Below are 72,089 nucleotides of genomic sequence, written 5' to 3'. Positions count from 1 at the left end.
AGTACGTGAAAATTAAAATAAAAACAAATTTTTGATTCCACTTGGCGGCGCTGTGTGTATAACAAAATAATAACATTAAGATGTCTTCAGGTCGGGACGTTTTATTTACAGGTGAAGGTTTGGATTTTTAGGAGCATGTCCAGGGGAGTTATTAAGCATTCATTTATTTGTATTAGGTTCATTTTGTCTTCTTATTATTGATATTTGACTGATTCATTAAAAGCAGACAATTATGTTTTAGGTTAATTTTTTACCTGACATGTTTCGGCGAGTCTTTCGCCTTCTTCAGAGTGTCGCATGATGGTGTCTTGAGACCCGTCTTTATCAGCTGATGTTCCATGAGGGTGTGACTTACCTGTCAAAAAAATTAAAAAATCAGAGCAGTAAAAGAACAAGCACAACATGAACATTACAAATCAGCAATCACTGACCACTGCAAAAGGGAAAACCACATCATGGACTGGGAGAAGGGCAGGGTCATCCGCACCGAAGAGAACAAACTACAGCGCTGGATCAAAGAAGCAATTGAGATCTGCAAGCGAGGCATAAAAACCATGAACAGAGACAAGGGAGCCTTCATCCTCTCTACCACCTGGAGCAGCATCTTGGCGGAGTGAACGGACAGCGGGGGGCGTGACTTGCCTTCATTCTTGTGACAGGTAAGGCACGCCTTCATGGAACATCAGCTGATTAAGACTGGTCACAAGACACCATCACAGGGTTCGAAGTTAACTTTAAAAACTGCTTCCCCATAGGGCAAGTGCCACTAAAATTTGCCTTGCCCGAGTGGCCAAATTACTTGCCCAACTTGGGCAAGTGACAATTCTTTTTCTCTTGCCCTGAGTGACTTTTTGTATGACAAAGTGTATAATTACAAATTGCATGAATTTTTTGTTCGGACAGTTCCCGCCTAGAAAGAATTAAAAATACGTTACAATCATAAGTGTTGCTTATATAAAAATGTATCATGTATTAACACATTAATTAGGTGTCTGCTGACCCAGGATTATGTTATTGTTATGTTATGTTATATATCAAAGAGAATGTGGAATGACACTGAACGATGGAAGGTGGAAGGATGTGGAAAGATCGTGAATGACATTGAATGATTTGGAATGACACTGAAAGATTTTGAATAATACTGAATGACACTGAATGAAGTAAAACTCTCTGGGAACGGGCCAATTCAAGATAGCTGCCGCACTGTGGGGGAGGCTTTGGTACCAAATTTGGAAAGAGACCCAAACGGTTGGGTCCATTTTATATCAGTGTGGGGGTGAAACGTTGGTCTTGGCGGAGCTGTCTGAATATTGGAGAAGTGAGAAGACAAAGTAAAACAGAACAATTAAAATCACTCTTCAAATACATATTGTTTGGTAAGCAGAGCATGATTTACAGCTCACCATTTTATTGCATGCACCAAGCATGTTATACATTTTTCTGTCCACGGGATGGCGTAGTCAAGAAAAATGAAGCATCTCGAAGCCCATTCGTGTGTGAAGTATTTCCCTGCAGGGCTTGGCTGCTTTATGGGGCTTCATTTTGCCATCACTAGTTTTAGATAGTTTTAATTTTTGAAAGAGCATTTTCATTTTACAGTGAACCCTCGCTACTTCGCGGTTCACCTTTCGCGGGTTCAGTGCTTCGCGGGTCTAAAAAATATTCGGGGGCATTGTAGTTTCGCCGAGCGGCACGACGGGGCGCTGGAGCTGTTAGACGGCCGGCATGCGCCGAAGAAGAGCGTGGGCGAAGAGGAGAGTGGACGAAGAAGAGCACGTTCCCCCGGGCACGATTTGGGGCGACGTTTCGCGCGGTTCGGACCGTACCAGAGCTCCGGCCAGCGTGCGTGGCAGTTAAGCCGAAGAGGAACAACTTCCGCCCGGGCACTAGCGGGGCGACATTTCGCTCTGTTCGGGAGCGTACGAGAGCTCCGGAGGAGGCCGGCCGGCGTGCGTGGCAGTTAAGCCGAAGAGGAGCACCTTCCCCGGGCACGGGCGGTGTCAAGCGGCCCCTAAGTTTAACCGAATGGAAGCTCCGGAGGAGGAGGGCATGCTCGCGTCACAGTTAAGCCGAAGAGAAGCACCTTCCCCGGGCACGGGCGGTGCCAAACGGCCCTTAAGTTTAACCGAATGGAAGCTCCGGGGGAGGAGGGCGGGCGTGTGTCACAGTTAAGCCGAATAGGAGCACCTTCCCCGGGCACGGGCGGGGCGAAATGAAACCGAGTTCAATCGAACGGAGACACGTTTCGGGGGAGCAGGTCCGGCGTGCATGACAATTAAGCCGAAGAGGAGCTCCTCTTCCGCCCGCGCACGAGCGGAGCGCGAGGCTGTCAGTTATGAATGAATAAATGAATAAAAAAAATAAATGAAGAATGCCACCTTTCATTTCACAGGGCACACCGGACGGCGTACCAGCAGGTAAAGGTCGAAGCAATTAAAAAAATACAAAAAGAAGTAATTGAATAAATACAAAAATAATGGCTGGGGAATAAAAAAATAATAAGTTTTAATAATAATTTTTTTTTTTTTTGTTATAGCATGAATTTCACTCTCTCTCTCTCTACCCGTGTGTATATATATATATATATATATATATATATATTTATTAATTTTTTTTTTTTAAACATTTTTGAAGGTGCACCACTACTTCGCACTTTTTTTTTTAAGCATTTTTGAAGGTGCGCCGCTACTTCGCGGATTTTCAGTTTTCGCGGGTGGTCTCGGTCCCCATTAACCGCGATAACCGAGGGTTCACTGTATTTTTTTCATTATCGAATTTTATTTTTTTCTATTCAAGTTTTGAGTTCATTTTCGTTTACTAAAATAACCTTGGGCTGCAACTACTATCACAGCAACGGCTCATTATATTTTGGCTGCTAAATATGCCAATTTGTCAGAGAGAAGACCGTGACAAAGAATGGCCCAATCGCAATAAACACTCTACACCATACGTTCCTCGTTGACGTGTACATGGGGTGTTGCAGAGCACAGGTTCCAAGCGTACCGATATTGCAAAATTGGGACAATGCGTGTGACGACACCAACTTCCGCCTCCTATGTCATCGAGCTTGGCGGCACGTTATCATTATGTATTTATTTGTAACAATTTTGACGTTGAGAGTGATATTAAAACTTAAGTAATGTGGTAGTTAGGAAAAAACCCTGGCTTGGGACCCACCGGAACAAGCTATAGCTTCATTTGTACTATTTGAGGCGCTCTCACAATCTGCGGCGCATGCACACAAGGTCGCTAAGTACGCTAGCTGCACTCGGACAAAACACGTAGGTGACTTTAAAAGAGTGACCGAAATTGCACACATGCAACTGTTTATCATAATGTCATAATTCGATATGTACATTTGAAGAGAATTTTTTTCAGCATGGGCACAAGAATTCCACCGAACATCGCCAGTTCAATGGGATTTTGGTTAAGTCCGCAAATAATTGTGGACAATATACTTTGGCTGCGCGCTCGAATAATTTTACTCGTATATACTTCAATGAGGGTGTAGTGTGGGTATCGGGATCTTTAACACGCCCTAACACGAAGCTGACTCTCCAACCGCCACAGCCTTTTAATGACGAAATTATAAAATAAACAAAAACACTGTTCAACAACATAAAATAAAATAAAAAATCACATCATACTTACATTTATAAACTTTAATCCTCAAGAACATTATTCTCAGGTTGACCGAAAGACGAGGACACGGGAGCGCCTCGGGCATGTTCTTCTTCCTTGTGTAGGCGAATGACATTTTAAGGTGCTTGTCCGCCACCTGCTGTGCTGAACTATGTATTAAATAAGAAAAGCAAATTGTTGAATGTTTTTTCCCCAATGAAGACTGAATTGTAAAATACCCGGAAATGGCTTTTCTGTTTTATTGTGCATTTAAAAAAAATTCAGATTGTCCTTTTTTGTTGAGATAATTGTTGAATATTGAAATTGCACATGTAACTGGTAATTTAGTTTTAGACATTATTTGAACCAGTGGAGGGCCATGCATTTCACACCTGGGCCTTCAATGAAGTCCTACTTCGTCCTACTTGAATAAATCCCCCTCATAATACCATAATTTATGACACCACGGGTGGACAAACAATATACAGAAAAGCACTTAGACAGCACTGACCGAGTGTTGGACGATATAGCTTCTCTTGAAAGGTCCGTGTTGAAAATGGCCTCGCAAGTGAATCTTCAATTTCTAAAGATAAAGATGTCTTTTAATTGTCCCATAACGGGGACATTTGCAGTGTTACAGCAGCAAAGATATACATCACACAGTGGCACCGACGTAATGTAGCCGTTAATGTATAACATTGGCAGCAGGCATTCATAAAAAGCATGCAAATATACACAGTATATACGTATATACACAGATCCCCATGTATATACACACTTACAGCCCACAACATATACAAGTGTAAGGAAACACTCCTAATGCCTGTCTATGGTTCAGAGGGGAAATAAATAAAAACGCTGCAATGATAAAAAAAAATACTGAATGATTGAAAATACTGCAATGATAAAAATACTGCAAGAATAAAAGTACTGTACCCAGCCAACATGTCCAACTGGGCCCCAAATGGGGTAAATGCGGGATTCCTGGGTACCAAGTGGGAATGGGCTAGAAGTGGGCAATGGTACAGGGTTCCATGTGGGCGCCATCTGGGATTGGTGGGCATGGGCTTAAACTGGGCAAATGTTGTGGGTGCAATACGGGTTGTGTATGGGCTAAGTGGGCATGGGTTAGAACTGGTAAAGATAAAGATAAAGATGTCCTTTATTAGTCCCACAATGGGGAAATTTGAGGTGTTACAGCAGCAAAGATATAGCTCACACAGAGTCGGCGGCGTAATGTAGCCGTTAATGTATAACATTAGCAGCAGACATTCATAAAAAGCATGCAAATATACACAGTATAAACGTATCTAAGTGTAAGGAAAGACTCCTAATGTCTGTCCATTATACAGAGGGGAAAATGCTGTAATGATAAAAACTACTGAATCTACTACTGAAACCATTTATAGGTCCTATTTGGGTTATGTGTGGGCTAAGTGGGCATGGGTTAGAACTTGTCAACCATGTGAGGGTCTCATATGGGCTGTATATGGGCCAAGTGGGCATGGGTTAGAGCTGGTCAACCATGTCTGGGTCCTATTTGGGTTATGTGTGGGCTAAGTGGGCATGGGTTAGAAGTGGTCACCATTTATCGGTCCTGTTTGGGTTATGTGTGGGATAAGTGGGCATAGGTTAGAGCTGGTCAACCATGTCTGGGTCCTGTATGGGTTATGGATGAGCTAAGCGGGCATGGGTTTGAAAATTTGTTCTGGAGCCTTTTTGATATTTAATGCATGCTATGCTAATAGTAACCACCCGAAGACTATTCTCAGTAGAACTATTCAATGGATGCCAAAACGATAGAGACATGGCCATGGAGCCTATGCTGCGAGATTGTGAAAGGACTAAAATAAGTGTAGGATTTTTGAGGACCAGAAGTCAGCTTTTATTAGGTTTGACATTGATTTAACTTATGGAACAATGCAAATTATGGTCGGGTTGTTGTTGGACTTTTTCCGCTTTTGACTAAGGGACGGGTGTTTTTATTTTCTGGGACTCTTTAGAACAAGCGGCACGGTGGCGGACTGGTTAGCAAGTCCGCATCACAGTACAGAAGTGCAAGGTTCTCCCTGTGCCTGCTAGGGTTTTCGCCGGTTTCCTCCCACTTTCCAAAAACATTCATGATAGGTTGATTGGTCACTGGTCCAAGGTCTGAGTGTGAGAGCGGATGGTTGCTTGTCTCTGTGTGCCCTGCGATTGACTGGCAACCAGTTCAGGGTGTACCCTGTCGACTGCCCGAAGACAGCTGGGATAGGCTCCAGCACTCCCGGGGACCCTTGTGAGGACAAGAAGCAGTACAGAGGATTGATTGATTTATTAAAATTAAAATTAAATTCATGTATTTATCTATGCTAAATTTAACAAGGCTGGACGTTATATTTTGTGAATTTACATGTACCCCCAACTGTGACTTAATAACCCTTAAGGGACAAGATAACATTTTATAATATTCCAGACAGCTAAGATTGTCATCTATGAACTATTTGACAAGGCAGGTCCAGCATCGTCAGCCACATCCAACAGTCAACACAGTTACTTTTTTTTTAATAAACAAAATCAACATTATTAATTAATGTTATTTTATTAATTCTGTATGCTGTGAAAGATCTTTATTCAAAGTATATTTGAAGTTATTTCTACCTTATTGCTTGATTTTTGTAGATTCAAGTTGGAGTTGTCAAAATTACAGATTCTTTTGAAGGCAGCATATTCAAACTGTGAGAAAAGGAGCGAATGCAAGCTACGCGGTCTTTGAGGTGCGGCAGAAGAGCTGAAAGCACGGTGAGTCCCGAACGATAATTGAATTAATTAATTAATCTTGGGTAAATGTCTGGCTCTCATTTTTTAGACTTACTTTACAATGTGTTTTGTAATTTTTCAAGGTTGCCTGTGTTGGAAAACTGCTTGGTGCGTTAGCTAAAACACAGTATGCTAAAATGATAAGTGACGAGAACACAGAGGGTATATCAACAACGTACGTACTCGAATTATTTTGGGGAAAACTTAAGTACATTATAATCACCCTTTTAATAATACTGATAAGCGTTGTGTGTTTTATTTATTTTTATGAGGACCTTTACAACGAGCTACATATTGTTAGCATTGGGCCTACGACGCTAAACACAGTGTCCCTCGATCTCTCTCCAAAATTCTCCAAAAGACTTAAGCTTTCACTCAAATTAATACAATCTACTCCACTAGCTCATTTAAGGCTTTTTTGTGATGTGTTTGATTTGGGTAAGTAAAGCAAAACATATTAACTGTTGAATGTTGCCTGTTATTTAAATAATAGAAATTCAAGATGAAAGTTGAACAGATATTGAAATGCTAGATTGGCTCATTCAGAATCATGCCACAATGTGCTTTGTATGTTTTGTGTGTGGGTTTATCAAGCTCTAATTCAATGCAGTGTCCAAAACGAGCGCGCATAATTGTTGGATGAATGTTGGTTAATAGAGTCAGATAATAGTTAAAATTCCAACAGTTGAACAGATGTTGAAATGCTAGATTGGCTCATTCAGAATCATGCCACAATGTGCTTTGTATGTTTTGTGTGTAGGCTTATCAAGCTCTAATTCAATGCAGTGTTGAGCTGCATTTGAGAGGAACTACGTAAGTAACTAATGTGGAAAAATTGTGACTTCTTTGTGTACTTTTATTTTGAATATTCAAATTTTGTGGGTAAAGGTTAGAGAAAATAAGTTAAAAATGAGAGCTGTACAGGTATTTAAGTTTTTGGTTTGTAAAATACCCGAATGTGGGTTTCAGCAGGTGAGGCAATGATTGGACAGAGCAAAAGCTATGCTCCAAAATAGAAGTGATTACACCTTCACTAGACTAACCTGCAGCTAATTACATAATTATAAAATTAACACTTTAACCTGGCTTCCCCATCACAGATGTATTCTTTTAAATGCAAAGCTTTTTGTTCTAGCTTTTGTTGTTAAATGACATTCATGCCCAAGTGTCTATGCATCCATTGCAGGGATGTTTTCTCAAGTGACGAGTCTGAAGCCTGTGATGACGAAGTACCATCTACACCTCCCCATGGATTGTCACAGAGAAAAAGCTTCCTAACCAAGAGAGGCGCTGCAGAAGGTCCTTGAGTACGTCCAACGTGTTGAGTCTGTGAGTCTACTGCAGGATCTAATGCAGGTATGAAAATGATGAAATTTTAATGTATTATCTTCAAAATTATAAATAATTATTTAATTTCTTGAAATATAAAATTAGGTACCCTAAACCCAAGTAGGAACCCCAGTCCCAGTACATTCCTGATTCTGGAGCTACAGAGATCAAACCATCCTACTGTATCACTAAATAGCCCCACCTCTAAAACCCTGATTCGGAAGGCCGAGTTGAAAGACTTCAGAGTTCAAGATGGTCAACTGCAACTATGATAAGCCGAATGTGTTCACCCCAAGTCGGAAACTGAGAAAAAGACTCAATTTTCACATGATTTCAGTCCCTTCTATATTTAAAAGAATGTATTGGGGCTCTAAAAATGTGAAATATTTTTACAAGTATTTCTTTTACTACTCATAGGCAGTTTCATAATAATAGTACAATTTGGCATCGTGTATTGTTTTTTGGTTCCATTCAAAATGCACAAGACGTATAGACATATTTTGTTTGTGGATCGCTGCAGCATCACACGAGCGCACAGAGACAAACGTGGCAGCAACTTAAAACAATTAAAATATCGAATCGAAATCGAGAACTGAAAATCAAAAATCGAATCGGGGCTTGAGTGAATCGTTACCTCCCTAATCATAATCATTTTGGTAGAATGTTGGGCTCTTGCCCTTTGAGTGTATATGGCGTTACCGAAGCTGTTCACTTAATCGACAATTCCTTTCCTGTGACGTTTATCATACCCAGTTTAACTGCCAAAATATTTTTAAGTGTGTGATGATTATCTGGATCGAGTGACACCCATGTTATAATGGTTGCAGGTATTGGTGGATTGGACGATAGTGTCAGAACAATGATGGCGTTCATCATGACAAATCCTCTGTCTCTGAAGTACAATCTCTTTGGACATCGTAGCAAGAACAAGCGCCGAGACCTGCCTTTTTCGGATGTTCTATACGGTAATATATTTTTTTTTTTTTTTTTTTTTTAAGGGATTGTGGTGTGAAGACATTTCAGCATGTCCCATAAGGTTTCACAATCATTAAATAGCTTTACTAAGTTGGCTTCTTGTCTTTTTTGTTTTAGGAGCACTGAAAAGGAATGGAGCCACAAAGGACATCAACGAGAAGGACACAGGCAACCCTGTCCAAGTGGTTCATGGGAGCTTGTGATCAAGGTGGGAATAGGGCAGTTCGAGCTCGGAGATCTCAAGGCAACTGTCAGGTTTAAAACGTCCTGACGCCATTTTTAGACTGAAGGTGGCATAAATCCAGACCAAACCAGTTAGAGTTTTGTTTTTGACCATTCGCGAATGGGAGAGGAAGTCAGGAGGTGAAGCAGGCGTCTTGCCAGTTCAATCTCGCGCACTCTCTCTCACTCTCTACCACCCGTTCGGTCTTTTATCAGCAACCTAAGCAGACAATGGAGGTCTGTCTGAAATTCTAGCAGGCAGGCAGGAAGCAATCAACCACAGTAGTCAGTCAGGAATTCGAAACTAAAGTGTGTGCGTGTGTTCCAGTTGTGCGCGTGTGTGCTAAAGCAATAATGTGAGTGTCTGTGTGTGTGTGCGCAATTATAACTGATACAAATAGTGTATAAAAACATGATTAGAAATACACAAACTATTTACATATCCTCATCCCATCTCACATTCCCCCGTTTGTGGGTTTAAATCATGTCCTTACGGCTTTAAGACAGATCATCATAATGAAATCATACAACAGTGTGGTCATCCGTGGAGGGGCGAAAACCCTCAGTAGGGACAAAATTCCCCTCCTCCCTTCCGGCGTGGAACGAGATTCTCATGGTATGTTGGTCACTTGGGAATAAAACATAAAAAAACTTCAATATACCTAGTGAAAAATAACAAAACTGTCTCCACGCAGAGCTTGTCTCCACGCAGAGCTTGTCTCTGCGGCGACTTGATGGAGGCCCTTGCCTCGTTGTAGGAGGGGACAGCCGTCTTTACCTCCCGGATCTTCGTGTGTGGTGTATGTGTGTGCATGTGTGGGGGCAGGGGCAAAAGGGTCCATGTGTTATTTAGGTTTCAGTGTCCAGTTCGAGTTTGTCATTGTCCAGTTCGAATTCGTCATTCTCAACATCAATCAGGTTGTAATGGTACATTTGGGCAACAAACATGCAGTTAATAATCATCTTTGTCATAAGAATAATGCAACATGAACAGACTACACATAACAAAAATGAAAACCATAATTATCCCGATATATTGTCTTTCAAATTCTTCGTAGTGGTCATAACATCAATAATTGTTTCATTTTATTAAAAATGTAAATGCAGTAATGTTCTCCAATCAAGGCTAAAATTCTTTATGTACGTCATTAATTTCCAAACAATATCTAATCTTTTTGTTCTGTGGCTTCAACATTCGTATCTGTGGCTGGTTGTGCGGTTCCGATGTGCGTGTGGTCCGATATTGTGACTCAGGTGGGCTCCTGTTCGAGGGATTCGCGTTGCTCGGCCTTTAGCTGGAAACCGGAGAAGCTTGTACTGCAACTGGTGGATCCAGCTGCCACGCCCCGCGACCTTTGCTGCCGTCGGGGTCACTGCAATCATCTGGCGAGGGCCATCTCAGCATTCACTTGTCCCAACGAAGTCGTTTCAGCACCTTGAAGAAGAGTTGGTCTCCCACACGGACGTGATTTCTCTGTGGATCAGAACACACTGGCCAGTAATTGCGTCTTTTTTTTTTTTTTTTTTTTTTTTTGGGCAAAACATGTTTCCCATGTGGACTGGGACTGATGTGCCAGTCGCTGGTGGTTCTGATGAACCTGAGAGTCGATAGGGGATAGTGTCCTAACTTCGGCTGGCACTATCCTCATTGCTGTGATTGAAACACAGTCTGGTCATTGTCTCCTTTTTTTCCCTCATATTCTTGATAAGTCTGCCCTTAACAGTCCCATTAGTGCGTTCCACAAGTCCTGCAGACTGTATGCACAATGACGCTTTGAGTCAATTTTGCAACAACTGTCCCACTTGTTACAACATCATTCACAAAATGCATAATTTTCACTTCAAATCACTTCTTGAAATTCCAAATGTCAGGATAATTTGTGTTAGGTTGAAGATGTATTTTATCCCATATTTTACTCTATTAGTATTGCAAAAGAATTGTTCCACAGCGTGACCCATGTTTGACCATATGGATGAGAAGACTTCACAGAGAAGCGGATGCCTGAAGACTGGATCAACGTCTGCAACATCAAAGGAGGTGTGCTGAGACACACCTCTGAAACAAAAGGACTGAGACTTTAGTACCAGAGCACTAAAAGGGCATATCTGCCTTTTCAATCAGTGGATGACTGCCATTGATGTCTGTCTTTCCTCTTGTGTCTGAGATGTTTACATGTTCCTGCTGGTGCTCCCCCCTTCATCCCTTAGTGCAAATACATTGTATTGTTAGGGACTTCCCTAATAAAATAGAGGGCTCGGCGGAGTGTGCTCCAGAACGAATTTGGAGATGTAACTGAGCACACCTCCGTTCGTTCTCCTCGCGAGTAAAAGATCAACTCTTGTCTTCCTTCCATTCATTTAGCCTATGTTCAGTGAATGCTTAGGTGATTGAACCTGACAATTTGATTACACAACACTTTTTCCAACTGTTTTAGCATCAACATATGTTGTCGGAAACAACTTAATCCATTTTGAAAACATATGAATTACAACCAAACAATATTGCATCTCAAACAAATAACACTGTCTAAAAAAAAGTTTTTTGTTGAAAAGTCTGTATGTGGGAACAATTTCATATCATACTACCCCTCTCTTGACACATGGTTATGCTCGTGTGTCACTCTTATTACTTTTCCAATCAATGAATTAGGCAGCCAGGATTTGCCATCTGCCAATTTGCTGATCCTGTCCTCAGCAATGTTTGCACCTTTGTTCTCCCAATGTGTGCGTTCAATTACTGGTACCTTTTTCCCTGGCGTGGGATCAAATTGTCAAGTTGATTTTCTGCGTGTGGGGGTGTGTTCATTTTCCCTTTTAGCTGCGCTGTGTCGATATAAAGGCGAGGCAGTTTCCAATTGTAATTGTGTCATTTTCTGTTAAGTGAATTTTGCGTTCACAAATAACTATTTTAGACGTGCTTTATGCACAACTTTTCTTTTCCTGTTGTGGTTTTTAAAGCCCAATGTCGACAGAACGCATGAACATTTATCTTGACTGTCAGTCCACATTGTAACCATACAACTCATACAAGATGGGAAACCCCAAATTTTAATTAGCTCACACCCGCCTACGCTCTTCCTGCTTATCCTAACAATCTCTTATCCGTTGGTATCACAATGTTAGTACTCCCATCGCATAAAAGTCAGTTTGATTTCAGGCTGCGACCTTGGTTCTCAAACACTTTTACTTCTTATCAGTCTGGAATGCGCACCTGGTCTGTGTTACAAGTCTGAGTTCCTCCAGTCGGGAGGAAGGTCAAGTCGCGGTTTGGTGATAATTTGGACGGCTCCACAGTCGTGTGGCGCCTCCTAGATGATGCGGGGAAAAAATGACGCTGGGCTGAAATGCACCGCAACTTATCAGTATAATGTGTCCCTGTGACAATTAGGCCGGCGTGCAATGTGAATGTGGTGGGAAAAGAATGTAATTTTTTGATTCCTTAAAGCAGCAGTGAAAGCTCTTAATCACACTCTAAGTGGTTCTCTGCCACGAAATCCAAATTGTTGTGACTAAATATGCAAATGAATTCATTTTGCCCTGGTTCCTGCAGTAACCCAGGCTAATGAAGTCATTTTTTGCAGTCACTGTTTTGCTCAAATGGCTTATAATAATTTGGTAGTGCGTTAAGATGCTTTGTCGATACAATCTTGTAGTGTATCTTCACAAGTTCCAACATACACAACCCATTCCATGGCCATGACGATACTGTTTTAAAGATTACCAAGGCTTGTTGGACCTTTCTCTGCCACATAAATTACAGCCCTGAGAGGCACTGGGCCTCAACTTTATCTATGAAGGGTCAGGGATTTAATGGGGGTCACCGAGGCGTCCCAAGGAAAGTTTTTACAGAAAAGTGGTCTGGCAATATCTTTTCTCTTTCTTATCACTGACAATGCGCCCCTTTAAAGTTTTGACGTTTGTTTGAATTCGCCCGTGCTTATTAATTCTATTGAAGTCCAATTTTGTCAGTGTATCACGGCCTAATGAGTAAAACGCATGTTGATGTAGAACTCCTTCTACACACACTTTTATGTTTGACTTTTTACGTCACGTGATCCTCCATTGCTACCACAACTCGTCCTGAAAAGTTAATGTTTTGTAACAAGACTTACTGCTTCCTCCTTTCTTTCTTTTCTTTTTCCTTCCTTCTGCCCAACACGTTCATGCTTTCTGTGCATAATTTAGAATTTTCTTTTCCATTTTACAAGTTGGCCAATTTAAATTAGGTTGTTTTATTTGAAAAGCCTGTAATTCTCTTTTTTTTCCCCTTTTCACCTAATCACAAATTTCTTATCACAAAAATGAACATGTTAATTCTATTTTATTTCCTATTTTTCCAATCTTGTGACTCATTTCACTTCAACCAGTTCTACCTTAAAGTGGACAAGTACACATCAATGTTTTTTGTAGTTTCTATTTTCTTCTCTGCTTTAATGAAAATTATAGCCCTTCTAGCCGAATTTTTCCTGTGTCATTTCTATCTCTGCATTTCATTCCATTTCTGGCCTACCTTAATACTAAAACAAAAATGCTCTTTCAAAAATTAAAACTATCTAAAACTAGTGATGGCAAAATGAAGCCCCATAAAGCAGCCAAGCCCTGCAGGGAAATACTTCACACACGAATGGGCTTCGAGATGCTTCATTTTTCTTGACTACGCCATCCCATGGACAGAAAAATGTATAACATGCTTGGTGCATGCAATAAAATGGTGAGCTGTAAATCATGCTCTGCCCACCAAACAATATGTATTTGAAGAGTGATTTTAATTGTTCTGTTTTACTTTGTCTTCTAACTTCTCCAATATTCAGACAGCTCCGCCGAGACCAACGTTTCACCCCCACACTGATATAAAATGGACCCAACCGTTTGGGTCTCTTTCCAAATTTGGTACCAAAGCCTCCCCCACAGTGCGGCAGCTATCTTGAATTGGCCCGTTCCCAGAAAGTTTTACTTCATTCAGTGTCATTCAGTATTATTCAAAATCTTTCAGTGTCATTCCAAATCATTCAATGTCATTCACAATCTTTCCACATCCTTCCACCTTCCATCGTTCAGTGTCATTCCACATTCTCTTTCATATATAACATAACATAACAATAACATAATCCTGGGTCAGCAGACACCTAATTAATGTGTTAATACATGATACATTTTTCTATAAGCAACCCTTATGATTGTAACGTATTTTTAATTCTTTCTATTCATGCAATTTGTAATTAGACACTTTGTCATACAAAAAGTCACTCAGGGCAAGAGAAAAAAAATTGTCACTTGCCCAAGTTGGGCAAGTAATTTGGCCACTCGGGCAAGGCAAATTTTAGTGGCACTTGCCCTATGGGCAAGCAGTTTTTAAAGTTAACTTCGAACCCTGTGATGGTGTCTTGTGACCTGTCTTTATCAGCTGATGTTCCATGAAGGCGTGCCTTACCTGTCACAAGAATGAAGGCAAGTCACGCCCCCCGCTGTCCATTCACTCCGCCAAGACGCTGCTCCAGGTGGTAGAGAGGATGAAGGCTCCCTTGTCTCTGTTCATGGTTTTTATGCCTCGCTTGCAGATCTCAATGGCCTCTCTGATCCAGCGCTGTAGTTTGTTCTCTTCTGTGCGGATGACCCTGCCCTTCTCCCGGTCCATGATGTGGTTTTCCCTTTTGCAGTGGTCAGTGATTGCTGATTTGTAATGTTCATGTTGTGCTTGTTCTTTTACTGCTCTGATTTTTTAATTTTTTTGACAGGTAAGTCACACCCTCATGGAACATCAGCTGATAAAGACTGGTCTCAAGACACCATCATGCGACACTCTGAAGAAGGCGAAAGACTCGCCGAAACATGTCAGGTAAAAAATTAACCTAAAACATAAATGTCTGCTTTTAATGAATCAGTCAAATATCAATAATAAGAAGACAAAATGAACCTAATACAAATAAATGAATGCTTAATAACTCCCCTGCACATGCTCCTAAAAATCCAAACCTTCACCTGTAAATAAAACGTCCCGACCTGAAGACATCTTAATGTTATTATTTTGTTTTACACACAGCGCCGCCAAGTGGAATCAAAAATTTGTTTTTATTTTAATTTTCACGTACTGCACGGTGCCCTTCTGACGAATCCGACTGAAAATTAGTCAGAAAAGACTCAAGACAATGATCTTACTCTCTGCCGAATTTTGTGACGTTTTGGCAAAAGGCGTGGCTATTACGGTGCTGAAAAGTCCGATTGTACTTTGTGACAACAAAAGCTCCGGCAACATGACTCAGATGATCCTATCTTCTCGAAGTTGTACACATTTGAGGATACTTCAGCCCTGAAGACTTCTACCAACTTATTTTTCATCGTAGTAGTAGCGCCACCAACTGGTAAAAGCTAATACAAGTTATTTTCTTGGATGTTTTTCTCCGTGCAACTCAACAAGGTCGCCCTCATATATGCTCGGATTACTGTTTCGGCCATGAGGATGTCACAATACGAAATTCGTCCTTTTTCGTGAAAGGTTGTGGGAGTGGCATTGCACTGTTCGGCAATAAAACAACGCTGATTATGAGGTTGTAAATATGAACGACAACTCGTGAAACTTTACACACACATCAGGCCGAGCAAATTTATAAATATATATATATATATATATATATATATATATATATATATATATATATATATATACGGGGAGAGAGAGAGTGAAATTCATGTTACAACAAAAAAAAACAAATTATTATTAAAACATATTATTTTTTAATTCCCCAGCCATTCTTTTTGTATTTATTTAATTACTCCGACTTTTACCTAATGGTACGCCGTCCGGTGTGCCCTGTGAAATGAAAGGTGGCATTCTTTATTTATTTATTCATTTATTCATTCATAACTGACAGCCTCGCGCTCCGCTCGTGCCCGGGCGGAAGAGGTGCTCCAATTCGGCTTAACTGTGACACACGCCCGCCCTCCTCCCCCGGAACTTCCATTCGGTTAAACTTAGGGGCCGCTTGGCACCGCCCATGCCCGGGGAAGGTGCTCCTCTTCGGCTTACTGTGACGCGAGCATGCCCTCCTCCTCCGGAGCTTCCATTCGGTTAAACTTAGGGGCCGCTTGAAACCGCCCGTGCCCGGGGAAGGTGCTCCTCTTCGGCTTACTGTGACGCGAGCATCCCCTCCTCCTCCGGAGCTTCCATTCGGTTAAACTTAGGGGCCGCTTGGAACCGCCCGTGCCCGTGGAAGGTGCTCCTCTTCGGCTTACTGTGACGCGAGCATGCCCTCCTCCTCCGGAGCTTCCATTCGGTTAAACTTAGGGGCCGCTTGGCACCGCCCGTGCCCGGGGAAGGTGTTCCTCTACGGCTTAACTGCCACGCACGCCGGCCGGAGCTCTGGTACGGTTCAAACCGCGCGAAACGTCGCCACCGATCGTGTCCGGGGGAACGTGCTCTTCTTCGTCCACTCTCCTCTTCGCCCACGCTCTTCTTCGGCGCACGCCGGCCGTCTAACTGCTCCAGCGCCCCGTCGTGCCGCTCGGCGAAACTACAATGCCCCCGAATATTTTTTAGACCCGCGAAGCACTGAACCCGCGAAAGGTGAACCGCGAAGTAGCGAGGGTTCACTGTATGTATAAGACCAAGACCTACAAAAAAGTCTCTTGGAGCAATGAGCTAGGTTTTACAGGAAGTCGGCCATTTTTAATTTACTTAAAAGGGGGCGGGTCACCACAATGGACTTTGTGGAGAAATTATTATTGGGGCCCGAGCAGCGACGGCGGCGAGGTCCCTATTGTTTTTGAAGAAATTATTATTAGGGCCCGAGCAGCGACCGCTACGAGGTCCCCATTGTTTTTGTGGAAATTATTATTATTTTTATTATTATTATTAGGGCCCGAGCAGTGACCGCTGCGAGGTCCCTATTGTTTTTCTAGAAATTGTTATTAGGGCCCGAGCTGCGACGGCTGCGAGGTCCCTATTGTTTTTGTAGAAAATATTATTACTTTTATTATTAATAATATTATTATTATTATTATTAGGGCCTGAGCAGCGACCGCTGCGAAGTCCCTATTGTTTTTGTAGAAATTATTATTATTATTATTTTTCCGATTGTTCGATCGCATTTTTGACCCCCGAAACATGCACAAAAACTCACCAAACTTGGCAGTCTCATCGGGCATGGCGAAAAATTTGATATTTTAACGTCTAATATGAACAGGAAGTGAGTTATGAATTTTTGAAAGTCCGACTTTTGCCCTTTTTTGCATGTTTACAGGGGTCATTCTTTTGCACCCTGATCCTAAAGGCTTCATCTGATTGCCTTAAAATTCTGTCTGTAGCATCTGAAGACCTGGGACAAACACTGGGGCTAAAATCTTTTGTTTCCGAAATACTATATGACAGGGGCGGGGCTTCAAAGTTTTCACTTAAGATTTCCTTCGCCGCAATGGACAAAATGCTTAATAACTCTCCTGCACATGCTGCTAAAAATCCAAAACTTCACATGTACATAAAGAGTCTGTACCTGAAGACATCTATATGTTTATATTCAGTTATACACCTTGCGCCAATCAATATCATTTTTTACATTTTGACGTACTGCACGGTGCCCTTTTAACGAATCTGATTGAAAATTGTCTAGAAAAGACTCAAGACATTGATCTTACTCTATCCCTATTTTTGTGACTTTCCTTCGAAGGGCGTGGCTATTATGGTGCCGCAGAGTCTGATTATTCTCCGTGGCAACAAAAGTTCCTGCAAAATGATTCAGATGATCCATCTTCTCGAAATTTTTCACATTTGAGGATATTCAGGCCCTGAAGACGGCTGCCAACTTATTTTTGATCGCAGTGGTAGCGCCACCAACTGGTTAAAACAAATACAAATTATTTTCGTTGATGTTTTTCTCCGGGCAGGTTAACAAAATCTACCTTATATTTGCTCGGATGAATGTTTAGGCCTTGAGCATGTCACAATACAAAAGTCTTTCGCCTTCTTCAGAGTGTCACATGATGGTGTCTTGTGACCCGTCTTTATCAGCTGATGTTCCATGAGGGCGTGACTTACCTGTCACAAGAATGAAGGCAAGTCACGCCCCCCGCTGTCCGTTCACTCCGCCAAGATGCTGGTCCAGGTGGTAGAGAGGATGAAGGCTCCCTTGTCTCTGTTCATGGTTTTTATGCCTCGCTTGCAGATCTCAATGGCCTCTCTGATCCAGCGCTGTTGTTTGTTCTCTTCTGTGCGGATGACCCTGCCCTTCTCCCGGTCCATGATGTGGTTTTCCCTTTTGCAGTGGTCAGTGATTGCTGATTTGTAATGTTCATGTTGTGCTTGTTCTTTTACTGCTCTGATTTTTTTCATTTTTTTGACAGGTAAGCCACACCCTCATGGAACATCAGCTCAAGACACCATCATGCGACGCTCTGAAGAAGGCGAAAGACTCGCCGAAACATGTCAGGTAAAAAATTATCCTAAAACATAATTGTCTGCTTTTAATGAATCAGTCAAATATCAATAATAAGAAGACAAAATGAACCTAATACAAATAAATGAATGCTTAATAACTCCCCTGCACATGCTCCTAAAAATCCAAACCTTCACCTGTAAATAAAACGTCCCGACCTGAAGACATCTTAATGTTATTATTTTGTTATACACGCAGTGCCGTCAAGTGGAATCAAAAAATTTTTTTTATTTTAATTTTCACGCACTGCACGGTGCCCTTTTGACGAATCCGACTGAAAATTAGTCAGAAAAGACTCTAGACAATGATCTTACTCTCTGCCGAATTTTGTGACGTTTTGGCAAAAGGCGTGGCTATTACGGTGCTGAAAAGTCCGATTGTACTCTGTGGCAACAAAAGCTCCAGCAACATGAGTCAGATGATCCTATCTTCTCGAAGTTGCACACATTTGAGGATACTTAAGCCCTGAAGACATCTACCAACTTATTTTTCATCGTAGTAGTAGCGCCACCAACTGCTAATAGCTAATACAAGTTATTTTCTTGGATGTTTTTCTCCGTGCAACTCAACAAGGTCGCCCTCATATATGCTCGGATGACTGTTTCGGGCCATGAGGACGTCATAATACGAAATTTGTCCTTTTTCATGAAAAGTTGTGGGAGTGGCATTGCACTGTTCGGCAATAAAACAACGCTGATTATGAGGTTCTAAATATGAACAACAACTCGTGAAACTTTACACACACATCAGGCCGAGCAAATTTATCAATATTTTATACGTTAGTTGTGCAGCTTTTTTGAAATGGCTCACCATGGCCCTCGAGAAATGTTCAAAAAAGCAGCCCTGGTTGAGTGTTTCACCTCGCTTTTTGTAAATTTTATGGAGTACAGTGAACCCTCGGTTATCGCGGTTAATGGGGACAGAGACCATCCGCGAAAACTGAAAATCCGCGAAGTAGCGGCGCACCTTCAAAAATGCTTTAAAAAAATATACAATATATATAATAAATATATAATATATATATATATATATATATATATATATATATATATATATATACGGGGGGAGAGAGAGAGAGAGAGAGTGAAATTCATGTTATAACAAAAAAAACAAATTATTATTAAAACTTATTATTTTTTTATTCCCCAACCATTCTTTTTGTATTTATTTAATTACTCCGACTTTTACCTGCTGGTACGCCGTCCGGTGTGCCCTGTGAAATGAAAGGTGGCATTCTTTATTTATTTATTACATTTATTCATTCATAACTGACAGCCTCGCGCTCCGCTCGTGCCCGGGCAGAAGAGGTGCTCCAATTCGGCTTAACTGTGACACACGCCCGCCCTCCTCCCCCGGAGCTTCCATTCGGTTAAACTTAGGGGCCGCTTGGCACCGCCCGTGCCCGGGGAAGGTGCTCCTCTTCGACTTACTGTGACGCGAGCATGCCCTCCTCCTCCGGAGCTTCCATTCGGTTAAACTCAGGGGCCGCTTGGAACCGCCCGTGCCCGGGGAAGGTGCTCCTCTACGGCTTAACTGCCACGCACGCCGGCCGGAGCTCTGGTACGGTCCGAACCGCGCGAAACGTCGCCACCGATCGTGTCCGGGGGAACGTGCTCTTCTTCGTCCACTCTCCTCTTCACCCACGCTCTTCTTCGGCGCCCGCCGGCCGTCTAACCGCTCCAGCGCCCCGTCGTGCCGCTCGGCGAAACTACAATGCCCCCGAATATTTTTTAGACCCGCGAAGCACTGAACCCGCGAAAGGTGAACCTCGAAGTAGCGAGGGTTCACTGTATGTATAAGACCAAGACCTACAAAAAAGTCTCTTGGAGCAATGAGCTAGGTTTTACAGGAAGTCGGCCATTTTGAATTTACTTAAAAGGGGGCGGGTCTCCACAATGGACTTTGTGTAGAAATTATTATTGGGGCCCGAGCAGCGACCGCGGCGAGGTCCCTATTGTTTTTGTAGAAATTATTATTACTTTTATTATTATTATTATTATTATTATTATTAGGGCCTGAGCAGCGACCGCTGCGAAGTCCCTATTGTTTTTGTAGAAATTATTATTATTATTATTTTTCCGATTGTTCGATCGCATTTTTGACCCCCGAAACATGCACAAAAACTCACCAAACTTGGCAGTCTCATCGGGCATGGCGAAAAATTTGATATTTTTTAACGTCTAATATGAACAGGAAGTGAGTTATGAATTTTTGAAAGTCCGACTTTTGCCCTTTTTTGCATGTTTACAGGGGTCATTCTTTTGCACCTTGATCCTAAAGGCTTCATCTGATTGCCTTAAAGTTCTGTCTGGAGCATCTGAAGACCTGGCACAAACACTGGGGCTAAAATTTTTTGTTTCCGAAATACTATATGACGGGGGCGGGGCATCAAAGTTTTCACTTAAGATTTCCTTCGCCGCAATGGACAAAATGCTTAATAACTCTCCTGCACATGCTGCGAAAAATCCAAAACTTCTTATTCCATTCTTATTTATTCATCTAATTTATATATTTGTCTGTATTACAGTTGTATTGCACTGGAGAGGGGAGCCCTCTAATCTCGTTGCACACTTGTGTACAATGACAATAAAGGGATTTCTATTTCTATTCTATTCATGTACATAAAGAGTCTGTACCTGAAGACATCTATATGTTTATATTCAGTTATACACCTTGCGCCAATCAATATCATTTTTTACATTTTGACGTACTGCACGGTGCCCTTTTAACGAATCTGATTGAAAATTGGCTAGAAAAGACTCAAGACATTGATCTTACTCTATCCCTATTTTTGTGACTTTCCTTCGAAGGGCGTGGCTATTACGGTGCCGCAGAGTCTGATTATTCTCCGTGGCAACAAAAGTTCCTGCAAAATGATTCAGATGATCCATCTTCTCGAAATTTTTCACATTTGAGGATATTCAGGCCCTGAAGACGGCTGCCAACTTATTTTTGATCGCAGTGGTAGCGCCACCAACTGGTTAAAACAAATACAAATTATTTTCGTTGATTTTTTTCTCCGGGCAGGTTAACAAAATCTACCTTACATTTGCTCGGATGAGTGTTTAGGCCTTGAGGATGTCACAATACGAAAGTCTTTTGCCTTCTTCAGAGTGTCACATGATGGTGTCTTGTGGCCCGTCTTTATCAGCTGATGTTCCATGAGGGCGTGACTTACCTGTCACAAGAACGAAGGCAAGTCACGCCCCCGCTGTCCGTTCACTCCGCCAAAATGCTGCTCCAGGTGGTAGAGAGGATGAAGGCTCCCTTGTCTCTGTTCATGGTTTTTATGCCTCGCTTGCAGATCTCAATGGCCTCTCTGATCCAGCGCTGTTGTTTGTTCTCTTCGGTGCGGATGACCCTGCCCTTCTCCCGGTCCATGATGTGGTTTTCCCTTTTGCAGTGGTCAGTGATTGCTGATTTGTAATGTTCATGTTGTGCTTGTTCTTTTACTGCTCTGATTTTTCATTTTTTTGACAGGTAAGTCACACCCTCATGGAACATCAGCTGATAAAGACGGGTCTCAAGACACCATCATGCGACACTCTGAAGAAGGCGAAAGACTCGCCGAAACATGTCAGGTAAAAAATTAACCTAAAACATAATTGTCTGCTTTTAATGAATCAGTCAAATATCAATAATAAGAAGACAAAATGAACCTAATACAAATAAATGAATGCTTAATAACTCCCCTGCACATGCTCCTAAAAATCCAAACCTTCACCTGTAAATAAAACGTCCCGACCTGAAGACATCTTAATGCTATTATTTTGTTATACACACAGTGCCGCCAAGTGGAATCAAAAATTTGTTTTTATTTTAATTTTCACGTACTGCACGGTGCCCTTTTGACGAATCCGACTGAAAATTAGTCAGAAAAGACTCAAGACAATGATCTTACTCTCTGCCGAATTTTGTGACGTTTTGGCAAAAGGCGTGGCTATTAAGGTGCTGAAAAGTCCGATTGTACTTTGTGGCAACAAAAGCTCCGGCAACATGACTCAGATGATCCTATCTTCTCGAAGTTGTACACATTTGAGGATACTTCAGCCCTGAAGACATCTACCAACTTATTTTACATCGTAGTAGTAGCGCCACCAACTGGTAAAAGCTAATACAAGTTATTTTCTTGGATGTTTTTCTCCGTGCAACTCAACAAGGTCGCCCTCATATATGCTCGGATGACTGTTTCGGCCATGAGGATGTCACAATACGAAATTCGTGATTTTTCGTGAAAAGTTGTGGGAGTGGCATTGCACTGTTCGGCAATAAAACAAAGCTGATTATGAGGTTCTAAATATGAACGACAACTCGTAAAACTTTACACACACATCAGGCCGAACAAATTTATCAATATTTTATAAGTTAGTTGTGCAGCTTTTTTGAAATGGCTCGCCATGGCCCTCGAGAAATGTTAAAAAAAAGCAGCTCTGGTTGAGTGTTTCACCTCGCTTTTTGTAAATTTTATGGAGTACAGTGAACCCTCGGTTATCGCGGTTAATGGGGACCGAGACCACCCGCGAAAACTGAAAATCCGCGAAGTAGCGGCGCACCTTCAAAAATGCTTAAAAAAAATATACAATATATATAATAAATATATAAATATATATATATATATATATATATATATATATATACGGGGAGAGAGAGAGTGAAATTCATGTTATAACAAAAAAACCAAATTATTATTAAAACGTATTATTTTTTTATTCCCCAGCCATTCTTTTTGTATTTATTTAATTACTCCGACTTTTACCTGCTGGTACGCCGTCCGGTGTGCCCTGTGAAATGAAAGGTGGCATTCTTTATTTATTTATTCATTTATTCATTCATAACTGACAGCCTCGCGCTCCGCTCGTGCCCGGGCAGAAGAGGTGCTCCAATTTGGCTTAACTGTGACACACGCCCGTCCTCCTCCCCCGGAGCTTCCATTCGGTTAAACTTAGGGGCCGCTTGGCACCGCCCGTGCCCGGGGAAGGTGCTCCTCTTCGGCTTACTGTGACGCGAGCATGCCCTCCTCCTCCGGAGCTTCCATTCGGTTAAACTTAGGGGCCGCTTGGAACCGCCCGTGCCCGGGGAAGGTGCTCCTCTTCGGCTTACTGTGACGCGAGCATGCCCTCCTCCTCCGGAGCTTCCATTCGGTTAAACTTAGGGGCCGCTTGGAACCGCCCGTGCCCGGGGAAGGTGCTCCTCTTCGGCTTACTGTGACGCGAGCATGCCCTCCTCCTCCGGAGCTTCCATTCGGTTAAACTTAGGGGCCGCTTGGCACCGCCCGTGCCCGGGGAAGGTGCTCCTCTACGGCTTAACTGCCACGCACGCTGGCCGGAGCTCTGGTACGGTCCGAACCGCGCGAAACGTCGCCACCGATCGTGTCCGGGGGAACGTGCTCTTCTTCGTCCACTCTCCTCTTCGCCCACGCTCTTCTTCGGCGCACGCCGGCCGTCTAACCGCTCCAGCGCCCCGTCGTGCCGCTCGGCGAAACTACAATGCCCCCGAATATTTTTTAGACCCGCGAAGCACTGAACCCGCGAAAGGTGAACCGCGAAGTAGCGAGGGTTCACTGTATGTATAAGACCAAGACCTACAAAAAAGTCTCTTGGAGCAATGAGCTAGGTTTTACAGGAAGTCGGCCATTTTGAATTTACTTAAAAGGGGGCGGGTCACCACAATGGACTTTGTGTAGAAATTATTATTGGGGCCCGAGCAGCGACCGCGGCGAGGTCCCTATTGTTTTTGTAGAAAATATTATTACTTTTATTATAATTATTATTATTATTATTAGGGCCTGAGCAGCGACCGCTGCGAAGTCCCTATTGTTTTTGTAGAAATTATTATTATTATTATTTTTCCGATTGTTCGATCGCATTTTTGACCCCCGAAACATGCACAAAAACTCACCAAAGTTGGCAGTCTCATCGGGCATGGCGAAAAATTTGATATTTTAATGTCTAATATGAACAAGAAGTGAGTTATTAATTTTTGAAAGTCCGACTTTTGCCCTTTTTTGCATGTTTACAGGGGTCATTCTTTTGCACCCTGATCCTAAAGGCTTCATCTGATTGCCTTAAAATTCTGTCTGTAGCTTCTGAAGACCTGGGACAAACACTGGGGCTAAAATTTTTTGTTTCCGAAATACTATATGACGGGGGCGGGGCATCAAAGTTTTCACTTAAGATTTCCTTCGCCGCAATGGACAAAATGCTTAATAACTCTCCTGCACATGCTGCTAAAAATCCAAAACTTCACATGTACATAAAGAGTCTGTACCTGAAGACATCTATATGTTTATATTCAGTTATACACCTTGCGCCAATCAATATCATTTTTTACATTTTGACGTACTGCACGGTGCCCTTTTAACGAATCTGATTGAAAATTGGCTAGAAAAGACTCAAGACATTGATCTTACTCTATCCCTATTTTTGTGACTTTCCTTCGAAGGGCGTGGCTATTACGGTGCCGCAGAGTCTGATTATTCTCCGTGGCAACAAAAGTTCCTGCAAAATGATTCAGATGATCCATCTTCTCGAAATTTTTCACATTTGAGGATATTCAGGCCCTGAAGACGGCTGCCAACTTATTTTTGATCGCAGTGGTAGCGCCACCAACTGGTTAAAACAAATACAAATTATTTTCGTTGATTTTTTTCTCCGGGCAGGTTAACAAAATCTACCTTACATTTGCTCGGATGAGTGTTTAGGCCTTGAGGATGTCACAATACGAAAGTCTTTCGCCTTCTTCAGAGTGTCACATGATGGTGTCTTGTGGCCCGTCTTTATCAGCTGATGTTCCATGAGGGCGTGACTTACCTGTCACAAGAATGAAGGCAAGTCACGCCCCCCGCTGTCCGTTCACTCCGCCAAAATGCTGCTCCAGGTGGTAGAGAGGATGAAGGCTCCCTTGTCTCTGTTCATGGTTTTTATGCCTCGCTTGCAGATCTCAATGGCCTCTCTGATCCAGCGCTGTTGTTTATTCTCTTCGGTGCGGATGACCCTGCCCTTCTCCCGGTCCATGATGTGGTTTTCCCTTTTGCAGCGGTCAGTGATTGCTGATTTGTAATGTTCATGTTGTGCTTGTTCTTTTACTGCTCTGATTTTTTAATTTTTTTGACAGGTAAGTCACACCCTCATGGAACATCAGCTGATAAAGACGGGTCTCAAGACACCATCATGCGACACTCTGAAGAAGGCAAAAGACTCGCCGAAACATGTCAGGTAAAAAATTAACCTAAAACATAATTGTCTGCTTTTAATGAATCAGTCAAATATCAATAATAAGAAGACAAAATGAACCTAATACAAATAAATAATAATAATAATAATAATAATAATATTGCCTTTATTAGTCCCACAAAGGGGAAATTCGAGATTCGAACCCAGGCCTCCTGGGGAGACTGGGTCCTGAACGCGGCGCCTTAGACCACTCGGCCATCCTGAATGCTTAATAACTCCCCTGCACATGCTCCTAAAAATCCAAACCTTCACCTGTAAATAAAACGTCCCGACCTGAAGACATCTTAATGTTATTATTTTGTTATACACACAGCGCCGCCAAGTGGAATCAAAAATTTGTTTTTATTTTAATTTTCACGTACTGCACGGTGCCCTTTTGACGAATCCGACTGAAAATTAGTCAGAAAAGACTCAAGACAATGATCTTACTCTCTGCCGAATTTTGTGACGTTTTGGCAAAAGGCGTGGCTATTACGGTGCTGAAAAGTCCGATTGTACTCTGTGGCAACAAAAGCTCCGGCAACATGACTCAGATGATCCTATCTTCTCGAAGTTGTACACATTTGAGGATACTTCAGCCCTGAAGACATCTACCGACTTATTTTTCATCGTAGTAGTAGCGCCACCAACTGGTAAAAGCTAATACAAGTTATTTTCTTGGATGTTTTTCTCCGTGCAACTCAACAAGGTCGCCCTCATATATGCTCGGATGACTGTTTCGGCCATGAGGATGTCACAATACGAAATTAGTCCTTTTTCGTGAAAAGTTGTGGGAGTGGCATTGCACTGTTCGGCAATAAAACAACGCTGATTATGAGGTTCTAAATATGAACGACAACTCGTGAAACTTTACACACACATCAGGCCGAGCAAATTTATCAATATTTTATACGTTAGTTGTGCAGCTTTTTTTAAATGGCTCGCCATGGCCCTTGAGAAATGTTCAAAAAAGCAGCCCTGATTGAGTGTTTCACCTCGCTTTTTGTAAATTTTATGGAGTACAGTGAACCCTCGGTTATCGCGGTTAATGGGGACCGAGACCACCCGCGAAAACTGAAAATCCGCGAAGTAGCGGCGCACCTTCAAAAAAGCTTAAAAAAAATATACAATATATATAATAATATATATATATATATATATATATATATATATATATATATATATATATATATATATATACGGGGAGAGAGAGAGTGAAATTCATGTTATAACAAAAAAACCAAATTATTATTAAAACGTATTATTTTTTTATTCCCCAGCCATTCTTTTTGTATTTATTTAATTACTCCGACTTTTACCTGCTGGTACGCCGTCCGGTGTGCCCTGTGAAATGAAAGGTGGCATTCTTTATTTATTTATTCATTTATTCATTCATCACTGACAGCCTCGCGCTCCGCTCGTGCCCGGGCGGAAGAGGTGCTCCAATTCGGCTTAACTGTGACACACTCCCGCCCTCCTCCCCCGGAACTTCCATTCGGTTAAACTTAGGGGCCGCTTGGCACCGCCCGTGCCCGGGGAAGGTGCTCCTCTTCGGCTTACTGTGACGCGAGAATGCCCTCCTCCTCCGGAGCTTCCATTCAGTTAAACTTAGGGGCCGCTTGGAACCGCCCGTGCCCGGGGAAGGTGCTCCTCTTCGGCTTACTGTGACGCGAGCATGCCCTCCTCCTCCGGAGCTTCCATTCGGTTAAACTTAGGGGCCGCTTGGAACCGCCCGTGCCCGGGGAAGGTGCTCCTCTTCGGCTTACTGTGACGCGAGCATGCCCTCCTCCTCCGGAGCTTCCATTCGGTTAAACTTAGGGGCCGCTTGGCACCGCCCGTGCCCGGGGAAGGTGCTCCTCTACGGCTTAACTGCCACGCACTTCGGCCGGAGCTCTGGTACGGTCCGAACCGCGCGAAACGTCGCCACCGATCGTGTCCGGGAGAACGTGCTCTTCTTCGTCCACTCTCCTCTTCGCCCACGCTCTTCTTCGGCGCACGCCGGCCGTCTAACCGCTCCAGCGCCCCGTCGTGCCGCTCGGCGAAACTACAATGCCCCCGAATATTTTTTAGACCCGCGAAGCACTGAACCCGCGAAAGGTGAACCGCGAAGTAGCGAGGGTTCACTGTATGTATAAGACCAAGACCTACAAAAAAGTCTCTTGGAGCAATGAGCTAGGTTTTACAGGAAGTCGGCCATTTTGAATTTACTTAAAAGGGGGCGGGTCACCACAATGGACTTTGTGTAGAAATTATTATTGGGGCCCGAGCAGCGACGGCGGCGAGGTCCCTATTGTTTTTGTAGAAATTATTATTAGGGCCTGAGCAGCGACCGCTCCGAGGTCCCCATTGTTTTTGTGGAAATTATTATTATTTTTATTATTATTATTATTAGGGCCCGAGCAGTGACCGCTGCGAGGTCCCTATTGTTTTTCTAGAAATTGTTATTAGGGCCCGAGCTGCGACGGCTGCGAGGTCCCTATTGTTTTTGTAGAAAATATTATTACTTTTATTATTATTAATATTATTATTATTATTATTTGGGCCTGAGCAGCGACCGCTGCGAAGTCCCTATTGTTTTTGTAGAAATTATTATTATTATTATTTTTCCGATTGTTCGATCGCATTTTTGACCCCCGAAACATGCACAAAAACTAACCAAACTTGGCAGTCTCATCGGGCATGGCGAAAAATTTGATATTTTAACGTCTAATATGAACAGGAAGTGAGTTATGAATTTTTGAAAGTCCGACTTTTGCCCTTTTTTGCATGTTTACAGGGGTCATTCTTTTGCACCCTGATCCTAAAGGCTTCATCTGATTGCCTTAAAATTCTGTCTGTAGCATCTGAAGACCTGGGACAAACACTGGGGCTAAAATTTTTTGTTTCCGAAATACTATATGACGGGGGCGGGGCTTCAAAGTTTTCACTTAAGATTTCCTTCGCCGCAATGGACAAAATGCTTAATAACTCTCCTGCACATGCTGCTAAAAATCCAAAACTTCACATGTACATAAAGAGTCTGTACCTGAAGACATCTATATGTTTATATTCAGTTATACACCTTGCGCCAATCAATATCATTTTTTACATTTTGACGTACTGCATGGTGCCCTTTTAACGAATCCGATTGAAAATTGGCTAGAAAAGACTCAAGACATTGATCTTACTCTATCCCTATTTTTATGACTTTCCTTCAAAGGGCGTGGCTATTACGGTGCCGCAGAGTCTGATTATTCTCCGTGGCAACAAAAGTTCCTGCAAAATGATTCAGATGATCCATCTTCTGGAAATCTTTCACATTTGAGGATATTCAGGCCCTGAAGACGGCTGCCAACTTATTTTTGATCGCAGTGGTAGCGCCACCAACTGGTTAAAACAAATACAAATTATTTTCGTTGATGTTTTTCTCCGGGCAGGTGAACAAAATCTACCTTATATTTGCTCGGATGAGTGTTTAGGCCTTGAGCATGTCACAATACAAAAGTCTTTCGCCTTCTTCAGAGTGTCACATGATGCTGTCTTGTGACCCGTCTTTATCAGCTGATGTTCCATGAGGGCGTGACTTACCTGTCACAAGAATGAAGGCAAGTCACGCCCCCCGCTGTCCGTTCACTCCGCCAAGATGCTGGTCCAGGTGGTAGAGAGGATGAAGGCTCCCTTGTCTCTGTTCATGGTTTTTATGCCTCGCTTGCTGATCTCAATGGCCTCTCTGATCCAGCGCTGTTGTTTGTTCTCTTCTGTGCGGATGACCCTGCCCTTCTCCCGGTCCATGATGTGGTTTTCCCTTTTGCAGTGGTCAGTGATTGCTGATTTGTAATGTTCATGTTGTGCTTGTTCTTTTACTGCTCTGATTTTTTCATTTTTTTGACAGGTAAGTCACACCCTCATGGAACATCAGCTGATAAAGACGGGTCTCAAGACACCATCATGCGACACTCTGAAGAAGGCGAAAGACTCGCCGAAACATGTCAGGTAAAAAATTAACCTAAAACATAATTGTCTGCTTTTAATGAATCAGTCAAATATCAATAATAAGAAGACAAAATGAACCTAATACAAATAAATGAATGCTTAATAACTCCCCTGCACATGCTCCTAAAAATCCAAACCTTCACCTGTAAATAAAACGTCCCGACCTGAAGACATCTTAATGTTATTATTTTGTTATACACACAGTGCCGCCAAGTGGAATAAAAATTTTTTTTTTATTTTAATTTTCACGTACTGCACGGTGCCCTTTTGACGAATCCGACTGAAAATTAGTCAGAAAAGACTCAAGACAATGATCTTACTCTCTGCCGAATTTTGTGACGTTTTGGCAAAAGGCGTGGCTATTAAGGTGCTGAAAAGTCCGATTGTACTCTGTGGCAACAAAAGCTCCGGCAACATGACTCAGATGATCCTATCTTCTCGAAGTTGTACACATTTGAGGATACTTCAGCCCTGAAGACATCTACCAACTTATTTTACATTGTAGTAGTAGCGCCACCAACTGGTAAAAGCTAATACAAGTTATTTTCTTGGATGTTTTTCTCCGTGCAACTCAACAAGGTCGCCCTCATATATGCTCGGATGACTGTTTCGGCCATGAGGATGTCACAATACGAAATTTGTGATTTTTCGTGAAAAGTTGTGGGAGTGGCATTGCACTGTTCGGCAATAAAACAAAGCTGAATATGAGGTTCTAAATATGAACGACAACTCGTAAAACTTTCCACACACATCAGGCCGAGCAAATTTATCAATATTTTATACGTTAGTTGTGCAGCTTTTTTGAAATGGCTCGCCATGGCCCTCGAGAAATGTTAAAAAAAAGCAGCTCTGGTTGAGTGTTTCACCTCGCTTTTTGTAAATTTTATGGAGTACAGTGAACCCTCGGTTATCGCGGTTAATGGGGACCGAGACCACCCGCGAAAACTGAAAATCCGCGAAGTAGCGGCGCACCTTAAAAAATGCTTAAAAAAAATATACAATATATACAATAAATATATAAATATATATATATATATATATATATATATATATATATATATATATATATATATATATATATATATATATATATACGGGGAGAGAGAGAGTGAAATTCATGTTATAACAAAAAAACCAAATTATTATTAAAACGTATTATTTTTTTATTCCCCAGCCATTCTTTTTGTATTTATTTAATTACTCCGACTTTTACCTGCTGGTACGCCGTCCGGTGTGCCCTGTGAAATGAAAGGTGGCATTCTTTATTTATTTATTCATTTATTCATTCATAACTGACAGCCTCGCGCTCCGCTCGTGCCCGGGCAGAAGAGGTGCTCCAATTTGGCTTAACTGTGACACACGCCCGTCCTCCTCCCCCGGAGATTCCATTCGGTTAAACTTAGGGGCCGCTTGGCACCGCCCGTGCCCGGGGAAGGTGCTCCTCTTCGGCTTACTGTGACGCGAGCATGCCCTCCTCCTCCGGAGCTTCCATTCGGTTAAACTTAGGGGCCGCTTGGAACCGCCCGTGCCCGGGGAAGGTGCTCCTCTACGGCTTAACTGCCACGCACGCCGGCCGGAGCTCGGGTACGGTCCGAACCGCGCGAAACGTCGCCACCGATCGTGTCCGGGGGAACGTGCTCTTCTTCGTCCACTCTCCTCTTCGCCCACGCTCTTCTTTGGCGCACGCCGGCCGTCTAACCGCTCCAGCGCCCCGTCGTGCCGCTCGGCGAAACTACAATGCCCCCGAATATTTTTTAGACCCGCGAAGCACTGAACCCGCGAAAGGTGAACCGCGAAGTAGCGAGGGTTCACTGTATGTATAAGACCAAGACCTACAAAAAAGTCTCTTGGAGCAATGAGCTAGGTTTTACAGGAAGTCGGCCATTTTGAATTTACTTAAAAGGGGGCGGGTCACCACAATGGACTTTGTGTAGAAATTATTATTGGGGCCCGAGCAGCGACCGCGGCGAGGTCCCTATTGTTTTTGTAGAAAATATTATTACTTTTATTATTATTATTATTATTATTAGGGCCTGAGCAGCGACCGCTGCGAAGTCCCTATTGTTTTTGTAGAAATTATTATTATTATTATTTTTCCGATTGTTCGATCGCATTTTTGACCCCCGAAACATGCACAAAAACTCACCAAACTTGGCAGTCTCATCGGGCATGACGAAAAATTTGATATTTTAACGTCTAATATGAACAGGAATTGAGTTATGAATTTTTGAAAGTCCGACTTTTGCCCTTTTTTGCATGTTTACAGGGGTCATTCTTTTGCACCCTGATCTAAAGGCTTCATCTGATTGCCTTAAAATTCTGTCTGTAGCATCTGAAGACCTGGCACAAACACTGGGGCTAAAATTTTTTGTTTCCGAAATACTATATGACGGGGGCGGGGCATCAAAGTTTTCACTTAAGATTTCCTTCGCCGCAATGGACAAAATGCTTAATAACTCTCCTGCACATGCTGCTAAAAATCCAAAACTTCACATGTACATAAAGAGTCTGTACCTGAAGACATCTATATGTTTATATTCAGTTATACACCTTGCGCCAATCAATATCATTTTTTACATTTTGACGTACTGCACGGTGCCCTTTTAACGAATCTGATTGAAAATTGGCTAGAAAAGACTCAAGACATTGATCTTACTCTATCCCTATTTTTGTGACTTTCCTTCGAAGGGCGTGGCTATTACGGTGCCGCAGAGTCTGATTATTCTCCGTGGCAACAAAAGTTCCTGCAAAATGATTCAGATGATCCATCTTCTCGAAATTTTTCACATTTGAGGATATTCAGGCCCTGAAGACGGCTGCCAACTTATTTTTGATCGCAGTGGTCGCGCCACCAACTGGTTAAAACAAATACAAATTATTTTCGTTGATTTTTTTCTCCGGGCAGGTTAACAAAATCTACCTTACATTTGCTCGGATGAGTGTTTAGGCCTTGAGGATGTCACAATACGTAAGTCTTTCGCCTTCTTCAGAGTGTCACATGATGGTGTCTTGTGGCCCGTCTTTATCAGCTGATGTTCCATGAGGGCGTGACTTACCTGTCACAAGAATGAAGGCAAGTCACGCCCCCCGCTGTCCGTTCACTCCGCCAAAATGCTCCTCCAGGTGGTAGAGAGGATGAAGGCTCCCTTGTCTCTGTTCATGGTTTTTATGCCTCGCTTGCAGATCTCAATGGCCTCTCTGATCCAGCGCTGTTGTTTGTTCTCTTCGGTGCGGATGACCCTGCCCTTCTCCCGGTCCATGATGTGGTTTTCCCTTTTGCAGTGGTCAGTGATTGCTGATTTGTAATGTTCATGTTGTGCTTGTTCTTTTACTGCTCTGATTTTTCATTTTTTTGACAGGTAAGTCACACCCTCATGGAACATCAGCTGATAAAGACGGGTCTCAAGACACCATCATGCGACACTCTGAAGAAGGCGAAAGACTCGCCGAAACATGTCAGGTAAAAAATTAACCTAAAACATAATTGTCTGCTTTTAATGAATCAGTCAAATATCAATAATAAGAAGACAAAATGAACCTAATACAAATAAATGAATGCTTAATAACTCCCCTGCACATGCTCCTAAAAATCCAAACCTTCACCTGTAAATAAAACGTCCCGACCTGAAGACATCTTAATGTTATTATTTTGTTATACACACAGTGCCGCCAAGTGGAATCAAAAATTTGTTTTTATTTTAATTTTCACGTACTGCACGGTGCCCTTTTGACGAATCCGACTGAAAATGAGTCAGAAAAGACTCAAGACAATGATCTTACTCTCTGCCGAATTTTGTGACGTTTTGGCAAAAGGCGTGGCTATTAAGGTGCTGAAAAGTCCGATTGTACTCTGTGGCAACAAAAGCTCCGGCAACATGACTCAGATGATCCTATCTTCTCGAAGTTGTACACATTTGAGGATACTTCAGCCCTGAAGACATCTACCAACTTATTTTACATCGTAGTAGTAGCGCCACCAACTGGTAAAAGCTAATACAAGTTATTTTCTTGGATGTTTTTCTCCGTGCAACTCAACAAGGTCGCCCTCATATATGCTCGGATGACTGTTTCGGCCATGAGGATGTCACAATACGAAATTCGTGATTTTTCGTGAAAAGTTGTGGGAGTGGCATTGCACTGTTCGGCAATAAAACAAAGCTGATTATGAGGTTCTAAATATGAACGACAACTCGTAAAACTTTACACACACATCAGGCCGAGCAAATTTATCAATATTTTATACGTTAGTTGTGCAGCTTTTTTGAAATGGCTCGCCATGGCCCTCGAGAAATGTTAAAAAAAAGCAGCTCTGGTTGAGTGTTTCACCTCGCTTTTTGTAAATTTTATGGAGTACAGTGAACCCTCGGTTATCGCGGTTAATGGGGACCGAGACCATCCGCGAAAACTGAAAATCCGCGAAGTAGCGGCGCACCTTCAAAAATGCTTAAAAAAAATATACAATATATATAATAAATATATAAATATATATATATATATATATATATATATATATATATATATATATATATATATATATATATATATACGGGGAGAGAGAGAGTGAAATTCATGTTATAACAAAAAAACCAAATTATTATTAAAACGTATTGTTTTTTTATTCCCCAGCCATTCTTTTTGTATTTATTTAATTACTCCGACTTTTACCTGCTGGTACGCCGTCCGGTGTGCCCTGTGAAATGAAAGGTGGCATTCTTTATTTATTTATTCATTTATTCATTCATAACTGACAGCCTCGCGCTCCGCTCGTGCCCGGGCAGAAGAGGTGCTCCAATTTGGCTTAACTGTGACACACGCCCGTCCTCCTCCCCCGGAGCTTCCATTCGGTTAAACTTAGGGGCCGCTTGGCACCGCCCGTGCCCGGGGAAGGTGCTCCTCTTCGGCTTACTGTGACGCGAGCATGCCCTCCTCCTCCGGAGCTTCCATTCGGTTAAACGTAGGGGCCGCTTGGCACCGCCCGTGCCCGGGGAAGGTGCTCCTCTACGGCTTAACTGCCACGCACGCTGGCCGGAGCTCTGGTACGGTCCGAACCGCGCGAAACGTCGCCACCGATCGTGTCCGGGGGAACGTGCTCTTCTTCGTCCACTCTCCTCTTCGCCCACGCTCTTCTTCGGCGCACGCCGGCCGTCTAACCGCTCCAGCGCCCCGTCGTGCCGCTCGGCGAAACTACAATGCCCCCGAATATTTTTTAGACCCGCGAAGCACTGAACCCGCGAAAGGTGAACCGCGAAGTAGCGAGGGTTCACTGTATGTATAAGACCAAGACCTACAAAAAAGTCTCTTGGAGCAATGAGCTAGGTTTTACAGGAAGTCGGCCATTTTGAATTTACTTAAAAGGGGGCGGGTCACCACAATGGACTTTGTGTAGAAATTATTATTGGGGCCCGAGCAGCGACCGCGGCGAGGTCCCTATTGTTTTTGTAAAAGATATTATTACTTTTATTATTATTATTATTATTATTATTAGGGCCTGAGCAGCGACCGCTGCGAAGTCCCTATTGTTTTTGTAGAAATTATTATTATTATTATTTTTCCGATTGTTCGATCGCATTTTTGACCCCGAAACATGCACAAAAACTCACCAAACTTGGCAGTCTCATCGGGCATGGCGAAAAATTTGATATTTTAACGTCTAATATGAACAGGAAGTGAGTTATGAATTTTTGAAAGTCCGACTTTTGCCCTTTTTTGCATGTTTACAGGGGTCATTCTTTTGCACCCTGATCCTAAAGGCTTCATCTGATTGCCTTAAAATTCTGTCTGTAGCATCTGAAGACCTGGCACAAACACTGGGGCTAAAATTTTTTGTTTCCAAAATACTATATGACGGGGGCGGGGCATCAAAGTTTTCACTTAAGATATCCTTCGCCGCAATGGACAAAATGCTTAATAACTCTCCTGCACATGCTGCTAAAAATCCAAAACTTCACATGTACATAAAGAGTCTGTACCTGAAGACATCTATATGTTTATATTCAGTTATACACCTTGCGCCAATCAATATCATTTTTTACATTTTGACGTACTGCACGGTGCCCTTTTAACGAATCTGATTGAAAATTGGCTAGAAAAGACTCAAGACATTGATCTTACTCTATCCCTATTTTTGTGACTTTCCTTCGAAGGGCGTGGCTATTACGGTGCCGCAGAGTCTGATTATTCTCCGTGGCAACAAAAGTTCCTGCAAAATGATTCAGATGATCCATCTTCTCGAAATTTTTCACATTTGAGGATATTCAGGCCCTGAAGACGGCTGCCAACTTATTTTTGATCGCAGTGGTAGCGCCACCAACTGGTTAAAACAAATACAAATTATTTTCGTTGATTTTTTTCTCCGGGCAGGTTAACAAAATCTACCTTACATTTGCTCGGATGAGTGTTTAGGCCTTGAGGATGTCACAATACGAAAGTCTTTCGCCTTCTTCAGAGTGTCACATGATGGTGTCTTGTGGCCCGTCTTTATCAGCTGATGTTCCATGAGGGCGTGACTTACCTGTCACAAGAATGAAGGCAAGTCACGCCCCCCGCTGTCCGTTCACTCCGCCAAAATGCTGCTCCAGGTGGTAGAGAGGATGAAGGCTCCCTTGTCTCTGTTCATGGTTTTTATGCCTCGCTTGCAGATCTCAATGGCCTCTCTGATCCAGCGCTGTTGTTTGTTCTCTTCGGTGCGGATGACCCTGCCCTTCTCCCGGTCCATGATGTGGTTTTCCCTTTTGCAGTGGTCAGTGATTGCTGATTTGTAATGTTCATGTTGTGCTTGTTCTTTGACTGCTCTGATTTTTCATTTTTTTGACAGGTAAGTCACACCCTCATGGAACATCAGCTGATAAAGACGGGTCTCAAGACACCATCATGCGACACTCTGAAGAAGGCGAAAGACTCGCCGAAACATGTCAGGTAAAAAATTTACCTAAAACATAATTGTCTGCTTTTAATGAATCAGTCAAATATCAATAATAAGAAGACAAAATGAACCTAATACAAATAAACGAATGCTTAATAACTCCCCTGCACATGCTCCTAAAAATCCAAACCTTCACCTGTAAATAAAACGTCCCGACCTGAAGACATCTTAATGTTATTATTTTGTTATACACACAGTGCCGCCAAGTGGAATCAAAAATTTGTTTTTATTTTAATTTTCACGTACTGCACGGTGCCCTTTTGACAAATCCGACTGAAAATTAGTCAGAAAAGACTCAAGACAATGATCTTACTCTCTGCCGAATTTTGTGACGTTTTGGCAAAAGGCGTGGCTATTAAGGTGCTGAAAAGTCCGATTGTACTCTGTGGCAACAAAAGCTCCGGCAACATGACTCAGATGATCCTATCTTCTCGAAGTTGTACACATTTGAGGATACCTCAGCCCTGAAGACATCTACCAACTTATTTTACATCGTAGTAGTAGCGCCACCAACTGGTAAAAGCTAATACAAGTTATTTTCTTGGATGTTTTTCTCCGTGCAACTCAACAAGGTCGCCCTCATATATGCTCGGATGACTGTTTCGGCCATGAGGATGTCACAATACGAAATTCGTGATTTTTCGTGAAAAGTTGTGGGAGTGGCATTGCACTGTTCGGCAATAAAACAAAGCTGATTATGAGGTTCTAAATATGAACGACAACTCGTAAAACTTTACACACACATCAGGCCGAGCAAATTTATCAATATTTTATACGTTAGTTGTGCAGCTTTTTTGAAATGGCTCGCCATGGCCCTCGAGAAATGTTAAAAAAAAGCAGCTCTGGTTGAATGTTTCACCTCGCTTTTTGTAAATTTTATGGAGTACAGTGAACTCTCTGTTATCGCGGTTAATGGGGACCGAGACCATCCGCGAAAACTGAAAATCCGCGAAGTAGCGGCGCACCTTCAAAAATGCTTAAAAAAAATATACAATATATATAATAAATATATATATATATATATATATATATATATATATACGGGGAGAGAGAGAGTGAAATTCATGTTATGACAAAAAAAACAAATTATTATTAAAACGTATTATTTTTTTATTCCCCAGCCATTCTTTTTGTATTTATTTAATTACTCCGACTTTTACCTGCTGGTACGCCGTCCGGTGTGCCCTGTGAAATGAAAGGTGGCATTCTTTATTTATTTATTCATTTATTCATTCATAACTGACAGCCTCGCGCTCCGCTCGTGCCCGGGCAGAAGAGGTGCTCCAATTTGGCTTAACTGTGACACACGCCCGTCCTCCTCCCCCGGAGCTTCCATTCGGTTAAACTTAGGGGCCGCTTGGCACCGCCCGTGCCCGGGGAAGGTGCTCCTCTTCGGCTTACTGTGACGCGAGCATGCCCTCCTCCTCCGGAGCTTCCATTCGGTTAAACTTAGGGGCCGCTTGGAACCGCCCGTGCCCGGGGAAGGTGCTCCTCTTCGGCTTAGTGTGACGCGAGCATGCCCTCCTCCTCCGGAGCTTCCATTCGGTTAAACTTAGGGGCCGCTTGGCACCGCCCGTGCCCGGGGAAGGTGCTCCTCTACGACTTAACTGCCACGCACGCTGGCCGGAGCTCTGGTACGGTCCGAACCGCGCGAAACGTCGCCACCGATCGTGTCCGGGGGAACGTGCTCTTCTTCGTCCACTCTCCTCTTCGCCCACGCTCTTCTTCGGCGCATGCCGGCCGTCTAACCGCTCCAGCGCCCCGTCGTGCTGCTCGGCGAAACTACAATGCCCCCGAATATTTTTTAGACCCGCGAAGCACTGAACCCGCGAAAGGTGAACCGCGAAGTAGCGAGGGTTCACTGTATGTATAAGACCAAGACCTACAAAAAAGTCTCTTGGAGCAATGAGCTAGGTTTTACAGGAAGTCGGCCATTTTGAATTTACTTAAAAGGGGGCGGGTCACCACAATGGACTTTGTGTAGAAATTATTATTGGGGCCCGAGCAGCGACCGCGGCGAGGTCCCTATTGTTTTTGTAGAAAATATTATTACTTTTATTATTATTATTATTATTATTATTAGGGCCTGAGCAGCGACCGCTGCGAAGTCCCTATTGTTTTTGTAGAAATTATTATTATTATTATTTTTCCGATTGTTCGATCGCATTTTTGACCCCCGAAACATGCACAAAAACTCACCAAACTTGGCAGTCTCATCGGGCATGGCGAAAAATTTGATATTTTAACGTCTAATATGAACAGGAAGTGAGTTATGAATTTTTGAAAGTCCGACTTTTGCCCTTTTTTGCATGTTTACAGGGGTCATTCTTTTGCACCCTGATCCTAAAGGCTTCATCTGATTGCCTTAAAATTCTGTCTGTAGCATCTGAAGACCTGGCACAAACACTGGGGCTAAAATTTTTTGTTTCCGAAATACTATATGACGGGGGCGGGGCATCAAAGTTTTCACTTAAGATTTCCTTCGCCGCAATGGACAAAATGCTTAATAACTCTCCTGCACATGCTGCTAAAAATCCAAAACTTCACATGTACATAAAGAGTCTGTACCTGAAGACATCTATATGTTTATATTCAGTTATACACCTTGCGCCAATCAATATCATTTTTTACATTTTGACGTACTGCACGGTGCCCTTTTAACGAATCTGATTGAAAATTGGCTAGAAAAGACTCAAGACATTGATCTTACTCTATCCCTATTTTTGTGACTTTCCTTCGAAGGGCGTGGCTATTACGGTGCCGCAGAGTCTGATTATTCTCCGTGGCAACAAAAGTTCCTGCAAAATGATTCAGATGATCCATCTTCTCGAAATTTTTCACATTTGAGGATATTCAGGCCCTGAAGACGGCTGCCAACTTATTTTTGATCGCAGTGGTAGCGCCACCAACTGGTTAAAACAAATACAAATCATTTTCGTTGATTTTTTTCTCCGGGCAGGTTAACAAAATCTACCTTACATTTGCTCGGATGAGTGTTTAGGCCTTGAGGATGTCACAATACGAAAGTCTTTCGCCTTCTTCAGAGTGTCACATGATGGTGTCTTGTGGCCCGTCTTTATCAGCTGATGTTCCATGAGGGCGTGACTTACCTGTCACAAGAATGAAGGCAAGTCACGCCCCCCGCTGTCCGTTCACTCCGCCAAAATGCTGCTCCAGGTGGTAGAGAGGATGAAGGCTCCCTTGTCTCTGTTCATGGTTTTTATGCCTCGCTTGCAGATCTCAATGGCCTCTCTGATCCAGCGCTGTTGTTTGTTCTCTTCGGTGCGGATGACCCTGCCCTTCTCCCGGTCCATGATGTGGTTTTCCCTTTTGCAGTGGTCAGTGATTGCTGATTTGTAATGTTCATGTTGTGCTTGTTCTTTTACTGCTCTGATTTTTCATTTTTTTGACAGGTAAGTCACACCCTCATGGAACATCAGCTGATAAAGACGGGTCTCAAGACACCATCATGCGACACTCTGAAGAAGGCGAAAGACTCGCCGAAACATGTCAGGTAAAAAATTAACCTAAAACATAATTGTCTGCTTTTAATGAATCAGTCAAATATCAATAATAAGAAGACAAAATGAACCTAATACAAATAAATGAATGCTTAATAACTCCCCTTCACATGCTCCTAAAAATCCAAACCTTCACCTGTAAATAAAACGTCCCGACCTGAAGACATCTTAATGTTATTATTTTGTTATACACACAGTGCCGCCAAGTGGAATCAAAAATTTGTTTTTATTTTAATTTTCACGTACTGCACGGTGCCCTTTTGACGAATCCGACTGAAAATTAGTCAGAAAAGACTCAAGACAATGATCTTACTCTCTGCCGAATTTTGTGACGTTTTGGCAAAAGGCGTGGCTATTAAGGTGCTGAAAAGTCCGATTGTACTCTGTGGCAACAAAAGCTCCGGCAACATGACTCAGATCATCCTATCTTCTCGAAGTTGTACACATTTGAGGATACTTCAGCCCTGAAGACATCTACCAACTTATTTTATATCGTAGTAGTAGCGCCACCAACTGGTAAAAGCTAATACAAGTTATTTTCTTGGATGTTTTTCTCCGTGCAACTCAACAAGGTCGCCCTCATATATGCTCGGATGACTGTTTCGGCCATGAGGATGTCACAATACGAAATTCGTGATTTTTCGTGAAAAGTTGTGGGAGTGGCATTGCACTGTTCGGCAATAAAACAAAGCTGATTATGAGGTTCTAAATATGAACGACAACTCGTAAAACTTTACACACACATCAGGCCGAGCAAATTTATCAATATTTTATACGTTAGTTGTGCAGCTTTTTTGAAATGGCTCGCCATGGCCCTCGAGAAATGTTAAAAAAAAGCAGCTCTGGTTGAGTGTTTCACCTCGCTTTTTGTAAATTTTATGGAGTACAGTGAACCCTCGGTTATCGCGGTTAATGGGGACCGAGACCACCCGCGAAAACTGAAAATCCGCGAAGTAGCGGCGCACCTTCAAAAATGCTTAAAAAAAATATACAATATATATAATAAATATATATATATATATATATATATATATATATATATATATATATATATATATATATATATATATATATATATATATATATATATACGGGGAGAGAGAGAGTGAAATTCATGTTATAACAAAAAAACCAAATTATTATTAAAACGTATTATTTTTTTATTCCCCAGCCATTCTTTTTGTATTTATTTAATTACTCCGACTTTTACCTGCTGGTACGCCGTCCGGTGTGCCCTGTGAAATGAAAGGTGGCATTCTTTATTTATTTATTCATTTATTCATTCATAACTGACAGCCTCGCGCTCCGCTCGTGCCCGGGCAGAAGAGGTGCTCCAATTTGGCTTAACTGTGACACACGCCCGTCCTCCTCCCCCGGAGCTTCCATTCGGTTAAACTTAGGGGCCGCTTGGCACCGCCCGTGCCCGGGGAAGGTGCTCCTCTTCGGCTTACTGTGACGCGAGCATGCCCTCCTCCTCCGGAGCTTCCATTCGGTTAAACTTAGGGGCCGCTTGGAACCGCCCGTGCCCGGGGAAGGTGCTCCTCTTCGGCTTACTGTGACGCGAGCATGCCCTCCTCCTCCGGAGCTTCCATTCGGTTAAACTTAGGGGCCGCTTGGCACCGCCCGTGCCCGGGGAAGGTGCTCCTCTACGGCTTAACTGCCACGCACGCTGGCCGGAGCTCTGGTACGGTCCGAACCGCGCGAAACGTCGCCACCGATCGTGTCCGGGGGAACGTGCTCTTCTTCGTCCACTCTCCTCTTCGCCCACGCTCTTCTTCGGCGCACGCCGGCCGTCTAACCGCTCCAGCACCCCGTCGTGCCGCTCGGCGAAACTACAATGCCCCCGAATATTTTTTAGACCCGCGAAGCACTGAACCTGCGAAAGGTGAACCGCGAAGTAGCGAGGGTTCACTGTATGTATAAGACCAAGACCTACAAAAAAGTCTCTTGGAGCAATGAGCTAGGTTTTACAGGAAGTCGGCCATTTTGAATTTACTTAAAAGGGGCCGGGTCACCACAATGGACTTTGTGTAGAAATTATTATTGGGGCCCGAGCAGCGACCGCGGCGAGGTCCCTATTGTTTTTGTAGAAAATATTATTACTTTTATTATTATTATTATTATTATTATTAGGGCCTGAGCAGCGACCGCTGCGAAGTCCCTATTGTTTTTGTAGAAATTATTATTATTATTTTTCCGATTGTTCGATCGCATTTTTGACCCCCGAAACATGCACAAAAACTCACCAAACCTGGCAGTCTCATCGGGCATGGCGAAAAATTTGATATTTTAACGTCTAATATGAACAGGAAGTGAGTTATGAATTTTTGAAAGTCCGACTTTTGCCCTTTTTTGCATGTTTACAGGGGTCATTCTTTTGCACCCTGATCCTAAAGGCTTCATCTGATTGCCTTAAAATTCTGTCTGTAGCATCTGAAGACCTGGGACAAACACTGGGGCTAAAATTTTTTGTTTCCGAAATACTATATGACGGGGGCGGTGCATCAAAGTTTTCACTTAAGATTTCCTTCGCCGCAATGGACAAAATGCTTAATAACTCTCCTGCACATGCTGCTAAAAATCCAAAACTTCACATGTACATAAAGAGTCTGTACCTGAAGACATCTATATGTTTATATTCAGTTATACACCTTGCGCCAATCAATATCATTTTTTACATTTTGACGTACTGCACGGTGCCCTTTTAACGAATCTGATTGAAAATTGGCTAGAAAAGACTCAAGACATTGATCTTACTCTATCCCTATTTTTGTGACTTTCCTTCGAAGGGCGTGGCTATTACGGTGCCGCAGAGTCTGATTATTCTCCGTGGCAACAAAAGTTCCTGCAAAATGATTCAGATGATCCATCTTCTCGAAATTTTTCACATTTGAGGATATTCAGGCCCTGAAGACGGCTGCCAACTTATTTTTGATCGCAGTGGTAGCGCCACCAACTGGTTAAAACAAATATAAATTATTTTCGTTGATGTTTTTCTCCGGGCATGTTAACAAAATCTACCTTATATTTGCTCGGATGAGTGTTTAGGCCTTGAGCATGTCACAATACGAAAGTCTTTCGCCTTCTTCAGAGTGTCACATGATGGTGTCTTGTGACCCGCCTTTATCAGCTGATGTTCCATGAGGGCGTGACTTACCTGTCACAAGAATGAAGGCAAGTCACGCCCCCCGCTGTCCGTTCACTCCGCCAAGATGCTGGTCCAGGTGGTAGAGAGGATGAAGGCTCCCTTGTCTCTGTTCATGGTTTTTATGCCTCGCTTGCAGATCTCAATGGCCTCTCTGATCCAGCGCTGTTGTTTGTTCTCTTCTGTGCGGATGACCCTGCCCTTCTCCCGGTCCATGATGTGGTTTTCCCTTTTGCAGTGGTCAGTGATTGCTGATTTGTAATGTTCATGTTGTGCTTGTTCTTTTACTGCTCTGATTTTTTTCATTTTTTTGACAGGTAAGTCACACCCTCATGGAACATCAGCTCAAGACACCATCATGCGACACTCTGAAGTAGGCGAAAGACTCGCCGAAACATGTCAGGTAAAAAATTAACCTAAAACATAATTGTCTGCTTTTAATGAATCAGTCAAATATCAATAATAAGAAGACAAAATGAACCTAATACAAATAAATGAATGCTTAATAACTCCCCTGCACATGCTCCTAAAAATCCAAACCTTCACCTGTAAATAAAACGTCCCGACCTGAAGACATCTTAATGTTATTATTTTGTTATACACACAGTGCCGCCAAGTGGAATAAAAAATTTGTTTTTATTTTAATTGTCACGTACTGCACGGTGCCCTTTCGACGAATCCGACTGAAAATTAGTCAGAAAAGACTCAAGACAATGATCTTACTCTCTGCCGAATTTTGTGACGTTTTGGCAAAAGGCGTGGCTATTACGGTGCTGAGAAGTCCGATTGTACTCTGTGGCAACAAAAGCTCCAGCAACATGACTCAGATGATCCTATCTTCTCGAAGTTGCACACATTTGAGGATACTTCAGCCCTGAAGACATCTACCAACTTATTTTTCATCGTAGTAGTAGCGCCCCCAACTGGTAAAAGCTAATACAAGTTATTTTCTTGGATGTTTTTCTCCGTGCAACTCAACAAGGTCGCCCTCATATATGCTCGGATGACTGTTTCGGCCATGAGGATGTCACAATACGAAATTCGTCCTTTTTCATGAAAAGTTGTGGGAGTGGCATTGCACTGTTCGGCAATAAAACAAAGCTGATTATGAGGTTCTAAATATGAACGACAACTCGTGAAACTTTACACACACATCAGGCCGAGCAAATTTATCAATATTTTATACGTTAGTTGTGCAGCTTTTTTGAAATGGCTCGCCATGGCCCTCGAGAAATGTTCAAAAAAGCAGCCCTGGTTGAGTGTTTCACCTCGCTTTTTGTAAATTTTATGGAGTACAGTGAACCCTCGGTTATCGCGGTTAATGGGGACCGAGACCACCCGCGAAAACTGAAAATCCGCGAAGTAGCGGCGCACCTTCAAAAATGCTTAAAAAAAATATATAATAAATATATAAATATATATATATATATATATATATATATATATATATATATACGGGGGGAGAGAGAGAGAGAGAGAGTGAAATTCATGTTATAACAAAAAAAACAAATTATTATTAAAACTTATTATTTTTTTATTCCCCAACCATTCTTTTTGTATTTATTTAATTACTCCGACTTTTACCTGCTGGTACGCCGTCCGGTGTGCCCTGTGAAATGAAAGGTGGCATTCTTTATTTATTTATTCATTTATTCATTCATAACTGACAGCCTCGCGCTCCGCTTGTGCCCGGCAGAAGAGGTGCTCCAATTCGGCTTAACTGTGACACACGCCCGCCCTCCTCCCCCGGAGCTTCCATTCGGTTAAACTTAGGGGCCGCTTGGCACCGCCCGTGCCCGGGGAAGGTGCTCCTCTTCGGCTTACTGTGACGCGAGCATGCCCTCCTCCTCCGGAGCTTCCATTCGGTTAAACTTAGGGGCCGCTTGGAACCGCCCGTGCCCGGGGAAGGTGCTCCTCTTCGGCTTACTGTGACGCGAGCATGCCCTCCTCCTCCGGAGCTTCCATTCGGTTAAACTCAGGGGCCGCTTGGAACCGCCCGTGCCCGGGGAAGGTGCTCCTCTACGGCTTAACTGCCACGCACGCCGGCCGGAGCTCTGGTACGGTCCGAACCGCGCGAAACGTCGCCACCGATCGTGTCCGGGGGAACGTGCTCTTCTTCGTCCACTCTCCTCTTCGCCCACGCTCTTCTTCGGCGCACGCCGGCCGTCTAACCGCTCCAGCGCCCCGTCGTGCCGCTCGGCGAAACTACAATGCCCCCGAATATTTTTTAGACCCGCGAAGCACTGAACCCGCGAAAGGTGAACCTCGAAGTAGCGAGGGTTCACTGTATGTATAAGACCAAGACCTACAAAAAAGTCTCTTGGAGCAATGAGCTAGGTTTTACAGGAAGTCGGCCATTTTGAATTTACTTAAAAGGGGGCGGGTCTCCACAATGGACTTTGTGTAGAAATTATTATTGGGGCCCGAGCAGCGACCGCGGCGAGGTCCCTATTGTTTTTGTAGAAAATATTATTACTTTTATTATTATTATTATTATTATTATTATTATTATTAGGGCCTGAGCAGCGACCGCTGCGAAGTCCCTATTGTTTTTGTAGAAATTATTATTATTATTATTTTTCCGATTGTTCGATCGCATTTTTGACCCCCGAAACATGCACAAAAACTCACCAAACTTGGCAGTCTCATCGGGCATGGCGAAAAATTTGATATTTTTTAACGTCTAATATGAACAGGAAGTGAGTTATGAATTTTTGAAAGTCCGACTTTTGCCCTTTTTTGCATGTTTACAGGGGTCATTCTTTTGCACCCTGATCCTAAAGGCTTCATCTGATTGCCTTAAAGTTCTGTCTGGAGCATCTTAAGACCTGGGACAAACACTGGGGCTAAAATTTTTTGTTTCCGAAATACTATATGACGGGGGCGGGGCTTCAAAGTTTTCACTTAAGATTTCCTTCGCCGCAATGGACAAAATGCTTAATAACTCTCCTGCCCGTGCTGCTAAAAATCCAAAACTTCACATGTACATAAAGAGTCGGTACCTGAAGACATCTATATGTTTATATTCAGTTATACACCTTGCGCCAATCAATATAAATGTTTACATTTTGACGTACTGCACGGTGCCCTTTTAACGAATCCGACTGAAAATTGGCTAGAAAAGACTCAAGACATTGATCTTACTCTATCCCTATTTTTATGACTTTCCTTCAAAGGGCGTGGCTATTACGGTGCCGCAGAGTCTGATTATTCTCCGTGGCAACAAAAGTTCCTGCAAAATGATTCAGATGATCCATCTTCTGGAAATCTTTCACATTTGAGGATATTCAGGCCCTGAAGACGGCTGCCAACTTATTTTTGATCGCAGTGGTAGCGCCACCAACTGGTTAAAACAAATACAAATTATTTTCGTTGATGTTTTTCTCCGGGCAGGTTAACAAAATCTACCTTATATTTGCTCGGATGAGTGTTTAGGCCTTGAGCATGTCACAATACGAAAGTCTTTCGCCTTCTTCAGAGTGTCACATGATGGTGTCTTGTGACCCGTCTTTATCAGCTGATGTTCCATGAGGGCGTGACTTACCTGTCACAAGAATGAAGGCAAGTCACGCCCCCCGCTGTCCGTTCACTCCGCCAAGATGCTGGTCCAGGTGGTAGAGAGGATGAAGGCTCCCTTGTCTCTGTTCATGGTTTTTATGCCTCGCTTGCAGATCTCAATGGCCTCTCTGATCCAGCGCTGTTGTTTGTTCTCTTCTGTGCGGATGACCCTGCCCTTCTCCCGGTCCATGATGTGGTTTTCCCTTTTGCAGTGGTCAGTGATTGCTGATTTGTAATGTTCATGTTGTGCTTGTTCTTTTACTGCTCTGATTTTTTCATTTTTTTGACAGGTAAGTCACACCCTCATGGAACATCAGCTCAAGACACCATCATGCGACACTCTGAAGAAGGCGAAAGACTCGCCGAAACATGTCAGGTAAAAAATTAACCTAAAACATAATTGTCTGCTTTTAATGAATCAGTCAAATATCAATAATAAGAAGACAAAATGATCCTAATACAAATAAATGAATGCTTAATAACTCCCCTGCACATGCTCCTAAAAATCCAAACCTTCACCTGTAAATAAAACGTCCCGACCTGAAGACATCTTAATGTTATTATTTTGTTATACACACAGTGCCGCCAAGTGGAATCAAAAATTTGTTTTTATTTTAATTTTCACGTACTGCATGGTGCCCTTTTGACGAATCCGACTGAAAATTAGTCAGAAAAGACTTAAGACAATGATCTTACTCTCTGCCGAATTTTGTGACGTTTTGGCAAAAGGCGTGGCTATTAAGGTGCTGAAAAGTCCGATTGTACTCTGTGGCAACAAAAGCTCCGGCAACATGACTCAGATGATCCTATCTTCTCGAAGTTGTACACATTTGAGGATACTTCAGCCCTGAAGACATCTACCAACTTATTTTACATCGTAGTAGTAGCGCCACCAACTGGTAAAAGCTAATACAAGTTATTTTCTTGGATGTTTTTCTCCGTGCAACTCAACAAGGTCGCCCTCATATATGCTCGGATGACTGTTTCGGCCATGAGGATGTCACAATACGAAATTCGTGATTTTTCGTGAAAAGTTGTGGGAGTGGCATTGCACTGTTCAGCAATAAAACAAAGCTGATTATGAGGTTCTAAATATGAACGACAACTCGTAAAACTTTACACACACATCAGGCCGAGCAAATTTATCAATATTTTATACGTTAGTTGTGCAGCTTTTTTGAAATGGCTCGCCATGGCCCTCGAGAAATGTTAAAAAAAAGCAGCTCTGGTTGAGTGTTTCACCTCGCTTTTTGTAAATTTTATGGAGTACAGTGAACCCTCGGTTATCGCGGTTAATGGGGACCGAGACCACCCGCGAAAACTGAAAATCCGCGAAGTAGCGGCGCACCTTCAAAAATGCTTAAAAAAAATATACAATATATATAATAAATATATAAATATATATATATATATATATATATATATATATATATATATATACGGGGAGAGAGAGAGTGAAATTCATGTTATAACAAAAAAAACTAATTATTATTAAAACGTATTATTTTTTTATTCCCCAGCCATTCTTTTTGTATTTATTTAATTACTCCGACTTTTACCTGCTGGTACGCCGTCCGGTGTGCCCTGTGAAATGAAAGGTGGCATTCTTTATTTATTTATTCATTTATACATTCATAACTGACAGCCTCGCGCTCCGCTCGTGCCCGGGCAGAAGAGGTGCTCCAATTTGGCTTAACTGTGACACACGCCCGTCCTCCTCCCCCGGAGCTTCCATTCGGTTAAACTTAGGGGCCGCTTGGCACCGCCCGTGCCCGGGGAAGGTGCTCCTCTTCGGCTTACTGTGACGCGAGCATGCCCTCCTCCTCCGGAGCTTCCATTCGGTTAAACTTAGGGGCCGCTTGGAACCGCCCGTGCCCGGGGAAGGTGCTCCTCTTCGGCTTACTGTGACGCGAGCATGCCCTCCTCCTCCGGAGCTTCCATTCGGTTAAACTTAGGGGCCGCTTGGCACTGCCCGTGCCCGGGGAAGGTGCTCCTCTACGGCTTAACTGCCACGCACGCTGGCCGGAGCTCTGGTACGGTCCGAACCGCGCGAAACGTCGCCACCGATCGTGTCCGGGGGAACGTGCTCTTCTTCGTCCACTCTCCTCTTCGCCCACGCTCTTCTTCGGCGCACGCCGGCCGTCTAACCGCTCCAGCGCCCCGTCGTGCCGCTCGGCGAAACTACAATGCGCCCGAATATTTTTTAGACCCGCGAAGCACTGAACCCGCGAAAGGTGAACCGCGAAGTAGCGAGGGTTCACTGTATGTATAAGACCAAGACCTACAAAAAAGTCTCTTGGAGCAATGAGCTAGGTTTTACAGGAAGTCGGCCATTTTGAATTTACTTAAAAGGGGGCGGGTCACCACAATGGACTTTGTGTAGAAATTATTATTGGGGCCCGAGCAGCGACCGCGGCGAGGTCCCTATTGTTTTTGTAGAAAATATTATTACTTTTATTATTATTATTATTATTATTATTAGGGCCTGAGCAGCGACCGCTGCGAAGTCCCTATTGTTTTTGTTGAAATTATTATTATTATTATTTTTCCGATTGTTCGATCGCATTTTTGACCCCTGAAACATGCACAAAAACTCACCAAACTTGGCAGTCTCATCGGGCATGGCGAAAAATTTGATATTTTAACGTCTAATATGAACAGGAAGTGAGTTATGAATTTTTGAAAGTCCGACTTTTGCCCTTTTTTGCATGTTTACAGGGGTCATTCTTTTGCACCCTGATCCTAAAGGCTTCATCTGATTGCCTTAAAATTCTGTCTGTAGCATCTGAAGACCTGGCACAAACACTGGGGCTAAAATTTTTTGTTTCCGAAATACTATATGACGGGGGCGGGGCATCAAAGTTTTCACTTAAGATTTCCTTCGCCGCAATGGACAAAATGCTTAATAACTCTCCTGCACATGCTGCTAAAAATCCAAAACTTCACATGTACATAAAGAGTCTGTACCTGAAGACATCTATATGTTTATATTCAGTTATACACCTTGCGCCAATCAATATCATTTTTTACATTTCGACGTACTGCACGGTGCCCTTTTAACGAATCTGATTGAAAATTGGCTAGAAAAGACTCAAGACATTGATCTTACTCTATCCCTATTTTTGTGACTTTCCTTCGAAGGGCGTGGCTATTACGGTGCCGCAGAGTCTGATTATTCTCCGTGGCAACAAAAGTTCCTGCAAAATGATTCAGATGATCCATCTTCTCGAAATTTTTCACATTTGAGGATATTCAGGCCCTGAAGACGGCTGCCAACTTATTTTTGATCGCAGTGGTAGCGCCACCAACTGGTTAAAACAAATACAAATCATTTTCGTTGATTTTTTTCTCCGGGCAGGTTAACAAAATCTACCTTACATTTGCTCGGATGAGTGTTTAGGCCTTGAGGATGTCACAATACGAAAGTCTTTCGCCTTCTTCAGAGTGTCACATGATGGTGTCTTGTGGCCCGTCTTTATCAGCTGATGTTCCATGAGGGCGTGACTTACCTGTCACAAGAATGAAGGCAAGTCACGCCCCCGCTGTCCGTTCACTCCGCCAAAATGCTGCTCCAGGTGGTAGAGAGGATGAAGGCTCCCTTGTCTCTGTTCATGGTTTTTATGCCTCGCTTGCAGATCTCAATGGCCTCTCTGATCCAGCGCTGTTGTTTGTTCTCTTCGGTGCGGATGACCCTGCCCTTCTCCCGGTCCATGATGTGGTTTTCCCTTTTGCAGTGGTCAGTGATTGCTGATTTGTAATGTTCATGTTGTGCTTGTTCTTTTACTGCTCTGATTTTTCATTTTTTTGACAGGTAAGTCACACCCTCATGGAACATCAGCTGATAAAGACGGGTCTCAAGACACCATCATGCGACACTCTGAAGAAGGCGAAAGACTCGCCGAAACATGTCAGGTAAAAAATTAACCTAAAACATAATTGTCTGCTTTTAATGAATCAGTCAAATATCAATAATAAGAAGACAAAATGAACCTAATACAAATAAATGAATGCTTAATAACTCCCCTGCACATGCTCCTAAAAATCCAAACCTTCACCTGTAAATAAAACGTCCCGACCTGAAGACATCTTAATGTTATTATTTTGTTATACACACAGTGCCGCCAAGTGGAATCAAAAATTTGTTTTTATTTTAATTTTCACGTACTGCACGGTGCCCTTTTGACGAATCCGACTGAAAATTAGTCAGAAAAGACTCAAGACAATGATCTTACTCTCTGCCGAATTTTGTGACGTTTTGGCAAAAGGCGTGGCTATTAAGGTGCTGAAAAGTCCGATTGTACTCTGTGGCAACAAAAGCTCCGGCAACATGACTCAGATCATCCTATCTTCTCGAAGTTGTACACATTTGAGGATACTTCAGCCCTGAAGACATCTACCAACTTATTTTATATCGTAGTAGTAGCGCCACCAACTGGTAAAAGCTAATACAAGTTATTTTCTTGGATGTTTTTCTCCGTGCAACTCAACAAGGTCGCCCTCATATATGCTCGGATGACTGTTTCGGCCATGAGGATGTCACAATACGAAATTCGTGATTTTTCGTGAAAAGTTGTGGGAGTGGCATTGCACTGTTCGGCAATAAAACAAAGCTGATTATGAGGTTCTAAATATGAACGACAACTCGTAAAACTTTACACACACATCAGGCCGAGCAAATTTATCAATATTTTATACGTTAGTTGTGCAGCTTTTTTGAAATGGCTCGCCATGGCCCTCGAGAAATGTTAAAAAAAAGCAGCTCTGGTTGAGTGTTTCACCTCGCTTTTTGTAAATTTTATGGAGTACAGTGAACCCTCGGTTATCGCGGTTAATGGGGACCGAGACCACCCGCGAAAACTGAAAATCCGCGAAGTAGCGGCGCACCTTCAAAAATGCTTAAAAAAAATATACAATATATATAATAAATATATATATATATATATATATATATATATATATATATATATATATATACGGGGAGAGAGAGAGTGAAATTCATGTTATAACAAAAAAACCAAATTATTATTAAAACGTATTATTTTTTTATTCCCCAGCCATTCTTTTTGTATTTATTTAATTACTCCGACTTTTACCTGCTGGTACGCCGTCCGGTGTGCCCTGTGAAATGAAAGGTGGCATTCTTTATTTATTTATTCATTTATTCATTCATAACTGACAGCCTCGCGCTCCGCTCGTGCCCGGGCAGAAGAGGTGCTCCAATTTGGCTTAACTGTGACACACGCCCGTCCTCCTCCGTCCGGAGCTTCCATTCGGTTAAACTTAGGGGCCGCTTGGCACCGCCCGTGCCCGGGGAAGGTGCTCCTCTTCGGCTTACTGTGACGCGAGCATGCCCTCCTCCTCCGGAGCTTCCATTCGGTTAAACTTAGGGGCCGCTTGGAACCGCCCGTGCCCGGGGAAGGTGCTCCTCTTCGGCTTACTGTGACGCGAGCATGCCCTCCTCCTCCGGAGCTTCCATTCGGTTAAACTTAGGGGCCGCTTGGCACCGCCCGTGCCCGGGGAAGGTGCTCCTCTACGGCTTAACTGCCACGCACGCTGGCCGGAGCTCTGGTACGGTCCGAACCGCGCGAAACGTCGCCACCGATCGTGTCCGGGGGAACGTGCTCTTCTTCGTCCACTCTCCTCTTCGCCCACGCTCTTCTTCGGCGCACGCCGGCCGTCTAACCGCTCCAGCGCCCCGTCGTGCCGCTCGGCGAAACTACAATGCCCCCGAATATTTTTTAGACCCGCGAAGCACTGAACCTGCGAAAGGTGAACCGCGAAGTAGCGAGGGTTCACTGTATGTATAAGACCAAGACCTACAAAAAAGTCTCTTGGAGCAATGAGCTAGGTTTTACAGGAAGTCGGCCATTTTGAATTTACTTAAAAGGGGGCGGGTCACCACAATGGACTTTGTGTAGAAATTATTATTGGGGCCCGAGCAGCGACCGCGGCGAGGTCCCTATTGTTTTTGTAGAAAATATTATTACTTTTATTATTATTATTATTATTATTATTAGGGCCTGAGCAGCGACCGCTGCGAAGTCCCTATTGTTTTTGTAGAAATTATTATTATTATTTTTCCGATTGTTCGATCGCATTTTTGACCCCCGAAACATGCACAAAAACTCACCAAACCTGGCAGTCTCATCGGGCATGGCGAAAAATTTGATATTTTAACGTCTAATATGAACAGGAAGTGAGTTATGAATTTTTGAAAGTCCGACTTTTGCCCTTTTTTGCATGTTTACAGGGGTCATTCTTTTGCACCCTGATCCTAAAGGCTTCATCTGATTGCCTTAAAATTCTGTCTGTAGCATCTGAAGACCTGGGACAAACACTGGGGCTAAAATTTTTTGTTTCCGAAATACTATATGACGGGGGCGGGGCATCAAAGTTTTCACTTAAGATTTCCTTCGCCGCAATGGACAAAATGCTTAATAACTCTCCTGCACATGCTGCTAAAAATCCAAAACTTCACATGTACATAAAGAGTCTGTACCTGAAGACATCTATATGTTTATATTCAGTTATACACCTTGCGCCAATCAATATCATTTTTTACATTTTGACGTACTGCACGGTGCCCTTGTAACGAATCTGATTGAGAATTGGCTAGAAAAGACTCAAGACATTGATCTTACTCTATCCCTATTTTTGTGACTTTCCTTCGAAGGGCGTGGCTATTACGGTGCCGCAGAGTCTGATTATTCTCCGTGGCAACAAAAGTTCCTGCAAAATGATTCAGATGATCCATCTTCTGGAAATCTTTCACATTTGAGGATATTCAGGCCCTGAAGACGGCTGCCAACTTATTTTTGATCGCAGTGGTAGCGCCACCAACTGGTTAAAACAAATACAAATTATTTTCGTTGATGTTTTTCTCCGGGCAGGTTAACAAAATCTACCTTATATTTGCTCGGATGAGTGTTTAGGCCTTGAGCATGTCACAATACGAAAGTCTTTCGCCTTCTTCAGAGTGTCACATGATGGTGTCTTGTGACCCGTCTTTATCAGCTGATGTTCCATGAGGGCGTGACTTACCTGTCACAAGAATGAAGGCAAGTCACGCCCCCCGGTGTCCGTTCACTCCGCCAAGATGCTGGTCCAGGTGGTAGAGAGGATGAAGGCTCCCTTGTCTCTGTTCATGGTTTTTATGCCTCGCTTGCAGATCTCAATGGCCTCTCTGATCCAGCGCTGTTGTTTGTTCTCTTCTGTGCGGATGACCCTGCCCTTCTCCCGGTCCATGATGTGGTTTTCCCTTTTGCAGTGGTCAGTGATTGCTGATTTGTAATGTTCATGTTGTGCTTGTTCTTTTACTGCTCTGATTTTTTTCATTTTTTTGACAGGTAAGTCACACCCTCATGGAACATCAGCTCAAGACACCATCATGCGACACTCTGAAGTAGGCGAAAGACTCGCCGAAACATGTCAGGTAAAAAATTAACCTAAAACATAATTGTCTGCTTTTAATGAATCAGTCAAATATCAATAATAAGAAGACAAAATGAACCTAATACAAATAAATGAATGCTTAATAACTCCCCTGCACATGCTCCTAAAAATCCAAACCTTCACCTGTAAATAAAACGTCCCGACCTGAAGACATCTTAATGTTATTATTTTGTTATACACACAGTGCCGCCAAGTGGAATCAAAAATTTGTTTTTATTTTAATTGTCACGTACTGCACGGTGCCCTTTCGACGAATCCGACTGAAAATTAGTCAGAAAAGACTCAAGACAATGATCTTACTCTCTGCCGAATTTTGTGACGTTTTGGCAAAAGGCGTGGCTATTACGGTGCTGAAAAGTCCGATTGTACTCTGTGGCAACAAAAGCTCCAGCAACATGACTCAGATGATCCTATCTTCTCGAAGTTGCACACATTTGAGGATACTTCAGCCCTGAAGACATCTACCAACTTATTTTTCATCGTAGTAGTAGCGCCCCCAACTGGTAAAAGCTAATACAAGTTATTTTCTTGGATGTTTTTCTCCGTGCAACTCAACAAGGTCGCCCTCATATATGCTCGGATGACTGTTTCGGCCATGAGGATGTCACAATACGAAATTCGTCCTTTTTCATGAAAAGTTGTGGGAGTGGCATTGCACTGTTCGGCAATAAAACAAAGCTGATTATGAGGTTCTAAATATGAACGACAACTCGTGAAACTTTACACACACATCAGGCCGAGCAAATTTATCAATATTTTATACGTTAGTTGTGCAGCTTTTTTGAAATGGCTCGCCATGGCCCTCGAGAAATGTTCAAAAAAGCAGCCCTGGTTGAGTGTTTCACCTCGCTTTTTGTAAATTTTATGGAGTACAGTGAACCCTCGGTTATCGCGGTTAATGGGGACCGAGACCACCCGCGAAAACTGAAAATCCGCGAAGTAGCGGCGCACCTTCAAAAATGCTTAAAAAAAAAATATAATAAATATATAAATATATATATATATATATATATATATATATATATACGGGGGGAGAGAGAGAGTGAAATTCATGTTATAACAAAAAAAACTAATTATTATTAAAACTTATTATTTTTTTATTCCCCAACCATTCTTTTTGTATTTATTTAATTACTCCGACTTTTACCTGCTGGTACGCCGTCCGGTGTGCCCTGTGAAATGAAAGGTGGCATTCTTTATTTATTTATTCATTTATTCATTCATAACTGACAGCCTCGCGCTCCGCTTGTGCCCGGCAGAAGAGGTGCTCCAATTCGGCTTAACTGTGACACACGCCCGCCCTCCTCCCCCGGAGCTTCCATTCGGTTAAACTTAGGGGCCGCTTGGCACCGCCCGTGCCCGGGGAAGGTGCTCCTCTTCGGCTTACTGTGACGCGAGCATGCCCTCCTCCTCCGGAGCTTCCATTCGGTTAAACTTAGGGGCCGCTTGGAACCGCCCGTGCCCGGGGAAGGTGCTCCTCTTCGGCTTACTGTGACGCGAGCATGCCCTCCTCCTCCGGAGCTTCCATTCGGTTAAACTCAGGGGCCGCTTGGAACCGCCCGTGCCCGGGGAAGGTGCTCCTCTACGGCTTAACTGCCACGCACGCCGGCCGGAGCTCTGGTACGGTCCGAACCGCGCGAAACGTCGCCACCGATCGTGTCCGGGGGAACGTGCTCTTCTTCGTCCACTCTCCTCTTCGCCCACGCTCTTCTTCGGCGCACGCCGGCCGTCTAACCGCTCCAGCGCCCCGTCGTGCCGCTCGGCGAAACTACAATGCCCCCGAATATTTTTTAGACCCGCGAAGCACTGAACCCGCGAAAGGTGAACCTCGAAGTAGCGAGGGTTCACTGTATGTATAAGACCAAGACCTACAAAAAAGTCTCTTGGAGCAATGAGCTAGGTTTTACAGGAAGTCGGCCATTTTGAATTTACTTAAAAGGGGGCGGGTCTCCACAATGGACTTTGTGTAGAAATTATTATTGGGGCCCGAGCAGCGACCGCGGCGAGGTCCCTATTGTTTTTGTAGAAAATATTATTACTTTTATTATTATTATTATTATTATTATTATTATTATTAGGGCCTGAGCAGCGACCGCTGCGAAGTCCCTATTGTTTTTGTAGAAATTATTATTATTATTATTTTTCCGATTGTTCGATCGCATTTTTGACCCCCGAAACATGCACAAAAACTCACCAAACTTGGCAGTCTCATCGGGCATGGCGAAAAATTTGATATTTTTTAACGTCTAATATGAACAGGAAGTGAGTTATGAATTTTTGAAAGTCCGACTTTTGCCCTTTTTTGCATGTTTACAGGGGTCATTCTTTTGCACCCTGATCCTAAAGGCTTCATCTGATTGCCTTAAAGTTCTGTCTGGAGCATCTTAAGACCTGGGACAAACACTGGGGCTAAAATTTTTTGTTTCCGAAATACTATATGACGGGGGCGGGGCTTCAAAGTTTTCACTTAAGATTTCCTTCGCCGCAATGGACAAAATGCTTAATAACTCTCCTGCCCGTGCTGCTAAAAATCCAAAACTTCACATGTACATAAAGAGTCGGTACCTGAAGACATCTATATGTTTATATTCAGTTATACACCTTGCGCCAATCAATATAAATGTTTACATTTTGACGTACTGCACGGTGCCCTTTTAACGAATCCGACTGAAAATTGGCTAGAAAAGACTCAAGACATTGATCTTACTCTATCCCTATTTTTATGACTTTCCTTCAAAGGGCGTGGCTATTACGGTGCCGCAGAGTCTGATTATTCTCCGTGGCAACAAAAGTTCCTGCAAAATGATTCAGATGATCCATCTTCTGGAAATCTTTCACATTTGAGGATATTCAGGCCCTGAAGACGGCTGCCAACTTATTTTTGATCGCAGTGGTAGCGCCACCAACTGGTTAAAACAAATACAAATTATTTTCGTTGATGTTTTTCTCCGGGCAGGTTAACAAAATCTACCTTATATTTGCTCGGATGAGTGTTTAGGCCTTGAGCATGTCACAATACGAAAGTCTTTCGCCTTCTTCAGAGTGTCACATGATGGTGTCTTGTGACCCGTCTTTATCAGCTGATGTTCCATGAGGGCGTGACTTACCTGTCACAAGAATGAAGGCAAGTCACGCCCCCCGGTGTCCGTTCACTCCGCCAAGATGCTGGTCCAGGTGGTAGAGAGGATGAAGGCTCCCTTGTCTCTGTTCATGGTTTTTATGCCTCGCTTGCAGATCTCAATGGCCTCTCTGATCCAGCGCTGTTGTTTGTTCTCTTCTGTGCGGATGACCCTGCCCTTCTCCCGGTCCATGATGTGGTTTTCCCTTTTGCAGTGGTCAGTGATTGCTGATTTGTAATGTTCATGTTGTGCTTGTTCTTTTACTGCTCTGATTTTTTCATTTTTTTGACAGGTAAGTCACACCCTCATGGAACATCCGCTCAAGACACCATCATGCGACACTCTGAAGAAGGCGAAAGACTCGCCGAAACATGTCAGGTAAAAAATTAACCTAAAACATAATTGTCTGCTTTTAATGAATCAGTCAAATATCAATAATAAGAAGACAAAATGAACCTAATACAAATAAATGAATGCTTAATAACTCCCCTGCACATGCTCCTAAAAATCCAAACCTTCACCTGTAAATAAAACGTCCCGACCTGAAGAAATCTTAATGTTATTATTTTGTTATACACACAGTGCCGCCAAGTGGAATCAAAAATTTGTTTTTATTTTAATTTTCACGTACTGCATGGTGCCCTTTTGACGAATCCGACTGAAAATTAGTCAGAAAAGACTTAAGACAATGATCTTACTCTCTGCCGAATTTTGTGACGTTTTGGCAAAAGGCGTGGCTATTAAGGTGCTGAAAAGTCCGATTGTACTCTGTGGCAACAAAAGCTCCGGCAACATGACTCAGATGATCCTATCTTCTCGAAGTTGTACACATTTGAGGATACTTCAGCCCTGAAGACATCTACCAACTTATTTTACATCGTAGTAGTAGCGCCACCAACTGGTAAAAGCTAATACAAGTTATTTTCTTGGATGTTTTTCTCCGTGCAACTCAACAAGGTCGCCCTCATATATGCTCGGATGACTGTTTCGGCCATGAGGATGTCACAATACGAAATTCGTGATTTTTCGTGAAAAGTTGTGGGAGTGGCATTGCACTGTTCAGCAATAAAACAAAGCTGATTATGAGGTTCTAAATATGAACGACAACTCGTAAAACTTTACACACACATCAGGCCGAGCAAATTTATCAATATTTTATACGTTAGTTGTGCAGCTTTTTTGAAATGGCTCGCCATGGCCCTCGAGAAATGTTAAAAAAAAGCAGCTCTGGTTGAGTGTTTCACCTCGCTTTTTGTAAATTTTATGGAGTACAGTGAACCCTCGGTTATCGCGGTTAATGGGGACCGAGACCACCCGCGAAAACTGAAAATCCGCGAAGTAGCGGCGCACCTTCAAAAATGCTTAAAAAAAATATACAATATATATAATAAATATATAAATATATATATATATATATATATATATATATATATATATATATATATATATACGGGGAGAGAGAGAGTGAAATTCATGTTATAACAAAAAAAACAAATTATTATTAAAACGTATTATTTTTTTATTCCCCAGCCATTCTTTTTGTATTTATTTAATTACTCCGACTTTTACCTGCTGGTACGCCGTCCGGTGTGCCCTGTGAAATGAAAGGTGGCATTCTTTATTTATTTATTCATTCATAACTGACAGCCTCGCGCTCCGCTCGTGCCCGGGCAGAAGAGGTGCTCCAATTTGGCTTAACTGTGACACACGCCCGTCCTCCTCCCCCGGAGCTTCCATTCGGTTAAACTTAGGGGCCGCTTGGCACCGCCCGTGCCCGGGGAAGGTGCTCCTCTTCGGCTTACTGTGACGCGAGCATGCCCTCCTCCTCCGGAGCTTCCATTCGGTTAAACTTAGGGGCCGCTTGGAACCGCCCGTGCCCGGGGAAGGTGCTCCTCTTCGGCTTACTGTGACGCGAGCATGCCCTCCTCCTCCGGAGCTTCCATTCGGTTAAACTTAGGGGCCGCTTGGCACTGCCCGTGCCCGGGGAAGGTGCTCCTCTACGGCTTAACTGCCACGCACGCTGGCCGGAGCTCTGGTACGGTCCGAACCGCGCGAAACGTCGCCACCGATCGTGTCCGGGGGAACGTGCTCTTCTTCGTCCACTCTCCTCTTCGCCCACGCTCTTCTTCGGCGCACGCCGGCCGTCTAACCGCTCCAGCGCCCCGTCGTGCCGCTCGGCGAAACTACAATGCCCCCGAATATTTTTTAGACCCGCGAAGCACTGAACCCGCGAAAGGTGAACCGCGAAGTAGCGAGGGTTCACTGTATGTATAAGACCAAGACCTACAAAAAAGTCTCTTGGAGCAATGAGCTAGGTTTTACAGGAAGTCGGCCATTTTGAATTTACTGAAAAGGGGGCGGGTCACCACAATGGACTTTGTGTAGAAATTATTATTGGGGCCCGAGCAGCGACCGCGGCGAGGTCCCTATTGTTTTTGTAGAAGATATTATTACTTTTATTATTATTATTATTATTATTATTAGGGTCTGAGCAGCGACCGCTGCGAAGTCCCTATTGTTTTTGTAGAAATTATTATTATTATTATTTTTCCGATTGTTCGATCGCATTTTTGACCCCCGAAACATGCACAAAAACTCACCAAACTTGGCAGTCTCATCGGGCATGGCGAAAAATTTGATATTTTAACGTCTAATATGAACAGGAAGTGAGTTATGAATTTTTGAAAGTCCGACTTTTGCCCTTTTTTGCATGTTTACAGTGGTCATTCTTTTGCACCCTGATCCTAAAGGCTTCATCTGATTGCCTTAAAATTCTGTCTGTAGCATCTGAAGACCTGGCACAAACACTGGGGCTAAAATTTTTTGTTTCCGAAATACTATATGACGGGGGCGGGGCATCAAAGTTTTCACTTAAGATTTCCTTCGCCGCAATGGACAAAATGCTTAATAACTCTCCTGCACATGCTGCTAAAAATCCAAAACTTCACATGTACATAAAGAGTCTGTACCTGAAGACATCTATATGTTTATATTCAGTTATACACCTTGCGCCAATCAATATCATTTTTTACATTTTGACGTACTGCACGGTGCCCTTTTAACGAATCTGATTGAAAATTGGCTAGAAAAGACTCAAGACATTGATCTTACTCTATCCCTATTTTTGTGACTTTCCTTCGAAGGGCGTGGCTATTACGGTGCCGCAGAGTCTGATTATTCTCCGTGGCAACAAAAGTTCCTGCAAAATGATTCAGATGATCCATCTTCTCGAAATTTTTCACATTTGAGGATATTCAGGCCCTGAAGACGGCTGCCAACTTATTTTTGATCGCAGTGGTAGCGCCACCAACTGGTTAAAACAAATACAAATCATTTTCGTTGATTTTTTTCTCCGGGCAGGTTAACAAAATCTACCTTACATTTGCTCGGATGAGTGTTTAGGCCTTGAGGATGTCACAATACGAAAGTCTTTCGCCTTCTTCAGAGTGTCACATGATGGTGTCTTGTGGCCCGTCTTTATCAGCTGATGTTCCATGAGGGCGTGACTTACCTGTCACAAGAATGAAGGCAAGTCACGCCCCCCGCTGTCCGTTCACTCCGCCAAAATGCTGCTCCAGGTGGTAGAGAGGATGAAGGCTCCCTTGTCTCTGTTCATGGTTTTTATGCCTCGCTTGCAGATCTCAATGGCCTCTCTGATCCAGCGCTGTTGTTTGTTCTCTTCGGTGCGGATGACCCTGCCCTTCTCCCGGTCCATGATGTGGTTTTCCCTTTTGCAGTGGTCAGTGATTGCTGATTTGTAATGTTCAAGTTGTGCTTGTTCTTTTACTGCTCTGATTTTTCATTTTTTTGACAGGTAAGTCACACCCTCATGGAACATCAGCTGATAAAGACGGGTCTCAAGACACCATCATGCGACACTCTGAAGAAGGCGAAAGACTCGCCGAAACATGTCAGGTAAAAAATTAACCTAAAACATAATTGTCTGCTTTTAATGAATCAGTCAAATATCAATAATAAGAAGACAAAATGAACCTAATACAAATAAATGAATGCTTAATAACTCCCCTGCACATGCTCCTAAAAATCCAAACCTTCACCTGTAAATAAAACGTCCCGACCTGAAGACATCTTAATGTTATTATTTTGTTATACACACAGTGCCGCCAAGTGGAATCAAAAATTTGTTTTTATTTTAATTTTCACGTACTGCACGGTGCCCTTTTGACGAATCCGACTGAAAATTAGTCAGAAAAGACTCAAGACAATGATCTTACTCTCTGCCGAATTTTGTGACGTTTTGGCAAAAGGCGTGGCTATTAAGGTGCTGAAAAGTCCGATTGTACTCTGTGGCAACAAAAGCTCCGGCAACATGACTCAGATCATCCTATCTTCTCGAAGTTGTACACATTTGAGGATACTTCAGCCCTGAAGACATCTACCAACTTATTTTATATCGTAGTAGTAGCGCCACCAACTGGTAAAAGCTAATACAAGTTATTTTCTTGGATGTTTTTCTCCGTGCAACTCAACAAGGTCGCCCTCATATATGCTCGGATGACTGTTTCGGCCATGAGGATGTCACAATACGAAATTCGTGATTTTTCGTGAAAAGTTGTGGGAGTGGCATTGCACTGTTCGGCAATAAAACAAAGCTGATTATGAGGTTCTAAATATGAACGACAACTCGTAAAACTTTACACACACATCAGGCCGAGCAAATTTATCAATATTTTATACGTTAGTTGTGCAGCTTTTTTGAAATGGCTCGCCATGGCCCTCGAGAAATGTTAAAAAAAAGCAGCTCTGGTTGAGTGTTTCACCTCGCTTTTTGTAAATTTTATGGAGTACAGTGAACCCTCGGTTATCGCGGTTAATGGGGACCGAGACCACCCGCGAAAACTGAAAATCCGCGAAGTAGCGGCGCACCTTCAAAAATGCTTAAAAAAAATATACAATATATATAATAAATATATATATATATATATATATATATATATATATATATACGGGGAGAGAGAGAGTGAAATTCATGTTATAACAAAAAAACCAAATTATTATTAAAACGTATTATTTTTTTATTCCCCAGCCATTCTTTTTGTATTTATTTAATTACTCCGACTTTTACCTGCTGGTACGCCGTCCGGTGTGCCCTGTGAAATGAAAGGTGGCATTATTTATTTATTTATTCATTTATTCATTCATAACTGACAGCCTCGCGCTCCGCTCGTGCCCGGGCAGAAGAGGTGCTCCAATTTGGCTTAACTGTGACACACGCCCGTCCTCCTCCGTCCGGAGCTTCCATTCGGTTAAACTTAGGGGCCGCTTGGCACCGCCCGTGCCCGGGGAAGGTGCTCCTCTTCGGCTTACTGTGACGCGAGCATGCCCTCCTCCTCCGGAGCTTCCATTCGGTTAAACTTAGGGGCCGCTTGGAACCGCCCGTGCCCGGGGAAGGTGCTCCTCTTCGGCTTACTGTGACGCGAGCATGCCCTCCTCCTCCGGAGCTTCCATTCGGTTAAACTTAGGGGCCGCTTGGCACCGCCCGTGCCCGGGAAAGGTGCTCCTCTACGGCTTAACTGCCACGCACGCTGGCCGGAGCTCTGGTACGGTCCGAACCGCGCGAAACGTCGCCACAGATCGTGTCCGGGGGAACGTGCTCTTCTTCGTCCACTCTCCTCTTCGCCCACGCTCTTCTTCGGCGCACGCCGGCCGTCTAACCGCTCCAGCGCCCCGTCGTGCCGCTCGGCGAAACTACAATGCCCCCGAATATTTTTTAGACCCGCGAAGCACTGAACCTGCGAAAGGTGAACCGCGAAGTAGCGAGGGTTCACTGTATGTATAAGACCAAGACCTACAAAAAAGTCTCTTGGAGCAATGAGCTAGGTTTTACAGGAAGTCGGCCATTTTGAATTTACTTAAAAGGGGGCGGGTCACCACAATGGACTTTGTGTAGAAATTATTATTGGGGCCCGAGCAGCGACCGCGGCGAGGTCCCTATTGTTTTTGTAGAAAATATTATTACTTTTATTATTATTATTATTATTATTATTAGGGCCTGAGCAGCGACCGCTGCGAAGTCCCTATTGTTTTTGTAGAAATTATTATTATTATTTTTCCGATTGTTCGATCGCATTTTTGACCCCCGAAACATGCACAAAAACTCACCAAACCTTGCAGTCTCATCGGGCATGGCGAAAAATTTGATATTTTAACGTCTAATATGAACAGGAAGTGAGTTCTGAATTTTTGAAAGTCCGACTTTTGCCCTTTTTTGCATGTTTACAGGGGTCATTCTTTTGCACCCTGATCCTAAAGGCTTCATCTGATTGCCTTAAAATTCTGTCTGTAGCATCTGAAGACCTGGGACAAACACTGGGGCTAAAATTTTTTGTTTCCGAAATACTATATGACGGGGGCGGGGCATCAAAGTTTTCACTTAAGATTTCCTTCGCCGCAATGGACAAAATGCTTAATAACTCTCCTGCACATGCTGCTAAAAATCCAAAACTTCACATGTACATAAAGAGTCTGTACCTGAAGACATCTATATGTTTATATTCAGTTATACACCTTGCGCCAATCAATATCATTTTTTACATTTTGACGTACTGCACGGTGCCCTTTTAACGAATCTGATTGAAAATTGGCTAGAAAAGACTCAAGACATTGATCTTACTCTATCCCTATTTTTGTGACTTTCCTTCGAAGGGCGTGGCTATTACGGTGCCGCAGAGTCTGATTATTCTCCGTGGCAACAAAAGTTCCTGCAAAATGATTCAGATGATCCATCTTCTCGAAATTTTTCACATTTGAGGATATTCAGGCCCTGAAGACGGCTGCCAACTTATTTTTGATCGCAGTGGTAGCGCCACCAACTGGTTAAAACAAATATAAATTATTTTCGTTGATGTTTTTCTCCGGGCATGTTAACAAAATCTACCTTATATTTGCTCGGATGAGTGTTTAGGCCTTGAGCATGTCACAATACGAAAGTCTTTCGCCTTCTTCAGAGTGTCACATGATGGTGTCTTGTGACCCGCCTTTATCAGCTGATGTTCCATGAGGGCGTGACTTACCTGTCACAAGAATGAAGGCAAGTCACGCCCCCCGCTGTCCGTTCACTCCGCCAAGATGCTGGTCCAGGTGGTAGAGAGGATGAAGGCTCCCTTGTCTCTGTTCATGGTTTTTATGCCTCGCTTGCAGATCTCAATGGCCTCTCTGATCCAGCGCTGTTGTTTGTTCTCTTCTGTGTGGATGACCCTGCCCTTCTCCCGGTCCATGATGTGGTTTTCCCTTTTGCAGTGGTCAGTGATTGCTGATTTGTAATGTTCATGTTGTGCTTGTTCTTTTACTGCTCTGATTTTTTTCATTTTTTTGACAGGTAAGTCACACCCTCATGGAACATCAGCTCAAGACACCATCATGCGACACTCTGAAGTAGGCGAAAGACTCGCCGAAACATGTCAGGTAAAAAATTAACCTAAAACATAATTGTCTGCTTTTAATGAATCAGTCAAATATCAATAATAAGAAGACAAAATGAACCTAATACAAATAAATGAATGCTTAATAACTCCCCTGCACATGCTCCTAAAAATCCAAACCTTCACCTGTAAATAAAACGTCCCGACCTGAAGACATCTTAATGTTATTATTTTGTTATACACACAGTGCCGCCAAGTGGAATCAAAAATTTGTTTTTATTTTAATTGTCACGTACTGCACGGTGCCCTTTCGACGAATCCGACTGAAAATTAGTCAGAAAAGACTCAAGACAATGATCTTACTCTCTGCCGAATTTTGTGACGTTTTGGCAAAAGGCGTGGCTATTACGGTGCTGAAAAGTCCGATTGTACTCTGTGGCAACAAAAGCTCCAGCAACATGACTCAGATGATCCTATCTTCTCGAAGTTGCACACATTTGAGGATACTTCAGCCCTGAAGACATCTACCAACTTATTTTTCATCGTAGTAGTAGCGCCCCCAACTGGTAAAAGCTAATACAAGTTATTTTCTTGGATGTTTTTCTCCGTGCAACTCAACAAGGTCGCCCTCATATATGCTCGGATGACTGTTTCGGCCATGAGGATGTCACAATACGAAATTCGTCCTTTTTCATGAAAAGTTGTGGGAGTGGCATTGCACTGTTCGGCAATAAAACAAAGCTGATTATGAGGTTCTAAATATGAACGACAACTCGTGAAACTTTACACACACATCAGGCCGAGCAAATTTATCAATATTTTATACGTTAGTTGTGCAGCTTTTTTGAAATGGCTCGCCATGGCCCTCGAGAAATGTTCAAAAAAGCAGCCCTGGTTGAGTGTTTCACCTCGCTTTTTGTAAATTTTATGGAGTACAGTGAACCCTCGGTTATCGCGGTTAATGGGGACCGAGACCACCCGCGAAAACTGAAAATCCGCGAAGTAGCGGCGCACCTTCAAAAATGCTTAAAAAAAATATATAATAAATATATAAATATATATATATATATATATATATATATATATATATATATATATATATATATATATATACGGGGGGAGAGAGAGAGAGAGAGAGTGAAATTCATGTTATAACAAAAAAAACAAATTATTATTAAAACTTATTATTTTTTTATTCCCCAACCATTCTTTTTGTATTTATTTAATTACTCCGACTTTTACCTGCTGGTACGCCGTCCGGTGTGCCCTGTGAAATGAAAGGTGGCATTCTTTATTTATTTATTCATTTATTCATTCATAACTGACAGCCTCGCGCTCCGCTTGTGCCCGGCAGAAGAGGTGCTCCAATTCGGCTTAACTGTGACACACGCCCGCCCTCCTCCCCCGGAGCTTCCATTCGGTTAAACTTAGGGGCCGCTTGGCACCGCCCGTGCCCGGGGAAGGTGCTCCTCTTCGGCTTACTGTGACGCGAGCATGCCCTCCTCCTCCGGAGCTTCCATTCGGTTAAACTTAGGGGCCGCTTGGAACCGCCCGTGCCCGGGGAAGGTGCTCCTCTTCGGCTTACTGTGACGCGAGCATGCCCTCCTCCTCCGGAGCTTCCATTCGGTTAAACTCAGGGGCCGCTTGGAACCGCCCGTGCCCGGGGAAGGTGCTCCTCTACGGCTTAACTGCCACGCACGCCGGCCGGAGCTCTGGTACGGTCCGAACCGCGCGAAACGTCGCCACCGATCGTGTCCGGGGGAACGTGCTCTTCTTCGTCCACTCTCCTCTTCGCCCACGCTCTTCTTCGGCGCACGCCGGCCGTCTAACCGCTCCAGCGCCCCGTCGTGCCGCTCGGCGAAACTACAATGCCCCCGAATATTTTTTAGACCCGCGAAGCACTGAACCCGCGAAAGGTGAACCTCGAAGTAGCGAGGGTTCACTGTATGTATAAGACCAAGACCTACAAAAAAGTCTCTTGGAGCAATGAGCTAGGTTTTACAGGAAGTCGGCCATTTTGAATTTACTTAAAAGGGGGCGGGTCTCCACAATGGACTTTGTGTAGAAAATATTATTGGGGCCCGAGCAGCGACCGCGGCGAGGTCCCTATTGTTTTTGTAGAAAATATTATTACTTTTATTATTATTATTATTATTATTATTATTATTATTAGGGCCTGAGCAGCGACCGCTGCGAAGTCCCTATTGTTTTTGTAGAAATTATTATTATTATTATTTTTCCGATTGTTCGATCGCATTTTTGACCCCCGAAACATGCACAAAAACTCACCAAACTTGGCAGTCTCATCGGGCATGGCGAAAAATTTGATATTTTTTAACGTCTAATATGAACAGGAAGTGAGTTATGAATTTTTGAAAGTCCGACTTTTGCCCTTTTTTGCATGTTTACAGGGGTCATTCTTTTGCACCCTGATCCTAAAGGCTTCATCTGATTGCCTTAAAGTTCTGTCTGGAGCATCTTAAGACCTGGGACAAACACTGGGGCTAAAATTTTTTGTTTCCGAAATACTATATGACGGGGGCGGGGCTTCAAAGTTTTCACTTAAGATTTCCTTCGCCGCAATGGACAAAATGCTTAATAACTCTCCTGCCCGTGCTGCTAAAAATCCAAAACTTCACATGTACATAAAGAGTCGGTACCTGAAGACATCTATATGTTTATATTCAGTTATACACCTTGCGCCAATCAATATAAATGTTTACATTTTGACGTACTGCACGGTGCCCTTTTAACGAATCCGACTGAAAATTGGCTAGAAAAGACTCAAGACATTGATCTTACTCTATCCCTATTTTTATGACTTTCCTTCAAAGGGCGTGGCTATTACGGTGCCGCAGAGTCTGATTATTCTCCGTGGCAACAAAAGTTCCTGCAAAATGATTCAGATGATCCATCTTCTGGAAATCTTTCACATTTGAGGATATTCAGGCCCTGAAGACGGCTGCCAACTTATTTTTGATCGCAGTGGTAGCGCCACCAACTGGTTAAAACAAATACAAATTATTTTCGTTGATGTTTTTCTCCGGGCAGGTTAACAAAATCTACCTTATATTTGCTCGGATGAGTGTTTAGGCCTTGAGCATGTCACAATACGAAAGTCTTTCGCCTTCTTCAGAGTGTCACATGATGGTGTCTTGTGACCCGTCTTTATCAGCTGATGTTCCATGAGGGCGTGACTTACCTGTCACAAGAATGAAGGCAAGTCACGCCCCCCGCTGTCCGTTCACTCCGCCAAGATGCTGGTCCAGGTGGTAGAGAGGATGAAGGCTCCCTTGTCTCTGTTCATGGTTTTTATGCCTCGCTTGCAGATCTCAATGGCCTCTCTGATCCAGCGCTGTTGTTTGTTCTCTTCTGTGCGGATGACCCTGCCCTTCTCCCGGTCCATGATGTGGTTTTCCCTTTTGCAGTGGTCAGTGATTGCTGATTTGTAATGTTCATGTTGTGCTTGTTCTTTTACTGCTCTGATTTTTTCATTTTTTTGACAGGTAAGTCACACCCTCATGGAACATCAGCTCAAGACACCATCATGCGACACTCTGAAGAAGGCGAAAGACTCGCCGAAACATGTCAGGTAAAAAATTAACCTAAAACATAATTGTCTGCTTTTAATGAATCAGTCAAATATCAATAATAAGAAGACAAAATGAACCTAATACAAATAAATGAATGCTTAATAACTCCCCTGCACATGCTCCTAAAAATCCAAACCTTCACCTGTAAATAAAACGTCCCGGCCTGAAGACATCTTAATGTTATTATTTTGTTATACACACAGTGCCGCCAAGTGGAATCAAAAATTTGTTTTTATTTTAATTTTCACGTACTGCATGGTGCCCTTTTGACGAATCCGACTGAAAATTAGTCAGAAAAGACTTAAGACAATGATCTTACTCTCTGCCGAATTTTGTGACGTTTTGGCAAAAGGCGTGGCTATTAAGGTGCTGAAAAGTCCGATTGTACTCTGTGGCAACAAAAGCTCCGGCAACATGACTCAGATGATCCTATCTTCTCGAAGTTGTACACATTTGAGGATACTTCAGCCCTGAAGACATCTACCAACTTATTTTACATCGTAGTAGTAGCGCCACCAACTGGTAAAAGCTAATACAAGTTATTTTCTTGGATGTTTTTCTCCGTGCAACTCAACAAGGTCGCCCTCATATATGCTCGGATGACTGTTTCGGCCATGAGGATGTCACAATACGAAATTCGTGATTTTTCGTGAAAAGTTGTGGGAGTGGCATTGCACTGTTCAGCAATAAAACAAAGCTGATTATGAGGTTCTAAATATGAACGACAACTCGTAAAACTTTACACACACATCAGGCCGAGCAAATTTATCAATATTTTATACGTTAGTTGTGCAGCTTTTTTGAAATGGCTCGCCATGGCCCTCGAGAAATGTTAAAAAAAAGCAGCTCTGGTTGAGTGTTTCACCTCGCTTTTTGTAAATTTTATGGAGTACAGTGAACCCTCGGTTATCGCGGTTAATGGGGACCGAGACCACCCGCGAAAACTGAAAATCCGCGAAGTAGCGGCGCACCTTCAAAAATGCTTAAAAAAAAAATACAATATATATAATAAATATATAAATATATATATATATATATATATATATATATATATATATATACGGGGAGAGAGAGAGTGAAATTCATGTTATAACAAAAAAAACAAATTATTATTAAAACGTATTATTTTTTTATTCCCCAGCCATTCTTTTTGTATTTATTTAATTACTCCGACTTTTACCTGCTGGTACGCCGTCCGGTGTGCCCTGTGAAATGAAAGGTGGCATTCTTTATTTATTTATTCATTTATTCATTCATAACTGACAGCCTCGCGCTCCGCTCGTGCCCGGGCAGAAGAGGTGCTCCAATTTGGCTTAACTGTGACACACGCCCGTCCTCCTCCCCCGGAGCTTCCATTCGGTTAAACTTAGGGGCCGCTTGGCACCGCCCGTGCCCGGGGAAGGTGCTCCTCTTCGGCTTACTGTGACGCGAGCATGCCCTCCTCCTCCGGAGCTTCCATTCGGTTAAACTTAGGGGCCGCTTGGAACCGCCCGTGCCCGGGGAAGGTGCTCCTCTTCGGCTTACTGTGACGCGAGCATGCCCTCCTCCTCCGGAGCTTCCATTCGGTTAAACTTAGGGGCCGCTTGGCACTGCCCGTGCCCGGGGAAGGTGCTCCTCTACGGCTTAACTGCCACGCACGCTGGCCGGAGCTCTGGTACGGTCCGAACCGCGCGAAACGTCGCCACCGATCGTGTCCGGGGGAACGTGCTCTTCTTCGTCCACTCTCCTCTTCGCCCACGCTCTTCTTCGGCGCACGCCGGCCGTCTAACCGCTCCAGCGCCCCGTCGTGCCGCTCGGCGAAACTACAATGCCCCCGAATATTTTTTAGACCCGCGAAGCACTGAACCCGCGAAAGGTGAACCGCGAAGTAGCGAGGGTTCACTGTATGTATAAGACCAAGACCTACAAAAAAGTCTCTTGGAGCAATGAGCTAGGTTTTACAGGAAGTCGGCCATTTTGAATTTACTGAAAAGGGGGCGGGTCACCACAATGGACTTTGTGTAGAAATTATTATTGGGGCCCGAGCAGCGACCGCGGCGAGGTCCCTATTGTTTTTGTAGAAGATATTATTACTTTTATTATTATTATTATTATTATTATTAGGGTCTGAGCAGCGACCGCTGCGAAGTCCCTATTGTTTTTGTAGAAATTATTATTATTATTATTTTTCCGATTGTTCGATCGCATTTTTGACCCCCGAAACATGCACAAAAACTCTCCAAACTTGGCAGTCTCATCGGGCATGGCGAAAAATTTGATATTTTAACGTCTAATATGAACAGGAAGTGAGTTATGAATTTTTGAAAGTCCGACTTTTGCCCTTTTTTGCATGTTTACAGGGGTCATTCTTTTGCACCCTGATCCTAAAGGCTTCATCTGATTGCCTTAAAATTCTGTCTGTAGCATCTGAAGACCTGGCACAAACACTGGGGCTAAAATTTTTTGTTTCCGAAATACTATATGACGGGGGCGGGGCATCAAAGTTTTCACTTAAGATTTCCTTCGCCGCAATGGACAAAATGCTTAATAACTCTCCTGCACATGCTGCTAAAAATCCAAAACTTCACATGTACATAAAGAGTCTGTACCTGAAGACATCTATATATTTATATTCATTTATACACCTTGCGCCAATCAATATCATTTTTTACATTTTGACGTACTGCACGGTGCCCTTTTAACGAATCTGATTGAAAATTGGCTAGAAAAGACTCAAGACATTGATCTTACTCTATCCCTATTTTTGTGACTTTCCTTCGAAGGGCGTGGCTATTACGGTGCCGCAGAGTCTGATTATTCTCCGTGGCAACAAAAGTTCCTGCAAAATGATTCAGATGATCCATCTTCTCGAAATTTTTCACATTTGAGGATATTCAGGCCCTGAAGACGGCTGCCAACTTATTTTTGATCGCAGTGGTAGCGCCACCAACTGGTTAAAACAAATACAAATTATTTTCGTTGATTTTTTTCTCCGGGCAGGTTAACAAAATCTACCTTACATTTGCTCGGATGAGTGTTTAGGCCTTGAGGATGTCACAATACGAAAGTCTTTCGCCTTCTTCAGAGTGTCACATGATGGTGTCTTGTGGGCCCGTCTTTATCAGCTGATGTTCCATGAGGGCGTGACTTACCTGTCACAAGAATGAAGGCAAGTCACGCCCCCCGCTGTCCGTTCACTCCGCCAAAATGCTGCTCCAGGTGGTAGAGAGGATGAAGGCTCCCTTGTCTCTGTTCATGGTTTTTATGCCTCGCTTGCAGATCTCAATGGCCTCTCTGATCCAGCGCTGTTGTTTGTTCTCTTCGGTGCGGATGACCCTGCCCTTCTCCTGGTCCATGATGTGGTTTTCCCTTTTGCAGTGGTCAGTGATTGCTGATTTGTAATGTTCATGTTGTGCTTGTTCTTTGACTGCTCTGATTTTTCATTTTTTTGACAGGTAATTCACACCCTCATGGAACATCAGCTGATAAAGACGGGTCTCAAGACACCATCATGCGACACTCTGAAGAAGGCGAAAGACTCGCCGAAACATGTCAGGTAAAAAATTAACCTAAAACATAATTGTCTGCTTTTAATGAATCAGTCAAATATCAATAATAAGAAGACAAAATGAACCTAATACAAATAAATGAATGCTTAATAACTCCCCTGCACATGCTCCTAAAAATCCAAACCTTCACCTGTAAATAAAACGTCCCGACCTGAAGACATCTTAATGTTATTATTTTGTTATACACACAGTGCCGCCAAGTGGAATCAAAAATTTGTTTTTATTTTAATTTTCACGTACTGCACGGTGCCCTTTTGACGAATCCGACTGAAAATTAGTCAGAAAAGACTCAAGA

General features: G+C 43.1%; 1 long non-coding RNA gene across 1 annotated transcript; it reads left to right on the top strand.

Moving 5' to 3' along the window:
* The first annotated feature begins 18,305 nt into the window (after positions 1–18,305).
* LOC148316020 (uncharacterized) lies at positions 18,306–39,809 on the top strand. The gene is made up of 5 exons (XR_015840434.1): positions 18,306–18,365; positions 21,676–21,776; positions 32,738–32,838; positions 36,193–36,293; positions 39,714–39,809. It is a non-coding gene; the product is annotated as an uncharacterized LOC148316020 (long non-coding RNA).
* The last annotated feature ends 32,280 nt before the right edge of the window (positions 39,810–72,089 follow it).

This window comes from Idiotropiscis lumnitzeri, unplaced genomic scaffold (genome assembly GCF_059441095.1).
Source record: "Idiotropiscis lumnitzeri isolate Australia: NSW breed Sydney's pygmy pipehorse unplaced genomic scaffold, RoL_Ilum_1.0 HiC_scaffold_25, whole genome shotgun sequence".
NCBI lineage: Eukaryota > Metazoa > Chordata > Actinopteri > Syngnathiformes > Syngnathidae > Idiotropiscis > Idiotropiscis lumnitzeri.
The sequence above is the reverse complement of the archived record's forward strand: the minus strand, read 5'-3'. Positions and strand labels throughout refer to the sequence as shown.